Source organism: Peromyscus leucopus, unplaced genomic scaffold, assembly GCF_004664715.2.
Source record: "Peromyscus leucopus breed LL Stock unplaced genomic scaffold, UCI_PerLeu_2.1 scaffold_1211, whole genome shotgun sequence".
Classification (NCBI taxonomy): Eukaryota; Metazoa; Chordata; class Mammalia; order Rodentia; family Cricetidae; genus Peromyscus; species Peromyscus leucopus.
Genome location: NW_023504349.1, coordinates 216 through 72,304, shown reverse-complemented (window position 1 = coordinate 72,304; position 72,089 = coordinate 216). Strand labels below are relative to the sequence as shown.

The following is a 72,089-nucleotide window of genomic DNA, read 5'->3' as shown; positions in this document are numbered from 1 at the left end:
GGATGTCGAATGCCGTTTATTGAAAGAGGGAAGAAACCTTAAATACAGGCTTACAGCACAAATGGAGGAACCCCCGCAGGGCAGAAGTTTGCTATCAATGGTCTACATTCTAGACCCAATGTTCTACATTCTTGCATCTAAGTAGTTAACGCCCAAAATGCAGGATACACAAACAAGGAACTTCCCTTAAGCATTCAGAAGGGTGGATACCTGCAGGGAATCTGAATAGGGAGGACATCTGATCAAGGTCAGCAAGCAAGGCCGCAGCCACTCCCAGTCGGGGGCCAGGGCCCATGGCGCCCACATAGCAAAAAATTCATTTTTATTAAAAACAATATTAAGGAGCATCAAAAACAAGAAAATTGGATCATTCAAAAAAAATTGATCTTTTAACCTTATCATCCAGGAACAGAAAGTTGCCATGAAAGTACCAACACCAAAGACTCTTTTGTCTTTTGTAAGATATTTTACTTTGTCATTATACAATTCAGTATTCCCCAGGAAGCTTCCTTACACAGCTGTCTCTGTTGTATTCTAGTGCAGTTTCTCAAAAGTCTCCTGTCCAACCTTTCAACACATTCTTTTCAGTTATTGCCATGGTTGTTTACCTTCCCATGAAAGATTAACTCAACTTGTGGTGAAATATATAATAAAACTATTGAGCCAATAATATCTTTAAGGCTCTGAACAAGGGAAGGAATTCAAATAAAAGTCTTCAGTGTTCCAAAATTCTGCCTTCTTATGACCATCTTAGTGGATTAACCCAGTTGTGGCGGTCAACAGTTGTAATTCCAGAATACAGGCGTCTGAACAGGAAGACTGTGAACATGATGCCCATCTTAGTTACAGCATGAGCTCATAAATCAAAACAAAATAAAACCTCCCAGAACTACCCCAAGTAATAATAACTGAGATCATTCTTATGAAAGTATCTTATGAAACCATATTATCCTCAGTTGCCCACAGGAAACATTATTACATGGTGTAAACATTAACTGCTCTCAAATTATTTGTGCACATTGCCTTCATTCCCATTTATCACTGTCTAGAATTAATTCTATAAGGCTCTTTAAACATCTCAGGGCAGGTTGGGTATGGTGGTGTGCACACCTTTAATGCCAACAATTAGAAGTTAAAGCCAGGTAGGTGGATCTCTGACCTCTTTGTGCTTGGGGTCAGTCTGGTCTCCAGAGCAACTTCCATCCTACAGGTCAGGGCTCCATTGTGAGACCCTCTCTCAGGAAAAAGCATTGCAGTGCAGTGCATTTAGTAGGTGGGTTATCACACACCTGTGAACACAGCACCACAGAGAGGAAGCAGGAGAATCAAATGTTGAATGGCTTCATCGACTATGAAGTAAGTTTTAGAACAGCATCGGTTATATGAGACCCTGTCTCTAATATCTTCTCCTCCCTAAAATAAATTCCAGCCTCTATCTTTTAGGATGACAGATCAGCCACATTGCAGTATACTCAATATACAAAGGCTGTGTGGGACTCCTACCATCTCTACATGGCCTGTTTCTTTCCTAAACTCTCAATATTTTCTCATTTCCTATTGCAATTTCTTTCTTCATGTCCCTTTTTTCATGCGTCATCCATACTTCCCATCTCTGCATGTGTTCTCTGAAAGCTTTCAGTTTATCACAGCCATTTTTTCTCATCTTCTTTTAGGACACAAAGAGCACCATACTGAAGATCTGTGACTTCCTAGGAAAGAAATTAGAGCCAGATGAGCTGGATATGGTCCTCAAGTACAGCTCCTTTGAAGCCATGAAAGAAAATAACATGTCCAATTTTAGTACCATCCCGGAAGATGTGATTACTAATGGTTTGGTTCTCTTGAGAAAAGGTGAAGAAATTTTAGAGTTTTAAATTATTTCAGAACTTGTGTTATTCTTGTCCTTCCAATGAGCCTCTTAGTAAGTGTTGGGTGTGTTTCAGAAGTCATTACTCCTCACATCATAGTTTATCACACAGCTTACAGAAGAGTCATTCCATGGTGAGGATGTGGGCTTCAGTAGCTCTAAAACCATTGATTTGTTCTGGGAGAGCATCTTGGGATTGCATATGATCAATCCAATACCCTCAATTGAAAAAAAAGGTTGATATGTTGCAATGAGGCTGTGTAATACTCCCTGTATCTTAGACCTCAACTCGAAGGAAATCTTTTAGTGAATGGGACCAAAAAAAAAAAAAATGGCTATCTGGGATGATAGCCAAAGGAAACACTTCCTTTAATGGATGGAAAAGATGTTGAACATGTCAAGATTTCTGAACCTTAGCAGGCTGAGAGTAGACCCACATAAAAGCTAAGCAATTTATTCTCCTCTGTTGCAACCTGATGGTATTCACCAACCTAATTTTGGGTTGCCCCAGGCTCAGAGTTACTCAGTTTGTTGTGAATTGTCTCTCCTGGAATGGAAATATACAATTTCTCTATGTCTGTGTCACCTCTCTATGCTGAGAGCACACTGCAGGTATGGTTTTATAGATTTAAAGTTGAGGATCAACTTTGCCAAAATGAATCATACCTGATGTGTCAGCTTTAATTAATTATCAAAGAATTGATGAGATGAGACATGGGGTTGAAGAAGAAATGAGTTAGATGTTAGGTCTTAGAGGATGAGTAAAGAACATGAGTATAGAAACAGAAAGCAAAGGGTTATGAGTTTAAATTTCTTTCCCAATAATTTACATTCTTCAGCCTTAACTTTCAGTCTTCCATCACCCTAGAGTGTAAGGATAAGGTCCTAGAATATAAGGACATCATGAGTATACATAGAGATAAGTTAAAGTTGTTAGCATATTGGATTTAATCCAATATTCTTGATGTCTTCACAAGAGGAACTTGGGAATCAGATTTGAGCACACATACATGTCTCCTCAATAATATAGTCATCTATACACTAGAGATTGAGGCCACTGGGATAAACCACAGCAATTGACAGATAACCTCAAACTCCTGTGCTCCAGAATCTGTGGAGACAGAATTCTCTGAACTACAACTGATGGTTCCATGTAAAAAGAGAAGTTGCCCCTTCTTGGATTTCTTGTAATAAATCAGAATTTGGCAGAGGAAAAACAGTATGCACACATGAAAGGTTTAATGAAATGCCAAAGGAAATCAAGTGGCTTGTTTAATAGGCAAAGGCTATGGAAACTAACATGCAAAAGTTTTGTCAGAAACACACTGGAGCAGATGCAGTAGAATTAAGTACACAGTTCCATGAGGCCAACTGTCATTTCCACTTTTACATGTAGATTCTTCCAGCATGAGACCACAATCAGACTTTAGTCTCATAAAAACACAATATTTTTCATGTATCATATACCTTAGGAGGAATACATATATATTAGTTGTGTAAAAAAACTTGTTCTGATTCTGTAAGTCACTTATAATTTAATTATCCTAGTGATTGTATATCTGGTTCTTTTGCTTTGAAAGATGACATTTACTCTGGGGAACTCTTTTCCTTGTACTCACACTCATTACAAGCCATGAGTTCCACTGGAAATCAGGACATCAAATGGAGAGATCAACTTCATTACTCATCCCATCCTGATTCATTACTTCTTTATAGAGTACTCTGAGTAGGATATAATGGGACTCAATTTTGAAAAAAGCATGAGGATAATGTTGGTCTTTTCAATTCATACATCAGATTGGTGCCATTTTTTAATCTTGAGGGTATGATCACATCAAAGTTAATTCTAAAATTAATTTCATTACTTACTACTAGATAAATAATTCCCTAAATCACAGTGGATGAAAAGCTGTGTTAAGTGATACTGGCTTTAAATGGGAGGAATTCTCTAGATCTATTTTCACTGTCCTTTAGTTGCACTTCTCAGGATACAAGAAAAATGCATTTTCCTGCCTCTAGAGAGCTACTTTAAAGAGCTACTCTTTACCTGGGAGATTCAATCATCTTTCTAGGTGGGAATAACCTCATTATAAGCTTCAAACAATTATTTTCTACAACCCTATTTTGTCATTATGATTGCCTATTAAGATACTGTAGGAAATGCAGACCAGAGACATGGTCATTCCCATTCACCGACAGTTTAGTTGATAGACTTTTAAAAAGACAGTGTCACAATCAAGACATATGGGAGAAAATGTCTTCTGATAGACTTTAAAGGATTTGGACCTATTCCTTCACAGTGGATATTTCCTAAACAGAGTGTCTCTCCCATTAATCATTTTCACTGGTGTCCTGAGAAGACATTCATACGGGACACAGAGGGCAGAAGACCTAGAGAGAATCCCACTATCTGCAGTCCAATAAAAAAATGGAAGACTTGGCATCAACATTTTGTGAGATCTGCAGCATTCATAACTATGAGGAACTTTCTCTCCAATGAGACTTAAGCTACCAAGAATTAGAGTTATCCTGTCCCCTGAAACAACAGAGTTTGATTAGATTTTTAGAAAGAACAAATAAAGAAGCATTTATGCTTGCATGGTGCACCAGATTTTGACATAATTTGACTTAAACTTTATGGGTGTACCTGCAAAGACATGTTTCTCTCTTCTGGACTGTTTCACTCAAGTGAGCAGCCATATTGAATTTACTGAGATTCTGGTAGCATGACATCCATTCTGTCTTTACAGCAGCCAGTAGTACTGTGTGAAAAAAACAACAAAACATTTTCTAATAATGAATACAGAAATGAAGCTGACAGTAGCAATGGATACTTATAGGTTCTCATCTTAAGAGATGACACTCATATGGTCATATCAATTAGCAGTATAATTTTTGAATATTGTGTATCAATAATCACCATTTAATTATGAATACTTTTCATATTTTGTTAATAATACAGCTGGGAATTTAAAGTTAACTTGTGTGATACATAAGGAATATAATCTGATAAGGAAAATATGACTTATATTTTCAGTCTTTTTTGTTTAAAATCCATATCCCATCACTATTAAGCTGGGTAACATCTCAAGTACTAATTTTTCCTCATTTGCACAATGGGAACAAGGCTAATGCCATCCTCACTCATTCATGAATGCTTTCAACAATTCCATACTAAGTAAGTTCTATGTGTCTGATATGTTTTGATAAAGAAAGCCTTTAGTGGTGCAAGAAATATTCTACTTTTCAAATATATTAGACACATATTTCAGGCATCTTTACAAAAAGAAAATTCAACCAAGTGTTACGCCTATGAAACAAAAAACATGAATGTGTCCTTCAGAATTCTACATGGAGGGAAGATATGAAGATGTGTTCATAGTGGCATAAATTAGGAAACTAAAGAACAAGAAGTGACTCCATAGAAGACATGAGAAATCTAGTGTGAAGGAAAACACAATGCAATGTGAGTAGTTGGACAATTTGACATGGCTAATGTCAAAACTAAAGACATATTAGAATGGAGTGATACGAGCCAAGATATGGTAAAAATTTATGGTAAAATAATCATGTAGATCTTCATATATCAGCAAGCACCACACTGATTGAAAACATAAATCTTGGGATATTCCAGATGTTAGTTTCTGGGTCTCCTGCATCTGATGAAAGCATCAAGAAGATTGGCATGTAGCTCACAACAGTGTGTATCTATAGCTCAAGGGGATCTGAAGCTTCAAACCGCTATAGGCACCTGCATTCATGTGCACCTATACACACATATAATTAAAATTAACATTAAAGGATGTTTTAAAAGTTGCTTGCATGCTTTGCAGACCTTTTATAAGTAAACCGTAAAAGGTAGAAAAAAGAATTGAAGTCGTTTTGATAACTGAGACAAGAAACTCTGTTGGGTTGGACAGTGTGATGGAAGCAGGTGTAGTGGGAAGCAGGAATAATCTCAACATCTAGAAGCTAGAGCTAGTGTTAAAGCTGTTGATATGGTGGGATAGGAGAAGGGGGGACATTATTGCCACAGAGGTAGAAGTCTGATGTATATTACTTCAAGGCATAAGATGTGTTCTCCAGGAAGTCACTGGTACTTCGTCTTTATTAACTGTGTGGTCCTTGACAAGTTGATGGTAAGAGCATGTTAAGAAAGAACTGAGAGCAGTGTTGAGATCATCATTAACCCATCTATGTGTCTGTTTAACATTTTCCAGGCACGACTGGGGACTGGAAGAATCACTTTACAGTAGCCCAAGCTGAAGCCTTTGATAAAGTATTTCATGAGAAAATGGCCGGTTTTCCTACAGGGCTTTTTCCGTGGGAATAAGTTGTTAACACTTTTAAATCATATTTGGACACAGGGGTTTATTTTACTGTCCTTATACATGTAAATGCCTGGATGCAGTCACAGAATAAATCCTGTTATTGAAATGTGGAGTTATTTTTTAAAGATATTATTAGTAGCAGCAGTGGTAGTGGTGGTAGTGCTCATTGTAGTGTGTGTGTGTGTGTGTGTGTGTGTGTGTGTGTGTGTGTGTTTCTTTATATCTGTGTACAGTGCATTCAAGGTCAGAAGAATGCAATGGTTCCCATGAAGTTGCAGTTACATGTGCTGTAAGCCTCCTGCCTTGTGTCTTGGAACTGAACTAAGATCCTCTACAAAGGCAGGACATTTCTCTTGACCTCTGAGTCATCTCTTCAGTCATGAAACTTAGAGTCTTGAGTCATCAAATATTCGCTTCTTTTGTAGCCAGGTGTGGTGGTGCACGCCTTTAATCCCAGCACTCTGGAGACAGAGCCAGGTGGTTCTCTGTGAGTTCAAGCCCAGCCTGTACTACCAAGTGAGTCCGAGGAAAGGCAGAAAGCTACACAGAGAAACCTTGTCTCGAAAAACAATAAAACAAATATTTGCTTCTTTTTTTTACTAATTTGTTATACTTTATCACTAACTCCAATATGCTTCATGGAATTCTATCTTAAAACACCCATTCTAATATCAAGAAACTTTAAGAAATTTTTGCTCTGTGACACTGGGGCAAAGGAAATGAATTGTATTTATAAAGACATGTAAACCTCATTCGAATAGCCTATGGTATAAGATCATTATAAACCTACATTTCTGCTCAGTATTTCATACTTGCATTTCACTTTTTCTTCTTTGTTTTGTTAATTTTTAGTGTGTGTATAAAGTAATGCTTTACATTAGGAAACTATGATACAAAGATGCACATTGTTGTAATTTACTCAGTATTTCTCCTCTACTGCCCAGTCCTATCCTTATGCTCCTGTTAGTTCTTTCTGTTCCCACATGGTCCCCTCTGCTTGTGTGTCATAGAGACACACTTATATTTAATTCTGTATGTGCAAGTGAAAAAATAATGCATTTTTTTCTTTCTTGTTATGGTCAAGTGGAAGGTTTTTTGATAGACATGACACAGCCAGGGGCACCTGGAAGAGTCCAGAGCAAGGAGAGAAAGTAGAAGACTGCACACAGCCAGCAGAACAGTCCAGGCCATGAGATAGGGAGCAAGAAAGGAGGACCAACAGAGAGGAGCCAAGAGAGAGTGGCAAGAAGACCAAGAGAGCCAAGAGATGCATTGTCAAAATGTCAGGGTTATATGGGAATCAGAAGGTGGTGAGGGAAGCCCATAATCAGGAGAAGTTTAGCATGGAACCTGGAATGAGAAGAGCTTAGAGGAGCCAAGATTCCAAATACCTGAGTGGACTCTGTAACAAATACTTGTGCAGGGTGCTTAGAGGCCAGCATGCACTTTATTATTTAATTGATTATTATTATTATCCTAATAAGCACCATAGTTAGCCATTTGTCCTGAGTTTCTTTTGAGCCCGATTTATCAGTCTTTTTGTTGATGATAATGTAATCTATTCAGTAACTGATTCTTAGCTGAAATCAGGATATTATCAGGATCTGGGGAGGTTGAAGTGCTGACCAAAGGTTGGGAGGAAGGAGAGAATGTAGGCTTCCCAGGTTCTGTGTGACCATTTGGGGCTAGCAAAGTGCAGGCAGCTTTGGAGCAGTCTCAAAATTGTGGTTCAAGCCCAGCTGTAAATTTCAAGAGAAACATCTAGCTTACATTGGTTTTCAGCAAGTGTAGGACTAGCTCATTTTGATTTGTAGCAGTTTGCACTCTTTAAGTGATTAGAAATCCAATTTGACAGATATAGACAAGAGAAATAAGGTAAAGTTAAGGAGCTTAGTAGAAAAAGTTTTTATTGGGTATATCCTTAAAACTTCCAGACCTGTGCTCCTGGGAGTTAGGTTATGGAAGTAGTCTGCAGACTTAGGGGTAGCAGAGAGAGAGGGAGAATGAGAGGGAGAGGGAGAGAGAGAGAGAACACTTAAGTATAGAGAGTAGTCAAGTGGGGCAGCTTAAGCTGTTGATTGAGAGGAGTCCATACCTGGAGTCTGTTTGGCCAGCTCCAAATCAGCAAAACAGTGTACGTCATATCATGTCCCAAACAGCAGAATCCAAAATCCTAATGGAGAAATGTTATGATAGAAACAAATGTACAAGTTTAATATTAAAATATTAAATTAAATCAATGAGAAAAAATAAAAATTGCAGTTGAGTATAACATAGCCATACTAACCAAAAAAAAAAAAATGACAAGGCTCTAAAAACAAGGCTTCACAGTTAACTAATTCATGGTGTTATTTGGCCCAAATATGTTAAATCAATACACTTTATATTTTGTACATTAATTCAATAAAGATAAAAAACTTGCTATCAACACATGAACACCTTGAATGTCAAATATAGTGTACATTACATTGGTAAATTTTACGTGTTAAATTTAGATGTGCAAAACTACACACACAAAGACATAAAATTAAACATAAATATATTTATGTATATACTATGTACTACACACACACACACACACACACACACACACACACACACACATAATTAAAAACTAAGATTTGGGCTGGAGAGATGGCCCTAGGTCAAGAGAACTGGCTGTCTTCCAAAGGTCCTAAATTAAATTTCCAACAATTACATGGTGACTCACAACCATCTGTAGTGAGATCTGGTGCCCTCTTCAGTGCCCTCTTGAGACCTGCATGTATACATGCAGACAGAACACTTGAAACATAGTAAGCAAATCAATCTTTCAAAAACAGACAAAAGCACTCCATGAGTCTCTAGATTTTCAAATGAGAAGAAAGTATACACACCCTTAATGTTATCAAGGGCTACATAAGAGCAGAATCTGTGGTCATACCTTATAATCCCACCTACTTGCGAAGTGCACCAGCAGAAGTGCCAGTTCAAGGACAACATGGGCTACAGAGTGACTTTGAAGCACACCAGATATGTGACCAAAACTTTTCATTTGAAAAAATGGGATGAACATTAGAAATTTATCTGAGTGAGACAGATTCCTTTTTCCATTTTTACTATGAACAGGACCCTTATTCAATCTCACTTCTTTTGAAGACAAAGAAAGGCAGGAGGAGAGAAAACAGGATATGATTGGAATTTGTGAGGAAGTCATGAGAACAGACAGATGTATTACAATGTATGGGGTAGCTTGAGATGGACCTTCCAACCTCATCCTTGCTCCTATGCCAGCACCCTAAGATTCAGTGATATATCCATTAAAGGAAGATTTCTTTTTAATTCTTGAAATTACTTTTAAAAACTGCATTTTATGTAGTGTGAAGATTGTGGAGTCACATGAGGAGGTCAGTGGGCAAGTTTCAGGAATCTACGTTTGGCAAATGCCTTTACCTGGTGGGCCATCTTGGTGGAATCAAACAAATAATTACTGGCTTTTTAGAAAAAGAGTTTACTAAATGTATTTACATTACCTTGGAATAGGATCTAGCTTTCATCCCAGGAATGAGGAGGCAGAGGCAGGCAGATTCCTGTGAGTTGGCTAGCCTAATCTATTTACTCTTTCCAGGAGAGCTGGAGCTCCACAGAAAGACCTTCACAGACAACCAATATATAAATGTGAAGATATATGGAATCATGTTCCTTCAACTCCTGCAGCTATTACCCATATCAAACTCACCAAATGTCAATATTATTATCTTTGAAAAAATGAATACATAAGTAAATAAAAAAGAAAATGAGTAAGACACAGAGACACCTTATGGAGTCCATTTAAACCATTAACTCCTGACCTGAAAATGTGGCCTACATTAGAGTATGTCATACCCATTATGTAACAACCTATAAGGACCCAAGAAATCTCACAGTTTACCAAATTGTACTACTTTCTTCTTCTTCTTCCTCCTACTCCTCCTCCTCCTCCTCCTCTTCCTCCTCCTCCTCCTCTTCCTCCTACTCCTCCTCCTCCTCCTCCTCTTCTTCTTCTTCTTCTTCTTCTTCTTCTTCTTCTGTTTCTGGACATAGAGTTTCTCTGTGTATTCCTGGCTATACTGGGACTTGATCAGTAGCCCATTTTGGGTTTGAACTCACAGAGATCCTCCTGCCTCTCTTCCTTTCAAGAGTTGTGATCAAAGGTGTGTACCACCATGCTAAGCCCCAACTGGACTTTGGTGATAACCATACTTTGTCCTGTCATAGGTTCCCTATCAGGAGTGAATAAACATAGGTGTGTTGTGTTTCCACATCTGTCTCTACATCTGGCCTAGCAAATTTTGGGGACATACATCTTTAATACAACCACTAGGGAAGAAAAGGCAGGTTGATCTCTGTGAGTTCCAGGACAGTCTGCTCTTTCTGAACATTTCTAGGTCAGCTAGGCCTACAAAGAGAGACATGTTCTCAAAAAACGTAATAATAAAAAAGAAAGAAAACAAGCTACCCAATTTAAAAATGGGGTATAAATCTAAATTGAAATTTCTCAAAAGATAAAACACAAATGACTGAGAACACTTTTATAATGTAAAATCGTCTCCATGTGTTGTAGATACCTTTAATCTCAACACTCAGAAGGCTAAGGTAGAAAGATATCTGTGAGTTTCAGTCTGGCCTTGTCTATGTAGAAGGATCAAGGACAGCCATTACTCTAGATAAAGACTTTGTCTCAAAGAACTAAATAATAATATTATTATTAATAAGAAAATCAGGAAGATGAATTCAATGGCTATACTGGAACTTGATCAGTAGCCCATTTTGTGTTTGAACTCACAGAGATCCTCCTGCCTCATCCTTTCAAGAGTTGTGATTAAAGGTGTGTATACATCAGATAAATGGAAAATACAATTTGGGATATAAGCTTACTTAGTCAGAGTGGCCAAGAAAAAAAAAAGAAAATAAATTACTGTGGTGATATTTTATTTGTGATTAAATGTGATATTTTATTTGTTTGTTAATAAACGAAGTTGCCAGGATATCAGAGGTCAAATAGTCATTAAGCTGAAATCTGGCAGTGATAGAACACACTCTTAAAATGATCACATGGCAGGCAATGTCTGTGTGGTCAAGGACACAGACAAGCATGGTGACCCGAGCCTTTAATGCCAGTACCAAACATAAAGACCTGGAGGTCTATATACACAGGCAGTGACAAAGAAGTCATGTGGTTGGGCATAGAGCCAATGAGAAGGCACAACAGAAAGGCAATAAAAACACAAGTCAGGCAGGAAGAAACTCTCTCTCTGGGGAAGCTACTGCTGGTAGTAAGCTAAAGCTAGTCATGGCTATTGCTCAGATCTCTTTGGCTATTTCCTCTGTATTTGGCTCCTTGTTTCTTATTTACTAAGACTGTTTAGAATTTTGTTTATAAATTATACCTCATGCTGGTAAAGATGTGGGCAAAGAAGAATACTTATTTGTTGATGGTTGGAGTGCAGGCACTATAGAAACAATGTGGATATTCCTCAAAAGTTGATAAACCAGGGCTTGGGTTACAAGTCTGTAATGCCAACCACTCAGGCTGAGGCAGCCAGATTGAAAATCAAGTCTGGGAAATTTAGTGAAACCCATGTCAAAATAAAAAGTAGAAAGCAACAGGTGTGTCCAAAGGAAATGGGACTTCAGGTAAAGGAGTTTGTCACAAAGCCTGGTGACCTGTTTTACAACCCTGGGATGAATAAATTCAAGCAACAAAGCTAAGTACTAAGCAAGGAGATGATAGCACATGCAATAAATCTCTTCTTTTGTTAGGTGCATATGTGTTTTATCTGCACAAGTGTGTGTACAACGTTGGTGTACCCAGGATCCTAGGATGATTGTGATCCACCTGGTGGTAGCTGAGAACTGAACCAGGCTTTCCTGGTAAAAACAAATGGTTCTGACTCACTGATCCATCTCTCCAGACCACTGAAAGGAATCCTCAGTGACTGGACATCTCTAGTCACAGAATTTTCTAAAAAAATTTGAAGGATTTCAATAAGAAGTAGCCAAACTGACCACATTAAATTTTACTTAAAAAATTATTTAAAGAAAAAGATAAATAAAACTATAAGATATCTTTACAAAACATTAGATACTAAGAAAAGTTCATAGTAACCAAGGCATTTATTACACACCTGGAATCTCAGCACTCAGGAGGCAGATGGAGATTAGCCAGAACCTGCGGGTCAGCCTGGACTACATATAGAAATATTGGTTCGATGTTTTTATTTATACATTTATAAATTATATACTTTATAATTATGTATTTATGTAATTATTTAGTTGGTCACAAAACTAAGCCAATTAAACTGGGAAAATAAATCTCTGAGGAACTTCTAACTCCTGTCCAATTCTCGGTCAGCAGCTAGTATCCCAGCATTCATGGGACAAAAAAGGTGAGTTCATAAAAACATCCATTCATCCACAGAGTTTTAACCAGTTTCAAAACTCAAAGTGATCTGGTGTGGTGGCAGCTTTTGCCTGTTTCCCCTCCACTGTGGAAGGGGGAAGGAGGAGTGCCAGGAGCTCCAGGACAGAAGCTCCCACATGAAAGACAAAATGACTAAAACCTCAGGCAGGGCACAATTAAGTGTTCTAATGAGAAGAATAATCATACACTCTTAAAGATATCAGAGTCTATATAAGAGCCAGACCCGGGGCACAGACCTGTAATCACAGCTTCTTGGGAAGCTGCACAAGGGGAACTGCTGGTTTAAGGACAGTCTGGGCTACAGAATAACCCCAAAAATTCATGGTTCACCAAATTTTACTATTTTTTCATTCTTATCTTTTCTACTCTCTTTTCCGACTGTATTGTAAACTGAACAGTAGCCAAGGACCTGTTTGAATTCACAGAGATCCTCCTGAAGCTACAAAACAGCTCCTGCTCAAGAATTATTGTTAAAGAGGGAAGGGGAAAGATGTAAAAAGCAGAGGACTATGGAGTTTGCAGTGAGGTGGTGTCTCCTAGAAATTTCAGATTTGCTTCACCCACAATGTGAAGTCTCACCAACATGGCTGCCTAAGAATGACTTAAACAAGAATAATACCAGTGGACATGTTGGCAAGTAGAAGGTAAATCTCAAGAGGCCTCAACCCTAGACAAAAAATTACAAGCAACTAAGGAATTCTGAGAATGAGAGAAATAGGTTTCCCCAGGAAAAGAACACAACATTTGGTTATCTAATACAAGATGGTCAGTCTTGAACAATGTAAATACAAGTAAAAGTGTAGAGGCTGAGTAGGTTATACTTACATGTTTAGGAATAATGTAGTCATTAAACAATGAAAGGAAAAGAGGCCATGGATTTGAAAAAGAGTAAGCTAGGGAACATGAGCAGGTTTGGAAGGAAGAAAGAGAAGAAGCAAGTGATATTCAACTATCTTTCAAATGCTAAAATATTTAGTAAATATCAGAAACTAAACGTTTAAAAATTAATATAAGTAAATTAATGTGTTAGGACTTAGTAGATGTAAAGGTCTAGAGTAAAACACTTGCTTAGAATCTACTAATGAGGGACTGGAAGGTTTGTGGCTCAGCAGTAGCACATATTATCTAGAATTTCTCCAGTGAGGCACAGGACTGGCTTAGTGGTAGTCTACCTGACTAATTCCACTGATGAGGTCCTGGTGGCATGGCTCAGTCATTGTGCACTACCATAGCATTAATGAGACCTTAGTTCAATCTCTAGCACAAAGAAAGAAAATACAACAAAGACAACATATGCTATAAGTTTAGTTCAAGCTACCAAACTCACCCCGAAGTATGACAATCTTTTCAAACCATCACCAAACCATGTTTTCTGATTTAACTCAAATTGCAAACCCTCTGCAGCTTTCCCCTGTTTTCCTCCAACTTGAAAGTGGTGTCTCCCTCCTTTTCCAACATCCAAGGCTACCTAGAAAACCAAGGTTCTAACTAGGAATCACAAACCAAACACCCATGTCGAGTGTGATCCCTAGAGCTGAGATGTGGGAGTTGCTGCCTCCTAGTGGCCATTAGCATCACATCAGCTATAAATGTCTAAAGCTTCTTGGACTCTGGAAGATGAGTAGGTTTGTTCTGATAGTCTGCCTGAGGGCTTAGCAACAGGAGCTGTCATAGTTTCTGATCATGTCCAGCAAATGATGGACAACCACACAGACTGGGCACTGGGAGGAAAGTATATATGGCCTTTCATGGTACTGAATAAATTAGTTCATTTTTTGCTTTCAATGGACTCCCCAAGTCTATGTCATTGATGCTGTGCCTTCTCACCCCCTCCCCAAGGAGTTCCATTAGAATTCAACCAAAGGACTAGGGAAGGTTGAACTAAAACAGTAGTTCTAAAGCTGTGGGTCAGGATCCCTATTGGAGTTGATGACCCTTCATAGGGCTGGCCTTAGAACATTGGAAAAATCAGATATTTATATTTATGATTCATAACAGTAGCAAACTTAGAGTTAGGAAGTAACAATAAAAACCATTTTGTGGTTGAGTAGAACCACAATATGAGTTCAAGGTTACCAACATTATGAAGATTAAAAACTACTGAGCCAGAGGATATCTTCAACCCTGGGAGGCAATAATTTGACTCTGCTGACATATTCCAGTTGAAGCCAAATTCAAGGAACAGTCCCAGATACATACATACATACACACGCACACACACACACACACACACACACACACACACACACACATATATATATATATATATATATGTATCTGTCCCAAGCTGCCACAAGCAATAAAGTATCACAGAGACTATAGGATTCTGATATGTGTATTAGTAGCGAGTGGGAGAGTGGTTATTCCAGCTCAAGGAGAAAAGAATAAGAGAGGGTCAGACCGGATTCTGGTATGCAATCACAAGAATCCTATCTGCCAGTTCTATTTATTGCTTCAGGTAGGATTACATGCACTGAATATCAAAATATTCTTGCAGCAAGAGTTTTGTTCCTTGGTGTACACATGGTTTCATTAGAGTCTTGGGTTTGTCTTTGTGCATGAGAGTGCCCAGGGAACCTAATCAAACATTAACTCATAGGGGAACATGAGGACATTGGTGAACTTGGGACAACTTGGAAGTTTCCTTGTGTTTGAGACCCTTGGGTATGTGACATGGATGCCCATGAAAAGTTTGTTTCTCATGTGCTCCTGGGAGCACTTGGGATGCTGGGGACCTTTCGGGGTCTGGATGCCATTGGAAGCTTGGTAGTATTTGGGTTCCTGGGGACACTAGAGGACTTTGAGGTATAGGAGATATAACTTCCTTTTGTGCTCTTAAGAAATATGCAATGGGAAAAAGAAAACATCTTCAACAAATGCTTTTGGTCTTACTGGATGTTGGCCTGTAGAAAAATACAAATAGATCCACATCTAGCACCCTGCATAAAACTCAAATCCAAGCATTTCAAAGACCACAACATATGACCAGAAACACTGAACCTTACAGAAGAGAATGAGGAGAATAGCCTTGAACTCATTGGCACAGGAGAACATAACATCAATAGCAAAAGCACTAAAATTGGCAATAAAAACTGGGACCTCTTGAAACTGAAAAGCATCTGTAAGGCAAAGGATAACGTCAATGGGGCAAAATGACAGCCCACAGAATGGGAAAAGAGTGTTAACTGATTGAAGATCTGAAAATAATGTGATTCAACCTATGGGATCTTTATAGCCTACAATTTGTTTACCTTAATACCTAAGAAGAGGCCTATTATAGGAAAATCATGATTTACATGATTTTTCTTTACTATCCCTTTACAAGGACAAGACACAGATGTGTTTTTACAACACAGGAAATGAAACTATGGCAGGTTGCTTAATCTGAGTTAATTCCTCAGATGCTGCCAGACACCAGCTACAATGAGTACTTTAAAAAGGACCTCAGCTCAGACAGCAAGAGACACAGGGAAGAGTGCTTGTGATGATAAAGAGGAACACAGACATCAGAAATGTACTGACAGAGGGAAGAGAACCTGATCTGTGAAATGGCTGTATGCTGCTGTTCCTCCTCTCATTCAAAATTTAGCTGGGTGGAGATAAGATGGAAGACAGGGTTTAGGGCATTAACCTGCTGTCTTTTCAGATTGGTGATCTCTGAATACTGCACAATGGAAAGATTCTGTTCCAGTGCATGCTCATGGGCAATTTGTATTGAAAGACTGCATAGGTTACATGTCCTGGCCACACAGATAAGATGGGTTCAATACTCTGCGCTGAGACATTAAGGAACAGCACTGTCTGTCATCAGGGCTGGTGAGGCCTGGGTTTGGGCTCTGGGATGGGAAAGTCCTGAGCAGCTGCATAGTGATTTCACTCAGAGACTTTCCTTTCACTAGGACAGTTCATCTAACAAATTGAATTGCTCCGCTTTATTGTTTTGCTCCAGGATTATTGTTTGGAATTTGTTTTAACAATACTTGATTATTTTTTTTATGTGAGAGTATGTGTACATGCATATACACATTATAAGCACATGTGAATGACTGAATGTGTATGTGTGTATATATGTACATACACTCATATCCATTGATTATACTTCATTTTATATACTCAAGGACTTGAATAAAAGAAAAGAGAAATATATAGAGAGAGTATGAGTAGAAAAGTAGTCAGATGATACGCCCCTCACATGAGGAAGACCCTAAAGATCCTCTGAGGAACACATAGACCTGATAACTACCGTCTGCAAGGCAGCACTTTCCAATAACAACGATGAACCAATGAACATGTTGAGAGTGAAATATGAAAAATGTACTGTTCACGATAGTTTAAAATATACAGAGACTAATCATTAAAAAAAGAAGTGAAAGTCATTTACAGCAAAGATTTAAGAGACCACAAAAGCACCTACAAAGGACAACACAAACTGGGATGAGCCTCCTGGCACCCACAATGCTCCCTTCCCAGATGGGCAAATTTAATATGAAAATGACTAAATTACGACAGGAAATTTGTTGTAGGACAGTCCAATAGGATCAAGGAAATTAGCTGAAATCCATTGCCTAGGGATGTCCATAACTTACTTCCTTATGATCCAAACTAGAGTCTGCCTGAGGGCCTTGCAACAGGTGCTGTCAGAGTTCCTAATCATGCCCAGCTAATGAGGGATAACCCTGCAATGTCACCAGATTAGGACACAACCTGTGTGCTGAGAGGGTATATAAGGCCTTCTCAATTGTTGTTTTTTAATGTGTATTTTTATTTTAAAAAAAGATTTTATTTCCCTTTACATACCAACCCTTGTTTCCCCTCCCTCCTCTTCTCCTGCTCCTCATACCTATACCCATCCCAACACCATCTCCTCCTCATACAGACTACATCCTCCCTTGAGTAGTCAACACAGGCTGTTATACCATGTTGGGGCCAGACCTAGACCCTCCATTCTGCATCAAGGCTGAGTAAGGCATTGTACCTTAGGGAATGGGCTCTACAAAGCCAGTTTGTGTACCTGGGGTAAGTCCTGGTCCCATTGCCAGGGGAACTACAAACACATCAAGCCTTGAAATTTTCACCCACATTCAGAGGGCCTAGTTCAGTTCCCTGCAGGCTCCCCAGCTGTCAGTACAGGGTCTATGAGCTACCATTAGCTTGGGTCAGCTATTTCTATGGTTTTCCCATCATGATTCTGACAGAACCCCCTTGCTCTTATAGTCCTTCCTCCCTCTCCTCAGTTGAACTCCAGGATCTTGGTCAAGTGCTTGGCTATGGGTCTCTATATCTGCTTCCATCAGCCACTGAATGCAGGTTCTATGATGACAGATAGGGTAGACACCAATCTGAGTGCAGGGGAAGGCTAGTTCTAGAACCCTCTCCACTAATGCTGTGAGCATTAACTGGGGACACTCTTGTGAGTTCCTGGGGTTTACCCTAGCAGCAAATTTCTCCCCATCCCCTTAATGGTACACTCTGTCAAGATATCACTTTCATTGCTCTCCCTCCCTGCCTCTCCCCCATGTTCCCACTTCACTTGCCTTCTTGTCCCCTTTCCTCTATTCCCCCTCTCAGTTTTCCCAGGAGATCTCAACCCTTCCGTCTTCCTGGGGCAATCCATGTGTGTCCATCTTAGTGTCCTTCCCTTTATCTAGTTTCTCTGGGTTTTGGATTGTAGCCTGGTTATCTTTGCTTAGCTTCTAACATTCACTTATGAGTTAGTACATATAATGTTGGTCTTTCTGGGTTTGGGTTACTTCCCTCAGGATGATTTTTTTTATAGTTCCACGCATTTGCCTACAAATTTCATGACAACATTGCTTTTTACTGCTGCATAATACTCCACTGTGTAAATGTACCACATTTTCTTTATCCATTCTTTTCTTGAAGGCTATCTAGGTTGTTTCTAGGTTCTGGCTATTACAAATAGTGTCGCTATGAATATGGTTGATCAAATGACCTTGTGGAGTGGTTGAGCAACTTTTGGGTATATGCCCAGAAGTGATATTGCTGGGGATTGAGGTAGATGGAATCTCAGTTTTCTGAGATACTGCCATAATTATTTCCACAGTGGCTGTACAAGATTGCATTCCAATCAGCAGTGGAGGAGTGTTCCCCTTTCTCCACATCTTCTCCAACATTGGCTGTCATCTGTATTTTTATCTTAGCTATTCTGACAGGTGTAAGATGGTATCTCAGTGTCGTTTTGATTTGCATTTCCCTGATGGATAAGGATGTGGAACATTTCCTTAATTGTTTTTGGCCATTATTAAATAAATCAATATGCTGTTTGTCTTTCATCTGACTCCCAGTGTCTGTGTCTTTTATGTGGTGCGTTCTTACTCCCTCTTCCAAGGAAGCCATTAGGACCCCCCAAGACCTGGCACCTGAACATGGGACTTCTGTTAATGTCACTTTACTGCGTTGGTTCTGATCATCTCCCTCTCCTCACTCAGGGTGCTAGACAGTGCCCCCAGATGGTGTGTTTAGGGGAGAAGGTCCCTCAGTGCTGTGTTCTTTTGGTCCCTTCATCAGGTAGGTATGGAGATTTATTGTGTATTTCAATAAAAACTATCCAGGGATTAGAGCAGAGAGCCAGCCACTAGATTAGACATAGAGGCCAGACCATGATGGTACATACCCTTAATCTTATCACTAGGGAGACTGAGATCCATCCAGGTCTCTGTGAGTTCAAGGCTACAAAAAGTGTGAACAGAGCCAGGTGTGGTGGCACAGACCTTTAATCCCAACACTAGAGATCTCGTGACTTGCTTGGGAAGCACACATGCCTTTAATCCCAGGAAGTAAGATGGCAGGGCAGAAAAAGGTATAGAAGGCATGAGGAAACAGGAACTCACTGTATTTAGAATGACAATTTCATAGAGATAACAACCTGTGGCTGGCTTGCTCTGCTTCTCTGATCTTTCAGCTTTCATCCTGATCTGGCTCTGAGATTTCTATTAATAAGACCATTTAGCAATTCATGTTACAGGTAAGCATTGTGACCACCATTTCTTTCCTTCTTTTGTGTTGTCTGTCATGTTTGTCTGCCTGTCCCATTAGGAAGGCACATTTTTTTTTCTGTTTCGGTATGCCCAGCAACTAAACTGCACATAAGCAATGACACCCCCCTCCCCCATAGAAGGTAGGTCTCCTCTGCCTTTTTCCTGTCTCTGTTTGGATTTCCCACCTGCCTCTAAGCTGCCTTGGCATAGACCAAATTGCTTTATTTATCAACCAATCAGAGAAACACATATTCACAGCATACAGAAAGACATCCCTCATCACTTTGGTGATAAAGAATGTTAGTTCAACATGCCAGGAGCTAGCTAAATACATTAAGAGACCATGGTCAGCTAAATTTCTATATTATTCATTACAGCTAATACACAAAATTTTCCAATTAAATCAGATAAGGTCAGAGATTATGACTTTTGACTTTTTATTTTTTGAAAAGTTTTATCATAATGTAAAAAGACTGTTTGATCCCTCTTGGATTCTCACTTAGGTTTTGACTGGCCAGATGGTGTTTTTAACCTTTCTCATTTTTAAGTGTCTCCTACACCATATCTGGCAACAATAGGCAGCCACTACAGATGTTCGTGACTCTTATATATCTAACTCATAGCCTTCCACAGAAAGTTATTAATACCTGGCTTTCTGAAATTCAAAAGGCTACTACCTGATCCTCCCCACCCAGGATGACTTCCCAGGGATGGATACTCTTCAAAGGCCAATACTCAATGGTGAATAAGAACTTGTTTGGCAAGCCAACCTAAGACAGTCACAGTCCAGTTGCTGAGTCTCCCTGAGGTAGGGGCAACAAGGCTGGTGCAAAGAACTCCTACTTCTTCTGAGCACCCATATAATAAAATAAAAGCATAGATACGTTGTAGGATAGGTCCATAGGGTTGAGGAAATTGGATCAAATCAGTTGTCAAGGTATGCACTTCTTTATAAACCATCCTAGAGTCTGTCTGAGGGCCTAGCAACAGGTGCTGTCAGATTTCCTGATCCTGCTTAGCTAATGAGGTGTGACCATGCAATGCTATCAGATTGCTGTCAGACGCCAAGTAGGTATGACCATGCAATGTCACCAGATTAGGACATAGCATATGTGCTAGAGGGAGGGTATGTATATAATGGGAGCCTTCCTTGTTATTAAATAAATAAGTCTGCTGTTTACCTTTCATCTGATTCCCAGTGTCTGTGTCACTGATGCTGAACCTTCAAACCACCTCTGCTGAGGGAGTCATTAGGATCCAGCAACAGAAGTTTACAGTGCAATTGTATCATGATTTTAATTTCATTCCTTTAAATGTTTTATGTTTATTTTACTGTAATGTTTGAGTGTCTTACTTGCATGAATATCTGTGTACCTCATGAATTCCTTGTGCCTGTTGAGGCTAGGAGAGATCACTGGATTTCTTGGAAATGCGGTTATAGATGGTTGAGAGCGATATGGGTGACAAGAATGGGACCTGGGTCCTCTGTAAGAGCAACAATTGCTCTTAACCACTGAGCCATACTGTGCCCTTCCCATTTTATGATCTACTTATAAATAAGAAATAAGGTTTTCCACAAAATGGAAATCTGTCTATGGAATCCTTACATCTCACAGGTCTAATATCTTTATTTCCCATCACAAATAAGAGTTGTGTCTTATTGTTTCTATTGCCTTGTAGAGACACCATGACTACAGCAACTTATATAAAGGAAAACATTTAATGGGATAGCTCCCTTACATTTCAGAGGTTGAGGAAATTATTGTCATGATGGGAAACAAGGCAACATCCAGGTAGTCATTTTGCTAAAGCTAAGAGTCCTTATATTGATCCAAAGGCAATACAAAATGGTCTGAGTCATTGGGGGTGGCTTAAGCATATATGAGACCTCAGAGCCCACCCCACAGTGAAACACTTCCTCCAACAAGGTCATACATGCTCAAACAAATCCACACCTGCTAATATTATCACTTCCTTTGGAGGGCATTTTCTTGCAAATGACCACAGTTCTTGAATTCAAAATATGTTGAGGAATATTTCTTTAACCATGTGAATGTGCCACATTTGTTTCTGTTGCAGACTATTACTTTATCCATGTAAATGTATGCTACATTTGTTTATGATACATTTGTTTAAATATGTACAGATGAGTTTCATTTGTCTTATTTTGCCTCCCTAAAGCACCTTATTGGCCTACCAAACAGCTGAACAGCCAGTGGCTAGACAGTAGAGGTATAAGTGTGGCTGGTGGGATGAGAAAATAAATTGGAGGAGGAGTCTAGAAAGAAAAGAGTGGAGAGAATGATGGAGAAGAGAGGCGGGTGCTGAGGGCCAGACAGACATACATGAAGTAAGCAAAGAAAGTAGGCTATACAGAATGAAAGAAGGGTAAAAAGCCCTGAGGCAAACTCTAGAAGAAGAGAAACAGGTTAATTTAAGTTATAAGACCTAGTGGGATGAACATAGATAAGACCTAGCATTCATAACTAATAATGAGTCTCTGTGTCATGATTTGGGAGCTGGTTGGTGGCCCAAAAGAAAGCCTGCTACAAAAAAAAATGACATTCAGGATTTATTATATAGTGGTAGTTTACATTACTTCCCTAAAATAAAATCTTGTGCAATATCAAAATAATAGGCCTATAGCATGAATCTTAAAAGGTCTTATTAATAAAAACAAACCTGGAGCCAGGTATTTGGGTGAATGCTGAAAGATCAGAGAGACAGACCAAGCCACAGCAAACCTCACCTCCCCAACATCTCAGCCAATATTGTTTCCTCAAACTGGAAGCCTCTGAGTTCTCATCCAGAATGAATCTCAGCTGAACTGCTACTAAAAGCCTAAAAACTTAACTAGGTTTAGTTCTTGGTCTTCAAGCCTTATATACCTTTCTGTTTCCTGCCATCACTTCCTGGGATTAAAGGCATGTGTCACCATGCCTGGATGTTTCCAGTGCAGCTTTGAACTCACTGAGATCCAGATGGATCTCTGCCTTTGAAATGCAAGGATTAAAGGTGTGTGTGCCATCATTTTCTGGATTCTATATCCAGTGGCTGCTCTGTTCTTTGACCCCAGGTAAGTTTATTAGGGTGCACAATATATTGAGGAACACAATATCACCACATAGGCCAGATCAAATTTTAATCATTTTATCATATATATATATATATATATATATATATATATATTCCTATAATTAATACTAAAGTAATTTCAAAAAGCCATATAGAAACCTACTGCTTTTCTTAAAGCAAATTGAATAATTTAGCTTTCATTATCACATACAGGGGAGATAATGCTCTAACTATAAATCATATACTACCAAGGAAAATCTCAAGTACCAGGAATTGATTACATCTTGTGAGTACTTGGTATCCCTTAGACCCCCAAACATTATAGGCTGTTGTCAATGTTATTGGTTACCCTCCACAACCTGATGGTAAGGCCTTTTTCCTGAAGGCAGAACTAAATTTGTATCATTGAACATGGAGAAACAGAGCTGGTATCCAACAGGAAACTTCATCTCTACTGATTATCATCAATAGTGCTGGAAGGTACTACACAGACTGCAGGAAAAGAAGAGCAATCATCAGTCTCACACATCTCCAAATCCTGTGAACTGCTTCAAGATATAGTGGAACAATAATGGCACAAATGTTATGGGAGTGAACAATAACTTTTTATCCAGAATTAAATCCAACTCCATCAGATGGTACCAATAACTGACACTGATAATGAGGCCAAGCATAATAGTAACAGATTTTGCCATAAGTCTATGACTTATGTAGAATCAGTTTTACATTGATTCTACTAAATGAATATAACAATAAAATGAATACTGATGACATATTGCTATGCCAAAAGATAAGTGCCAGGCTCAACTGTCATTAGAAAAACTCTATCTATTTGCAATAGATGGTGATTAACACAGAGACTCACAGATGGACAATGTGTAGACGGTGAGAAACTTGGAGAACTCATTCCAAAACAGGATGTTTTCATAAAACCCATCTAACTATGACTCTGAAATCTATGAAGAACAGAAGATATATTGTTTTAGGAGCCAGAATTGTTAGATTACTTCAAGGAAACAGATAATTCCAGACTCAAGAAGTTTTGTCTGTGTATGAATTCATAGAGACCAATAGCATGCATGAGACTTTTACAGGTTCAAACCAGACAAAACTCCAGCACAGAGGTAGGCAGATGGACACAAGATCTCACTCCTAAACAAGAAGCTACATGTGATTGATATGTTCTAGGAAAAGTAAAGTCAGTTTTCTTCAGTGAAGTGTTACTGGGGATGTCAACCATATTCTAGTATAGCCCTCACACCCAGGTGTAGTTGGCAAACACAAAACAAACTCCAGGTTTATTTATTGATGGAGAGGAGGCTTTTATTTAATTTTGGTTTGGTTTGAGGTTTTGATTTTGTATTTTCATTTGTGTTTTTGTTTTTAAAAGGAGGGGATAAAATTGAGTGGGTAGAAGATATGGTAGGACTTGTAAGGTGTTGAGGTATGGAAAAATTATGATCAAATATATTAGATGAAAAAATTAAATAAAAAATATGAAATTGAATTTTAAAAGTACTCTGGAAGCCTAGAACTGACTCAGTTTCCTAGTTTGATTCTGAAGACTATTCTGAGTCAATAGAATTCAAGCTTGCTTGCTTCAGGGTCATGAGAAAGTTCTGAAAAGCCCACTTAGTCTCCTTGAAGGGATGGGAGAAAGTCCTGATTGCCCCATGGTAAGGAAATACTATGTAGCTAGACATAGGCTACTGAAGCCAGCCAGAGGTACATTGAGATAGAAAATGAAATGGCTTGCTACCTGAATCAAGTACAGGACAGAGAGTGGTTGAATGCCAGTTCTGTGCATAGTTATACTTCTGATCTTGAAGATTCCATATAAGCTAGATGTGAAATAAACTCAGGGCTGTCCATCATTGACATTCAGACCTCCCAAAACTTTTCTGTCTTCTTCATTGTCTCTACAATCCACATGAATCTATCCAGCTAACTAAATAATTGTGGCTAGGTCCTGACAAGTGGCATCCAGTGAGGGAGCAGGTACAGAGGAGTCTATGACAGACACCGCAGAAGAAAAAAATAAAAGGAGTGCACTGGAAAAAAAGTAGAAGCTGTGTTAAGTACGACTCAAGAGTAAAAGTGATAAGCGTAAATAAAAAGGCAGATGCTGTAAAAAATATGTTTGAACAAATTTGAAAAAAAGGAGGTGAGTCTTTATTATCATACCCGAACAACCTAGCCCCTAGATTTTGGGTACAGGGACACAACCTTGTGCCCCTACACCCCCACTCATTGCAGTTCCAGTTTCATGCCAGTTGGCAGGCAGACCTCCTTCACACAGGTCAGACTACCACCATCCCCCATCAGACCTTGTAACCCAAGCGTAACCACCCCTAAATCCCACCCACCTTCTGAGACTGCAACTCTTCCCTGAGACAGAGCCTGCCAGCACCCAACTGGACTAATAGGTCAGTTGGACTAAGACAAGAAGATCATCAGCATCGACTAGACCAAGAGCTCCCACTGGATCAAGAGTATCAATCAGACTAAGAGAGGCTCTCTCAGACACAGACACTGCTTGTACCAAGTAGAGAAAGAGATGGGTAGACACCAGTGCAAAAGTAAAGTCAACAACATAAAAACCAATATGGCTCCATCAGAACCTACATCAGAAAGACCTGAACATCCCAACACAGAAGAAACAGAAGACATCTACCATAAAAAATGACTTTAAGAAGATATTAGAGATCTTAAAAGAGGAAATGAAAAATTCCCTTAAAGAAATCAAGGAAAAGTCAAATAAAAATGGGAAGAAATTAGTAAATCCCTTGAAAGCCAAGAGAAAGCAATTAAACAAGTGGGGGAAACAGTTCAAGATTTAAAACTGAAATGTGACACAAACTGAGTCTGTGTCAGTAAAGAAGACACAAACTGAGGTAATGATGGAAGTGGAAAATCTGAGTAAATGAACAGGAACTACAGATGTAAGTATAACCAACAGAATGCAAGAGATGGAAGAGAAGATCTCTGGCATTGAAGATACTGTAGAAAAAATAGATTCATCAGTCAAATAAAAAGCCAACAAAGTCATGACCCAAAATGTCCAGGAAATCTGGGACACCATGAAAAGACCAAACCTAAGAATAATAGGGATAGAGGAAGGAGAAGAATACCAACTCAAAGGTTCAGAAAATATATTCAACAAAATCATAGTAGAAAACTTTCCCAACCTAAAGAAGGAAATGCCCATAAAAATACAATAATGTTACAGAACACCAAATAGACTGGATCCAAAAACAAAGTCCCTCACCACATAATAATCAAACCACTAAACATACAGAATAAAGAAAAAATATTAAGAGCTGCAAAGGAAAAAGACCAAGTAATATATAAAGGCAGACCCATAAGAATAACACCTGACTTCTCAATGGAGACTCTCAAAGCCAGAAGGTCCTGGACAGTGTTATGCAGAAACTAAGAGACCATGAATGCCAACCCAGACTACTGTACCCAGCAAAACTCTCAATCAACATAGACAGAGTAAACAAAATATTCCATGATGAAACTAGATTTAAACAATATCTCTCCACAAATCCAGCCCTACAGAAAGCACTTGAAGTTAAAATCCAACCTAAGGAATTTAAATACACCCATGAAAACACAGGCAATAGATAGTCCCATAACAAGAAATACCAGAGAAGGGAAACATACAATACTACCACCAAAAAATAGCAGGAATTAACAATAACTGGTCATTAATATCCATCAATATCAATGGTCTCAATTCACCTATAAAAAGACACAGGCTAACAGAATGGATACAAGAACAAGATCCATCCATTTGCTGCATACAAGAAACACACCTTGGTTTCAAAGATAGACACCACATCAGAATAAAAGGCTGGGAAAAGACTTTCCAATCAAATGTATTTAAGAAGCAAGCTTGAGTAGCTATCCTAATATCTAAAAAATAGACTTCAAACCAAAATCAATTGAAAGAGATCAGGAAGGACAGCACATATTTATCACAGGGAAAAATCCAATAAAATGAAGTCTCAATTATGAATATTTATGCCCCAAATACAAGGTACTAACATTTGTAAAAAGAAACATTACTAAAGCTTAAATTACACATCAAACCCCATACACTAGTAGTGAAAGACTTCAACACCCCACTCTCACCAATGGACAGGTCTGCCAGACAGAAACTTAACAGAGAAATAAGAGAACTAACAGACATTATGACTTAAATAGACTTAATATATATTTACAGAATAGTCCACCCTAACACAAAAGAATATCCCTTCTTTACAGGACCCCATGGAACCTTCTCCCAAATCGAACACATGCTTGGTCACAAAGCAAATCTCAACAAATACAGAAAAATTGAAATAACCTCCTGCATTTTATCAGACCAACATGGCTTAAAGTTAGATTTCAACAACAACAAAAATTGCAGAAAGTCTACAATCTCATGGAAACTGAATAATGCCCAATTGAATCACCAATGGGTCAGGGAAGAAATAAAGAAAGAAAGTAAAGGTTTCCTAGAATTCAATTATAATGAATGTACAACATACCCAAAATTATGGGACACCATGAAAGCAGTGCTAAGAGGAAAATTTATAGCTCTAAATGCCCACATAAAGAAGTTGGAAAAATCTCACACTAGTGACTTAACAGCACAACTGAAAGCTCTAAAAGAAGAAGAAGAAGTAAACTCACCCAGGAGAAACAGACACCAGGACAGAACCAAATTGAGGTTGAAATCAATAAAATAGAAACCAAGAGAACAATACAAAGAATCAATGAAATAAAGAATGTTTTTTTTTTTGAGAAAATCAACAAGATAGATAAGCCCTTATCCAAATTATCCAAAAAGCAGAGAGGGAGCATCCGAATTAACAAAATCAGAAATGAATAGGGGGACATAACAACAGACAATGAGGAAATCCAGAGAATCATCAGGTCACACTTCAAAAACCTGTACTCCACAACATTGAAAATCTGAAAGAAATGGCTAATTTTCTGGATAGGTACCCAATGCCAACGTTAAACCAAGACCAGATAAACTATTTAAATAGACAAACAACCCCTAAGGACCATATGGATTCAGCTCAAAATTCTACCAGATTTTCACAGAAGTGCTAATACCAACACTCTTCAAATTGTTTCACACCATAGAAACAGAAGGAACGTTACCGAATTCTTTTTATGAGGCTATAGTTACCCTGATACCCAAAGCACACAAAGATACAACAAGAAAGAGAATTACAGACCAATCTCCCTCATGCACATTGATGCAAAATAATCAATAAAATAAAGGCTAACCAAATCGAAGAACACATCAAAAAATTATCCACCATGACCAAGTAGGCTTCATCCCAGGGATGCAAAGATGGTTCAACATATGATAATCTGTCAATGTAATACACCATATAAACAAACTGAAAGAAAAAAAAAACACATGATCATCTCATTGGATGCTGAAAAAGCCTGTGACAAAATACAACACCCTTAATGATAAAAGTTCTAGAGAGATCAGGATTACAAGGAACATACCTAAACATAATAAAGGCAATTTAGAGCAAGCCGGCAGCCAACATCAAATTAAATGGGGAAAAACTCAAAGAGATTCCACTAAAATCAGGAACAAGTCAAGGCTGTTCACTCTCCCCACACGTATTCAATATAGTACTTGAAGTTCTAGCTAGAGCAATAAGACAACAAAAGGAGATCAAGGTGATACAAATTGGAAAGGAAGAAGTCAAACTTTCATTATTTGCAGACAATATGATAGTATACATAAGTGACCCGAAAAATTCTACCAGAAACTCCTACAGCTGCTAAACTCCTTTAGTAAGGAGGGAGGATACAAGATTAACTCAAAAAAGTCAGCAGCCCTCCTATATACAAATGAAAAAGGGGCTGACAAAGAAATCAGAGACGCATCACCTTTTACAATACCCACAAATAATATAAAATACCTTGGGGTAACTCTAACTAAGCAAGTGAAAGACCTATATGATAAGAACTTTAAGTCTCTGAAGAAAGAAATTGAAGAAGATATCAGAAAATGGAAAGATCTCCCATGCTCATGGATAGGAAGAATCAACATAGTAAAAATGGCAATCTTACCAAAAGTAATCTACATTCAGTGCAATCCCCAGCAAAATCCCAACACAATTATTCACAGACTTGGAAACAACAATACTTCACTTTATATGAAAAAAAACTAGGATAGCTAAAAGAATCCTGTATAATAAAGCAACCTCTGGAGGCATCATGATCCCTGAACTCAAGCTCTACTATAGAGCCACAGTAATAAAAACAGCTTGGCACTGGCACAAAAACCAACATGGAATCAAACTGAAGACCCTGACATTAATCCACACACCTATGAACATAATGATTTCCAACAAAGAAGCCAAAACTGTACCATGGACAAAAGAAAGCATCTTCAACAAATGGTGCTGGCATAACTGGATATCAATGTGTAGAAGGCTGCAAATAGATCCATATCTGTCACCGTGCACAAAACTCAAATCAAAGTGGATCAAAGACCTCAACATAAATCAAGTTACACTGAAGTTGTTAGAAGAGAAAGTAGGAAGTAGTCAGAAATGAATTGGCACAGGAGATCCCTTCCTAAATATAACACCAGTAGCACAGACACTGAGAGTGATAATTAATAAATGGGACCTCCTGAAACTGAGAAGCTTTGTAGTGTAAAGGACACGGTCAATAAGACCAATCGACAGCTTACAGAATGAAAAAAGATCTTCACCAACCCCACATCTGACAGAGGCCTGATCTCCAGAAGATATGAAGAACTCAAGAAGCTAGACATCAAAATACTGAAAACTCCAATTAAAAAATGGGCTACAGAGCTTAACAGAGAATTCTCAATAGAAGAATCTCAAATGGCTGAAAGGCATTTAAGGAATTGCTCAACATCTTTAGTCATCAGGGAAATGCAAATCAAAACAACTCTGAGATACCATCTTACACTTGTCAGAATGGCTAAGATCATAAACACTGAAGACAGCTTATGTTGGAGAGGATGTGGAACAAGGGGAACACTCCTCCACTGTTGGTGGGAATGCAAATTTGTACAGCCACTCTGGAAATCAGTATGGCGGTTTCTCAGAAAATTGAAAATAAGTCTTCCTCAAGACCCAGTTATAACACTCTTGGGCTCAAGAACTCAAGGAATGCTCAATCTTACCACAAGGACACATGCTCAACTATGTTCATAGCAGCATTGTTCATAATAGAAAGAACCTGGAAACAACCTAGATGCCCCTCAACTGAAGAATGGATAAAGAAATTATGGCACATATTTACGATGGAGTACTACTAAGCAAAAAAAAAAAATGATATCATGAAATTTGCAGGCAAATGGATGGAACTAGAAAATATCATCATGAGTGAGGTAACCCAGACTCAGCAGGACAAAGATAGTATGTACTCACTCATAAGTGGATACTAAATGTGAGGGAAGGGAAGGCCAGACTGCAACCTTAGCTAACAGGGAAAGACCCCAGGAGGGACACAAGGATGATACTGTGAAGGAGAAGATTAGAGAGTGATGGTCTGGAATGCATAGGAAGAATGGAGATGAGAACATAGGGAAATGGGTGGGTCAAGCTGGAGCAGGGACAGAGTGGGAGTGCAGGGAGGAAGATATAATGATAGATGAGGACATCATGGGAATAGCAAGAGGCAGGGTACTGGGGAGGCTCTCAGTAATCCACAAGGTTGACCCCATCTTGGTCTGCTGGCAGTGATCCAGAGGGTTCCTGGACTGGCCTACTCTAGTGACCAGCCTAGCAAATAACCACCTAGCTGTCATCATAGAGCCTTTGTCCAGTGACAGATGGAGGCGGATACAGAGATCCACAGCCAGGCACCAGGCTGAGCTCGAGGAATCCAATTGATGAAAGAGAGGAGAGATACTGCAGGCGAGGGATGTCAAGATCATGATGGGAGGATGTGCAGAGATGACTGGCCACACTAGTGGAAGCCCATGAACTGTTGAGTGGTGGCTGTGGAGCCCCCATGGGAATGCACTATGCCCTCTGGATAAAGAAGATGGTTTTTTTGGCTCGAACTGTTTGGGGGGCACCCAGGCAGGGGGATGGGGATCTGTCCCTGGTCTATGGGCAGGCTTCTGGAATCTGGTGCCTGTGGTGTGACACCTTCCATAGCCTTGGTGCAGTGGGAAAGGGCTTGGACCTGCCTAGGATCAGTGTGCTGGGCTCTGCTGACTCTCCATTGGAGACCTCAATTTTGGAGATATGCGGATGTGGGGTGGCTTGGGAAAGATGGTTGGGGGTGGAAGGAGGGAGGAAAGGGGATATGTGGATAGTATGTGGACCAAGTAGAAAATTTCTTAATAAAGAAAAATGGGGTGAAAAGTGTGAAAAATAGGTGAGGCACAACGAAAGAGAAAAGAGCTGTTTGTACATTTACTTAAAGATATCTTAGCCGGGCAGTGGTGGTGCACGCCTTTAATCCTAGCACTCAGGAGGCAAAGCAGGCGGATCTCTGTGAGTTCGAGGCCAGCCTGGACTACCAAGTGAGTTCCAGGAAAAGGCACAAAGCTACACAGAGAAACCCTGTCTCGAAAAACATATATATTAAATATTATATTAAAGGCTAGAGGTACTAAAGTAGGATGTAAACAACTGTGTAAATTTTTGGAATTTTTAGAAAATATTGGAGTTAAGATACAGCAGTATTATGATAAGAATTGTCCAGAAAAACTTCCATCAGATATGCTAGTTTAGCCCTCCATCCTGAATGGCATAAAATGTTATGTGAACAAAGTAAAACCGAAACTATACATTCTGCTCTGGCAGAAGGACCACTTTATGTGGATAATTTTATGAAATTATTTGATGATAATGACCAGTTAGATTTTGCAATGAGGCAGAATTAGAGGAAGATGCTGCTAAGTATTATAATGAAGATTCTCTCACACCTCAAGATTTTGCTCCACCTCTATTCCTGACAATGAACGATTTCTCTGGAGAGATTAAGCAGGTCATGACCACAAATACTTGACCAATGTCTCACTCTCAGATCTGTTACTTGCAGCTGGTAAATGTAAAAGTTAGCTCTCTCTGTTTTGGCTTGTGTTCTGACTTTTACTATGTTACTGTTTGGTTCCACGTGTTTAAGGGGACTGGGTCCACCTGACTGAACTGAGATATGCAGGTACCTCCTGCCAGGTGTGGCTTGCTTATTGCAAAAGAAACCATCTGTTAGACAGGACCCACTAACCACGAGTAAAGCCATCATGTCAGGGCTGAAGTACTGGTATTTTGTTGTCCATTAAAGTGTTATTTGTTTTTTTGTACTAACCTTCCTCATTTTCCTGGAAGAAAAGCAGAGAAGCGCATGGCAATGGCTGCCTCCCTCCAAAGCTCTCTTGCTATCAGGCAAAGTGGCAGAGAGTTTACTTTCTAAAATTGGCAAGGTGAACAAATGCTGAAGAGAGAATCTGGGACTAATTGTTAATTTTAGTGAGAGGAGTCAACAATTTTTTTTTTTACAGGAACAGCCAAAAGCACACTCTGTACCTCCCTTCCTTCCTAAGCCAACTTCTTCACTGTGATAACATCAAGGTCTCTTCTGCTAGCCAGTAACTTCCAATTTTAACCCACTTTAACTCTTTTCTGTCCTAGTACTGCTTAAGAAAAATGTTGATTTACAAGCCTGCATACTTTTAAAAGCTTTGATCATATAATAAAAGTAAAAATATATTATGTTTGGTAAAAATTATGTTTTGCCTCCACAGGGGAGAAAGAAAAAGATACATGGATTTTGGTCATTTGAGTTCAATGAGTTACAAATTTTTATCATTTAAGAGAATTGATTACAAATTATTATTGATTAAGATAAGAAAAACTGCCGCTAATCTCAAATGTTTCACATTGATACAGGTTTTTACATATTAATGGAAAAATAAGCTTGTTTCTTATTTTATATGCATACATATCTATATGTTTGTATTCCTGTTTGAAATGTTATACCTATGTAATGTTCTAAACTGCTGGGTAGAAACCACAGGAAAATGGACTTTGATGGAAATTTGCATGTTTTCAGAAAAGGAAGAGAAGGCAAAAAAAAAAAAAAAACTGGAATAATGAAAGGGAGGGAAAAGGGGAATTTATCTATGTCAGGATGATCCAGAAGATCAAGCATAGGGAATCCCTGACCAGAAGATAAATGGTAAGTTGTAAAGGACCAGAGGGGATGTGAACTCTGCTGAGATTGAAGGGAATCTTAAGATATATTAAGGATTTAACAATGTTATGTTAATTCTGGTTTTCAGCATTTTAAAAATAGCTAATGATTCTTTATTGCAAAATGTTTGTTAAAAATGGAAATATATGCATGTATGTGGACATGTATGTGACTTAGATTTAACTTTATAACTCTGGGTATGAATGAAAGTTGGATCCAACTGTGTGTATGTGTGTATTTAACTATTGTTTAAATTTAAACAGCAACCACAAGGTCTTCCTGCATCTTGGCTGCTGACCTCATCATTTTTTAAATAAGATTAAAGAATAACTCTCTTAGATCTAATGAGCTCTCTGTTCATTGTATCTCCTTTTCGACTAAGGAGGCAACAAGCCCCAAATATTTTGGATTGAGAAAGATTTCTATATAGTAATTCATGTTATAAAAACAAGGATTATAAAAGATAGGATTTAGGAAACAAAGTTTATTTAATAAAATATTAAAGCTGTACCTCAGTGCTTTTTTACACAAGAATGAACTTTGCTCTGGCAGGTAAACTTTGTAATTTAAGAGTCTTCCAGATGATAATGGTCTTAAAGACATGAAGGGATCATGGGAAACAGCTGAGGGTTATGGATCTTAAAAGTTTTGCCAGGTGATGACCCCGAGAAGCAGGAACCACCAGAAAATGGAAAAGGCTTGATTCTAGGTTTTTGGAAAGGAACCAAATGTAATAAATGTTCCATCTACTAAACAACAAATTGACTGTCTATTTCAAAATAATGACTCTTGAGCCAAATTGTTTTGGCTCAGTTTTTGGGTCAGTTTGATAATCACTATCCTGCTGATCAATTATTATTAGATTTTACTCAGATGCATTCTTTTATTTTCCTAAGTGGTAGTGAAACTCCAGTGAAAGACGCTGCTTTGGTTTTTACTGATCATACTTCTAATGATAAAGCAGCTTATGTGATTATAATACAGGAGATGCAGTTTAGACTACTCCTGATTCAGTTCAAGTTGAGTTGAGCTGTTAGTTTTTCAATTTCTTAAAGATAATTCATTTAATTTATGTACAGATAGTCAATATATTTATAAAGTTCTTCAAGTTATAGAAACTGTTTCTTATATTAAAACTATTAATGATCAAATAAGAATGTTATTTCAACAAATTCAGGTTGCAATTCATTTAAGAAAATTGACATATTTTGTGGGACATATTAGAACATATTCAAATCTTTCTGGTCCATTGGCTGAAGGTAATGTTTAGCTGATAAATTACCACAATTGATCACTTTACCTCCAGTTGAGCTTGCTCAGCAATCACATGCTTTGCAACATCAAAATAGTAAAAGCTCTAGACAATGATTTGGTTTAACAAGAGAAACTGCTGGTCAAATTGTTAAAACATTTTCTATGTGTCCATAATATTTGCCTGTACCTCATTTTGAAGTAAATCCCCAAAGTATTCTTCCTAATCATTTATGGCAAATGGATATCAAGCATATAACTGATTTTGGAAATTTTAAATATATGTGTGTGACAATTGATATGTATTTAGGATTTTTAGTGGCTACTGTTCAAACTGGAGAGACTACTAAGCATATAATTGCCCATTGCCTGAAATGTTTCTCCTATAAGAGTATACCAAAAGTTATTAATACTAATAATGGATCTGAATATGTTAATAAAGTTTGTATCTAATTTGTTCTCAGTGGCAAATTGAATATAAAACAGGTATTCCTTATAATCCTTAAGGACAAGGTATCATTGAAAGAGCTCATGGCAGCCTCAAAATACATCTTGAAAAATTTACAAAAGGGTGAATTATACCTTGTATCTTCACATAGTGTCTTAAATCATGCCTTATTTGTTTTAAATATTTTAAATGTGGGTGATGCTGGAAAATTTGCAGCTGATCAATTTTGGCATGAAGGCACCATCACAAAATTTGCTTGAGTTAAATGGAAAGATCCTTGTACTGGCTTATGGAGGGGCCCCGGCCCTGTTTGAATATGGGGATGAAGGCATGTTTGTGTTTTTTCCATAGGATGAAATGGATCTTGTTGGTTTCCTGAACAATTTATGCAGTGTATGGAGCAGAGAGATGTTGAGCCTGATATTACTGATGACAATACAGAGATGCCAGAGTGAAACATATTGGGTCTATGTTCCTGATCCACCAAAATTTACATCCTGCAATTTGGGAAGAAAAAGAAATTGTGGTCACAGTTAATGATACCAGGATTTTAGATCAATCTACCACCCAAGAGTTCCAGATTGCTTGCAATTTCTATTACATTGGATATGGTAAAGGGATTCCTGTATGTTTTTCAATATATATATCCCTTTGGAGTGAAGTGTTTCCAAAACGAGTATTGAGACATGATAAACAATGTACAACTTATACAAAGTTATTGCTTACTCGAGGTATTTGAATAAGTAATACTTCACCCCCTTAATGATTTCCTCCATGTACAAAAGAACTTTGTTTCCTTTCAATATAAGACAGGACATGAATGATGGAATTAATGCTTCCATGATGGGTGTGATTGGAGTGTGGTATGAAAACACCTAAGACAAGCACAGTCATCTGAGAGACTCAGAGGAGTCTTAAAATAAATAAAAAGGGAGGAATTGTGGGAGCCTACCAGTGACTCAGTTTTCCAGTTTGATTCTGAAGTCTATTCTAAGTCAATAGAGTTCAAGCTTCATTGCTCCAGGGCTATGAGGAAGTCATAATTAGCCCACAGAGTCTCCTTGAAGGGCTGTGAGAAAGTCCTTATTGATCCACAGAGTTCTCTTGAATGACTGTGAGAAAGTCCTGATTAGCCCATGGAAGGGAACACACTCTTTAGCTAGATGCAGGCTGCTAATACCAGCTGGAGGTAAATTGAGATAGAAAATGAAACTTCCTGCTTCTTGTCTCAAGAACAGGGCAGATAGTGGTTGAATGCCTGTGCTGTGTGTTGTTCTACTTCTGTCCTTAAAGACTATATATAAGCTGGCTGTGAAATAAATTCGGGGCTGTCTGGCATTGATTGGAAGACCTCTAGACTCTTTTCAGTTTTCTTCATTGGCTCTACAATCTGCATAGCTCTACCTAGCTATACAGCTGACTGTCTGCAGGCCATGGCAATGTACAAAAGGGTCAGGAGAAAGAGATGATGTGTTTAAAGACTAGGCTATGTTAAAAAATGGGCTTTTCTCTGACCCAAAATTTCTCAAAACAAGAAATTAAAATATCTAAGAAATATCTTTTATATTGGTCAACATCTCTAAAATGAAGAAAATGAAATTTAAAACTACTTTGAGATTTCATTTTACTCCAGTGAGAATGGCTATTATGAAGAAAACAACCAAAAACAATTGCTGGCAAGAATATGTGCTTGTGAAGGTGTGGGGGAAGGGGAACACGCATTCACTCTTAGTGTGATTGCAAACTCTGGAAATCAGTGTAGCCATTCTGGAAATCAATGTGGAAATTTTTTACATGGCAGACGCACTACTCCTTGGCATGTAACCAAATGACTTGATATCCTAACCCACAAATTCTTCCTTAGCCATGTTCATTACTTCTCTACTCAAAACAGCTAAGAAATACAAACCACATAAATCTCCTTCAACAAAAGAATGACTAATGAAAATGTGGTACACACATACAATAGAATTCTACTTAGCTATAAAGAAAAATGAACTCATGAAAATTTTCAGGTAAATGTATGAAACTAAAAGTATTATATTGAGTGAGGTAACCCAGCCACATAAATATTAATGTTAAATGTTCCCTCTTCTTTGTGCTTTCTGTCTTTGAATTTGTAGATGTGCATTTATAAACTGGAGAAGCTGCAAAACTAAGATGGGAAAAGAGGACTGATTGGGAAGTAACTTTACATACTGGAATAGCTTTCAGGTGCTACAAAGGGAGAAATATAATAAATGGAGGGAGCCTTTAATAAATAGTCACAGACCCAAATCCAGAGTGACAGAGAGGAAGGTGAGATAAATTCTACTAAGTATGTTTGGACAGACATGGGGAAGCTTATTATCTCATATTTATCTAAAGTCATATGTAACATGCATGCATTAACATGTATTTTAAACATGCTATGCAATTTATAATGATAATACTTCCCCCAAGTACCATGGACTATATATGGAAAAACCCCAGTACCATACATGAGAAACCTCCTCTCATATTGTTGGTCAGGGTATTTCAAGCAACCTCCAAAACAATACCAAGTAAAATGGCTCTTGATTGGCTTATACAGAACTTGAAGATACAATCTTGTTACAATACACTTTAGACAAGAGATTGGAGGAATTGAACTGAATCTGACCTTGAACTTCTTTCCTGAGGAGTGGCTTTCATAAAGTGAAAACCTGCCAAGGCAGAAGAGCAATAACTGTCTTATCCAGGAGTGATATAAGTGAACAACAAAAATAAATTAACTGGCAAGGATTCCATGATGGTGCAGTAGTGAAATTTTTGTCTTGGAGGTTGCAGGGGCTAATTGGACTTAAGGCGCACTCATTAAGAGGGAAGAAATATCTTGTACTGCAAACACAGATAATTAATTGGGCCTGGAAAGTGCATAGAAGCAAGAGGTGTACCTGCTGCTGTTATTTTCAGAATCCAGTATACTTTCTAGTTGATCTTTTACACGTAGATAAATATAGTTCTCAACCCTCAATAAGGAAGCATCTTTTTACAATATATGGATATTATCACAAAGTTCCACAACTGGTCAAAATGCATAATTGACTGTTAGGTGCCTAACCCTAACTAATATCTCAGAAATGAATCCATTCAAGCTAAGGCTTGGAAAAAACACAGAAGAGTGGCCAGAAGATCCCCAGAGTCTGAGGGTCCCTATTGATAGGATATATCCACTGACCATGACAGGGTAATATGCCTATGAACTCTCAATAGTACATTTATCCAAATGCACCAGCATGATGGCACCAGTTGGTACACACATAAGGACAGAAGAAGTTCTACATGGTCTTAACCAAAGATGGAGGAATACAGCAGTCCAATGGCTGCTGAAAGAGGGAGAATCAGGAGCCTCAGGTTGAGAAATTCCATATTGGTTGTCCCAAGTGCTCAACTCAGGATTCATTCACATACAAAAAGAACTAAAATGAGTCTGTAGATTTTATATATATATAAATATATAAATATAATAAATATTTATATATATATATATGTGTGTGTGTGTGTATACACACATATATATATATGCATATATATATGAACTGAAAATTAAAGATGAGATCATAAATATGGGAAATGGGTAGGTATTGGAGTCGGAGAGGGAGGGTAGGAATCATATAGTGAATCTAACTATCTATAACAAAAACTATGAGTTTCTCAAAAACAAGCACTACTTTTTACAAAACATTTGCATGTGGCATCATTTTGTTTGATCTCTAACTTTTCTGCACTATTGAAACCATTTTGAAAGCTGAACTGTATTAGAAAGCATTTTAAATGAACCCCCAATTCAATCTCCTAGTACTTGTTATTGAGCTTCTGGTTTGGGATCATGAACTCATGCTCACAAATGCCACAGAATGACCTCTGAATGAGTTCACAATTGCTTAATACAACAACCTTTGACTGGTTGTTACACTATGCATTTCTTCTTATCAGTAGCTAGTTTGACAATGAACTCTGGAGTGTTCATGATTTCTTTTGACTGCACTATAAATACTGCCTCTCAAGATTTGCTACAAGCTGAACAGGTGGCTAAAGCTGGAAACCTAACAGTAACTACAAAGAGCTTTTCGCCATGTCAGACTACCTTTGGTTTGAAGGAATACCTTTCCCTGCTATAGTGTATGATAAAGAAATAATTCAAAAAGTCCATGATAAGTTTGTGATCAGAGATGAAGACACCGTCATACTGACCTATCCCAAATCAGGTAAGAACTGTGAGTGAGAATGATCCTGAAGTGTATGAATGTTAGGTTTCTGATTCTCAATGATTTGGGCAATGACTGGAGTGCTCTTTATATCTGATACATAAAATGTTTGTTAGCCTGGAGAGCTGTGTGTGAGTGCACTTTCACTCAGAGAAAGACCTTTAGCCAGATATGTGTGGGCAGATCAGTCAAGCCATGAGAGCAATGTCAGTGAATCCTAAAGTAGATCTGGCATTGTTCTGTCTCTGTGTGGAAGAAAGAGTAGAAAAGGGAGAATGATGAAAATAAACAGAAGAAATAACATCAAGAAATAAAGACATGAATGCAAGAATAAGTGGAGAGAGGACAATGTCAGGTAGAAGAATTACCATGGACCTTGTCCAGGTAGTGGAGAGAGTCTCAAAACTCATGGAAACAAAAATAGGCATCATGGGTTTGGGGGGAGCGGTGTTTGCTGGGTGGCAAAAGCACTGAACATTGGGTTCATGTTATGTTGCTGACATTGAAAGTTCAATAATATTTAACAGTCAAGGGCAGTGTAAAGCAAGAAAAAGATTCAGGTTATAGTCCAGAGACAAAAGCCATAGAAATATTCATTGAACAACAAGCATGTAAACACAAATATAACTGTGTATGCAAAATAGACACAAGAGGATTTATTCACATTAAATAGAAGCAGTACTCATGCACACACTGCAGCATGGATACATCTCAACAGCATTGTGTTAAATGACAGGAGTCAAGTTCAGGGACAGATTCCATGACTTCATCCCTGCGAAATATCTGAGATAGTCAAATTCACAGTATCAGACTCTAGAATGATGATGGCCCAGGACCGGAGGTGATATTCAGTAGGCAGGTAGATTTTACTGAGTGTAGTCTTAGTTTTTACAAGTCAAGCATTAGGAACATACCAGATGAATATAATTTGCCCTGTATAGACATTGTGAGCACCACAGGTCTGTGTGCTTGCAAACATTTGCATTGTATATTATATGGTTATATATTCTACTTTAGGCTTTTCTGCAAGTACTGTTGAAATAGTGACCACCACTTTTCCTTCTTCTTCAGGAACTAACTGGCTGATTCAGATGGTCTGCTTGATTCAGACCAAGGGGGATCCCAAGTGGGTCCAATCTGTGCCTGTCTGGGAACGTTCACCCTGGTTAGAGACAAAGTTGGATATCAAACATTAATGAATAAACAAGGACCACGCCTCATCAGCTCCCACCTTCCCTTCCAACTTTTCCCCAAGTCTTTCTTCAGTTCCAAGGCCAAGGTTCGTGTATAGTGGTTGACAAATCTTTTACAAAATGCTCATTGAACTTGACAGGCCCTAGAGATCTTGCTGAAATGCACTCTGCTTGTGTAAGTTGGAGAAGGGAAGCTGATATTCACATACATAGGTGATGCTATTGTGTCCCCTCCTCAGACTACATCAGAGTACCAGGATATCAACCACCACACAGTGCTCCTTGTTAAATAAATATCAGAAAGAAAGTAAGATACCAACTAGAACAGTCAGAAACTATATACAGGTCTAACATGGTTCAAAATCAAATGTACAGTGAATAATAATGTTTGCTGTCATCAAAGTTAATTAATCTTTTTTTTTCTTTCTTTTTTATGAAGAAGAAGGGAGAGCAAAGGAGAGAAAGAGAGTGCGATTGAGATTGAGAGGGAGGGAGGGAGAGGGGGAAGGGGAGAGGGGAAGAGAGAGAGAGAGAGAGAGAGAGAGAGAGAGAGAGAGAGAGAGAGAGAGAGAGAGAGAGAGACTGAAGGACCATTCACAGCAAATATGTGTAGCTCTTTTGATTGTTTTTTTTTTTTTTTTTTTTTTTTTTTTACAGGTTTCTCTGTGTAGTTTGCGCTTTCTGACTCACTTGTAGCCAGCTGCGCGAACTACAGGATCTCCTGCTCTGCTCCATTGCTGGATTAAGCTTGCTCACACTGCAATTAGTTAATCTTGACTCTACACATAGCTAATGCCCTGGGAGTGAATCAATCAACACACAGCTGTTTATAGGGGAAGCAGCCTGACCAGGCGTCACTGCTATAATTATGAAGATTGTTCAGCAGTCATGGCTCATCTGTACTCACTGGCTCTTGCTGTGTCTATCTGTTCATTGAGATCAGTAGTCATAGCATCCATCCACATCACTGATAGAGGATCTCCAGAAGGGATCAGAGATATACATGTTCTGATCCATTATAGTTTCTAGTTTGTAAGAAAGTCTTCTGGAAGTTTCTGCACCATAGAATTTTAAAGTATTTTATGATTAAACTACAAAAACAAATATATAATTATTATATCTCTTGAAAATATCACAACAAAAAATTGTGACCATTCACTTATATGCATGTGCATTATGTGGATTTGGCAAATTCTTACCTGGAGAAATTGAAGCCTAAAGAGGTGAATTCAAGAACAATGTTTCAAAGATCATTGGTACAAAATGTGAATTTTCATTTATTAAAATTATTTATTTCCAAATTATTTATTTTATTTTTGAGATTATAATATAATGATATACATCATTTCCCCTTCTTCCTCCCTCCAAGCTTTCCTTCTTTCTCTCTTTCAAATTTATGGTATCTGGTTTTATTAATTGTTGTTACAGCTCTATATGTATCTACATATTTCTCAAAATTTAAATAAAACCTGCTCAGTCTATACAATGTTAATCATATGTATGTTTTCAGGGCTGAGATTGGTATTGGATGACCAATTGTTATGCTTTACCCAGAGGAAGCCTATGTCTCCCACTATCACATTTCTTAGTTGCCTGAAGATCTTGGTTTTCATGGTTCAGTGACACACTGCATCCTGGAGCCCTGCACCATGATTCTTTTGAAAGTGATATTTTGTAGTTACAGTTACAGAAAACAATTAGTTTTTCATATTGCAAATAGATTCAGCACTATACTCATCATTCTGTGTATATAAGATGTTCTTCTCAGTGGATGGGTGGTCTTTCACATTGTAAGATATTGATCTTAACAACTATAGAATCAGTCATGGATTTTTGTTATTGCTGTCATTTTGTTTCTTACAGTATTGTTAACTTGAATTATTTTTCTGTTACATGTGTGTAAATGAAACAAAAATAAAAAAGAGGAATCTGACTAAACATTTACACTCATGTAAATATTTTGTCCAAATAAAATTATTAAGTGCTTTTAGAAACTTCTTGGAGATTTGATTGACATTTCATGTAAATTGTGCCAGTTAAAAGGTATGGAATGACTATATTGACCTTCATGTGCATGTTTTTCTATTTAAGGTGATCTACATCATCAGAAATCCCAGAGATATTCTTGTGTCTGGTTATTTTTTCTGGTGTAAGACAAACCTTGTTAAGAATCCAGAGTCACTGAGAACTTATTTTGAATGGTTCCTCAAAGGCAATGGTGAGTATCCTATTATATATAGGACTTGGGAGAGGATCAGAGACATTTTTAAAGACAAGATCAGTTATAGCTCAGGCTGCTCTTGAACTGGGTTACCTTAGTCAGGATGATTTTTTGTATAGTTCCATCTTTTTGTATTCAAACTTCCTGATGTCCTTGATTTTAGCAGCTGAGTAATATTCCATTGTGAAGTGTACCACATTTACTTTATCCCTTGTGTAGTTGAGGATCCCATAAGTTGTTTCCATGTTCTGGGTGTTATGAAACATGCTGTATGAACGTAGTTGAACAATAATTCTTGTGAAAAGATTGAGGCTTCCTTGAGTAAATGCCCAAGAGTGGTATTGCTGGGTCTTGGGGCAGATTGATTCTAAGTTTTCTGAGAAAACTCTGGATGGATTTCCATAGTGGCTGTACAAGTTTGCACTACCACTAACAGTGTCTTCTCTTCAATCCACATCAAAATGTTAAGTTCTTAAGTCACTTCCAGTTCCTTGTCTCTGCTTCCAGCTTGTAGTTGAGATGATCTCTCAGCTTCCTGCTGCTACAGCCCTGCCTGACACTTGTTGACATTGCCTCCTTTCCTCCATCGTTTATTCTTATCCCTCTAGAATAATAAGTCAAAATTAAGTTCTCTCTTGTTTACTTTAGTTGCCTTTGTTCATGATTCTTTATCACAGCAAAAGAAAAATAGCAAATGTGCTTGTCTTTCTACCACACAATTCATTTGTGGATTCTTAATCTTTTTTTCCCATTGGCTTCCCATACATTAACCTGATTGCCCACCAATTTGTTAAGATGTATCTTTCCAAATATTGTGAATCCTGTTTCTTCATTTGTTTCAAAAGTATTTTAATAGGCATGGATTCTTTATATTTTGTATTTAATTTAACTTATGTTGATATATAATGAATGATTTTATTATACATTTTCATCCATGTGTGCTGATAGATTGATCAAATTAGTGTCCCACTAACCTCTCTTGTTCTTTTCCCACTCTTGCTGATCCTTTTCCTCTTCCCAACTAGCTCTGATTTCTACTTCCATGTCCCTTTTCTTCATGTGTGTGTTTGTGATGCAGTAAGTCCATTGGATTTACTTACTGGAGCACAGGGAAGGAGTCATTTATAGGAACATGGCTACCTTATCATCAGTTCCTAGACTAAAAAAATATCTCTCCCTCTAACAGAAACCACTAACTACCTATTGATGCTGGAAGTAGAAGGTCTCATTAACTCTGTCTCTAACTACACTTAACTGTTCATAAAGCCCTAGGAAAGGGGTGATTACTCATGAGCAACTTCTCATTCCTTGACAGAGTATTTGAGGACCCACTCTTTTGAAGTAATCACAGCAACTATGAGATTAAAGAGTGCTATGGCCATGTAATTAATAAAAACAATATTTCACATCATTCTACCCAATATTTAATCTTTTGCATCATTTCCATACCATCTGTCTCCATGTTTCTTAAAGCTACATGGGAGTCTAGGGAATCTCATTTGGGGTAAGCACTGAAAAGGCATTTATTCTCACCATTTTGGGCATTTTTGAGATTTCAAAATACTGCTGCTCACTACAAGAAGAATCTTCTTTTCCAAAGCTGACAATAGAGATACATAAGAATAAACATAAATATTTAGAAGATAGTTTGATGTGCACATAGATTCCATTTAGCACAACGACTGTGACAGCTTCAAAAGTAGTATCTATTCCCTCTGTGAGGTGGACATTCAACAAAATGCACCACATTTGAACTCTTCATAATCAGAAAAAGATTGGTTACCATGACACCACAATTTCCTTTATTGCACCAGTGGGCATACCTTGTAAGACTGATTGAAGTATAGATCACATTGTCCACAGCTGTGTAAGACTGTAGATGATGGTCTCCATTAGATTGCACAACACTTTCTGGTACTATGAAAGCTATTCAGCAGAAAGGCATATTTCAGCCCATTCCCACCTTGCTTTCTTTATGTACTGTGACAAGAATATGAGGATGTGTTCAGAAATAGATCTTGGCAATTAGTTTTAGGGGTCACTGACAACAGTGACAATTGCTTTTATTATTTGAACCCTTAGGAGTCCCTTTCTAGGCAACAACTCATAGGGAGGTATCCTAATACAAGCAATGGAGTTTTCATTTAATAGCATATGAATTCTGGGAACAGTATTGTTCCTTGACTTAAACTTTTTAATATTTTAATGAGCTTACAAACTGATGAGTTTGGTTAATTTTATCCCTCCTCCTCTCAGCCCATTTTCATATTAACCCACTCAATCTCATATTCCCTACCTTCATATTCATACCAGAGGTTTTCTGGAATTGCTCTCTCTCTAAGGTCTATTTCATCATGTCATCATGTTCCTGTTCTAATGGCTCCTTTCTAGTTTCCTGTCCTTTATATCCACTTTAAGTTAAACACATTAAGTATTTTTCTAGGATCCTCATATGAGAGTGAACAAGCAATGTTTGTCTATCTGTTCTGGGGTTACCACATTAAGTACATTTCCCTGCTCCACCTATTTTACTGAGAATTGAATAACTTCATCTTTGGAACTGAAGGAAATTTAATTGTGTATACACATTACAATTTCATTATCTACTTTTCAGTTCTTGGCATGCAGGGCGAACCTGATTCCTAGCTCTTGAGAGTGGAGCTGCAATGAACACAGATGCTCAAACACCTGTATAGTTGTACATACCTGTGTATATAGTAGATTATACCTAAAAAGTTTGGGTATATACCTAACAATCTACAGCTGGGTCATAGGAAAGTTCTCTTTTCAGCTTTGAGTAAATGCCACAGTGATTTTAATAACTGTTGTGTCATTTTCCTCTCTCAACAGTGTTTCTCTTTCCCCCAAGTTTTCTTTCTTAAAATTAAGAAAACTAACCTTTATTATAAAGAAACTTGTAAATTAACAAGAAGATATACCCAAATTAATGAGACTCTAAGTCTATACAACTTAATGAATTTATATATGGTTAGAACTGGTATTCAAAAGAGAAACTGTGAAGCCTCACATTAAGTGTTACACTTTTAATATCACTTATATTGCACTCAATTTTCCAACACCAAACCCAAAAACCCGTGACAAATTTATAACTAGAACACAATAGCCTGATACTCTTTCAACACTCTTATCCATTATCTGCATCTATCCTTTCTCAAACCTTTACATTTGGATTCTCTTCTCTTTGCCCTACACTTCAAATATTTGTTGTCATTTGATCTCTGTCTTTCCTTTTCTTAAATTTTTTTTTATTTTTTTAAGAAATGGGTTTCTTGCCAGGCGGTTGTGGTGAACGCCTTTAATCCCTGCACATGGGAGGCAGAGGCAGGCGGACCCTGTCTCACAAAAAAAAAAAAAAAAAAGAAAAAAAAAGAGATGGGGTTTCTCTAATATTATTGTACTTCTCAGACAGTGAATGACAATGAATAACTTAAAAATTCACATAAGGCATATTTTTTTTTTTCTTTTTTGGTAACCCTCTTGAGTTCCATAGCCCAGGTTTTGTTTGTTTTCTTTGTTTGTGTGTTTGATTTGAGACAGGATTTCTCTGTGTATTTTTGGTGCCTGATGTGGACCTCACTCTGTAGACCAGGCTGGCCTCAAACTCAGAGAGATCCACCTGGCTCTGTCTCACGAATGCTGCCATTAAAGGTGTGTGCCGCCACCACCCAGCATGACCCAAGTTTGTTTGAGAAATATTTTCCATAGTGTTAAGGGTTAGTTTTTGTTTCTGTTTTGTTTGTTTTTTCTTCATAGATACTAGTTATACTTTGTCTGTGAGCATGTGGCTGGCAAAGATTTTCTTTGGTTTTGTAAGCTACATCTTCACGTGGTTAAAGATTTCCTGACAAACAGCATGTGAAGATGCCAGTAAGCCACAAGCCACGTGGCATGGTATAGATTTATAGAAATAGATTAATTTAAGATATAAGAACAGAGCCGGGCGGTGGTGGTGCACGCCTTTAATCCCAGCACTCAGGAGGCAGAGGCAGGCAGATCTCTGTGAGTTCGAGGCCAGCCTGGACTACCAAGTGAGTCCCAGAAAAGGCACAAAGCTACACAGAGAAACCCTGTCTCAAAAAACAAAAAAAAAAAAAAAAAGATATAAGAACAGTTAGCAAGACGCCTGCCATGGCCATACAGTTTGTAAGCAATATAAGTCTCTGTGTTTACTTGGTTGGGTCTGAGCAGCTGTGGGACTGGCGGGTGACAAAGATTTGTCCTGACTGTGGGCAAGGCAAGAAAACTCTAGCTACACCTATTGGTGATAGAACTCTCTTAATTTCTCAAAGTCCAGCTTGCTTATTTTCTGTATTTTCTGAGTATTATTTAGAAAGTCTATGGGTGTGATTTCATTTCAAAGTGGACTTCCTAATTTTTCTTCTACCAGTTTCAGAGTTTGGGGTCTTCAGTTAAGGTTCTTGACACATTTGGAATTAGGGTGAATGAACTTGCATCTGTGTGTTTGTGTGTGTTTGTGTGTGTGTGTGTGTGTGTGTGTGTGTGTGTGTGTGTATGTACATAAATATGATGTGTGGGATACATGTGAAAGCAAGTGTGCAGATCAAGGCCAAGAACAACTTACAGAATTTCACCATTCTGCATCTGATATAGGGTTCATATTCAAAATATATAAAAAACAAAAAATCTAGACACCCACAAACTAAATAATCCAATTTATAAATGGTGTACAGATTTAAGTAGTGAGTTCTCAACAGGGGAAAACAAAATGGCCAATAAACACTTAAAGAAATATTCGCCACCCTTAGCCAACAGGAAATGCAATTTAAAATGACTCTGCAATTCTATATAAACCTGTCAGAAAGGCTAAGAATCAAAGCCCCAAAAGCAGCTCATACTGGAGAAGAGGTAGAGTAAGAGGAACACTCTTCTATTGCTGGTAGGAGTGCAAACTTGTACAGTCTCTTTGAAAGTCAGTGTGGAGGTTTCTCAGAAAACTAGGAATCAACCTACCCAAGGACCCAATCTACACCACTCCTGGACATATACGCAAAGGATGCTCAATAATACAACAAGGACCTTTGCTCAACTATGTTCATAGCAACTTTATTTGTAATAGAGAGAACATGAAAACCTAGATATCTCTCAACCAAGGAATGATAAAAGAAAAGGTGGCAAATTTACACAAAGGAGTATTACTCAGCTGTTAAAAACAAGGACACCAGGAAATTTGGAAGTAAATAGATGGAACCAGAAAAAAATCATCCTGAGTGAGGTAAGCCAGACAGAGAAAGACAAACATGGAATGCACTCACCCATAAGTGAGTATTAGCTACAATACTATTATCTACAGACCCTGAAGGACTAGTTAACAAGGAGGATTCATGGGGGATACACCAAGATATCCATGTAGAAAGGAAATAGAAGAGAATTTGTGTGTGATGTGAGGACAGATGGGAACAGGAATCATCAGTTTGATGTAGGATAGACAGGGAGAGTACTGAAAGAGACAACTGGAAGAGGCTGGCATGTCAGGGTAGATAAAATCATGGCACAAGGGAATCCCCAAAGAATCTATCAGGAAGATTCCTTAGACTCCTAAAAATAGCAGATGTGTTATCTGAACTGGCCAACTCCTGTGACCAGATTGGTGACTAACCCAATTGTCATGAAAGAGGCTTCATCCAGCAACTGATGGAAATAGATGCACACTCCACAAGTGGAGTTCAGAGAATCCTGCAGAAGATGGGGAGAAAAGATTGTAGGAGCCACAAGAGTCAAGGACTCCACAATAAAACTCATAGAATCAACCTGGACTTACAGGGGCTCACAGCATCTGTACTGCCAACAAACCAGGTTGCCTACATGGGACTCACCAAGCCCTCTGTATATGTGTTAGAGCTTTGTAGCTTGGTGCTTTTGTAGAACACCAAACAGTGAAAAAGGGGCTGACTCCAACTCTTTTACTGGCTTTTGAGACTCTACCCCTCATACTGGGTCAACTTGTCCAGCGTTAATACATGGGAAATTGCTTAGTCTTACTGCAACTTCATAGGATATGATTTGTTGATACTCATTAGAGACCTGCACATTCCTAAAGAGAAATGGAGAAAGAGTGGTTTGAGGGAGGTTAGGGGAAGGTCCTGGGAGGAGAAGAGAGAGGGAAAACTATGGCTGGAATGTTATATATATATATATTTTTTTTTTTTTATTTATATATATATATATGTGTGTGTGTGTGTGTGTGTGTGTGTGTGTGTGTGTGTGTGTGTGTGTTTTAAAAAGAAAAGGAAAAACAAACAAACCTAAAATCAAACCATCTTGTTCACCCCTCTGGGTAAGATATGTTCCTCTATCAATAGAGGAATTGTTCTCTCATACTAGTCAAACATGTTGTGTCTCCAGTTACAACATACTTGTACCACTTTGCTACTCCATTTTTCCCACCTCACCATTACTTATTTGCTCATCATATTGGCCTAGGGTGCTAGGGTATGTCATGCAGTATACCCTTTTCCAAACAGGTTTACTTGCAAATGTTCATTGCAATGAGCTTTTGGTCTAGTTCATGGCCTCTGGCTTCTGTTACACCATCAATACTGGACCCTCACCCAGACACCTCTTGGATATGCTAATATTGCTCAGAGTCATGAATCTTCTGTGGCTAGGGTTCTGCAGGACCGGCCCTTCGCTTTCTCCACCAGCTCATAGATAGAGTTAATATTGGGGTGAACCAACTCAAAGCCCTAGATCTGGGCCTTGGTGGTAGCTGAATTATTCAATGCTGGTCTTTGCTATGGTGTCTTCCACCCCAGAGGTGACAGGCAAGGAGCAGGGCCAGTCCTATTTTAAGGTTCAATTTATTTTGTGTAGAAATGTTTTTTTGCATGTATGTGTGTTTGTTACACATGTGTCTGGTGCCCAAAGAGGCTAGAAGAAGGCATTGTGAGTTGTCATGTAGGTACTAGAAACTGAATCCTGGTTCTCTACAAGAACAGTGAAAGTTTTTAAGTGCTCAGCCTTATCCCAACCTATACTTGATATATTGTTTAAAATGTCATTTTAGTTAAATTTTGGTAAATTTTAATCTATGTAGAAATTCATCTGTATGCTTTATGTTTTCCAGTTGAGTGGAATGTTCTTAAGTTAAATTCTAATAATTTTCTTTATTTCACTGGAGCTTGTCATAATGACTCCATTTTCATGTCTTACTGTGTGAGCTTTGGCATTCATTCTTCCTTTTGCTTAGTTTATCTAAAGTTTGTCAATATTGTTCATATTGTGAAGGAACCAAATCTATTTCATTGACTCTATGGTTTGTTTTGTTGTTGAGCAGCTTTCATTTCACTAATTTCATTAATGTCAGTGCTTTCTTTTCAGCTCCTGATTTTGGTGTGTAACTTGTTCTTTTTCCAGAACCCTAATGCAAATCATTAACATAATTATTAAACATCTCTTTGATTTCTTAATGTAGCTGTATTGACCTTTAAACATCTCTTTAGGACTGTTAACATTGCACTTCAAACATTTAGGATGTTGGTTTTAATTTTCATTTTATTGTAGGAGTCTTTTTACTCTTGATTTCTTTAAGAAATCATTCATATTTGCGTTGTGAGTTGTTTGATGTCCATGGGTTTGTTTATCTTCTAGAGTTTCTCTTGTCTATTTGTGTTCATTTTATTGTTGTTGGGTAGAATATAAGGAAATATTTCCATTTCCCCATATTTGGTCAGACATTATTGTGTCATAATATATGATATATTTTAATGATTGTTCCAGGGGCTGCTGAGAACAATTTATATTCTACAGTGTTTGGTTAGAATATTCTATAGTTGTCTTTTAAGGCCAATATACCTTTGATTTAATTTAATTCTGTCTACTTTCTACTGGGATGAAGGATTAATTATTGGGAATAAAAGTACTATGACACCTGGTGAAAGCCTATGGCTTACATCTAGTAGTATTTTCTGTGTAGAGCTAGGTGCACCTGTGTGCGGAATTGTACAGTTCTCTCCATGAATCGTTCCTGTAATCAGTAGGAAGTAATATCATTTCTCATTAGATTTGGTTTCAAGTCTATTTAATCAGATTGCACAAGCAATGTTTGCTTGTTTTCAAGCTTCGTTGGCCTAGAACATCTTTTTTCATCGTTTCATTGTATGATTACATCTCTCTTTCATGATTGAGTACAACAGAAAAGTACTTCCTACTTTTTAACTCTAATCTCCTAACCTGTGTCTTTTGATTAAGGAATTGACACCATTAATATTAAGAGACTACTAAAATGTGCCTATTGATTATTGTAATTTTGATGATTTGCAAACATGCTCAAGCTGTTTTCATTTTATTACTTGTTTACCTTTCATTCTAGTTTGCTTTACATTTTCTGTGACAAAACTTTATTGCTAGAATCAATGGAGAGGACGAAAGTATTTATCTGGCTTACACTTTCAGGTCACAATCTATCTATGGGAGAAGTCAGGACAGTGTCTCCAAAAGGAACTGAAGCAGAAACCATTTTACTAATCTGCTTGTTACCTTCATCAGTGTTTCATGCTCAGTTAGGTTTCTCACACAACTCATGCCCGGCTATCTTTGCTGTGGGCCAGAACACATTAATCATCAATGAAGACAACAACTCAAACACCTGGTAACATGTCAATCTGATGAGGACAATATCTTAACTGAGGCTTTCTCAGATAATTCTAGGTTGTGTCAAGTTGACTGGTCAAGTGGCCTTTTGCTTGTTGCGGTCTTAAGGGTACACCTATTTTTCTCTTAACTCTAAAAGACTCCTTTAAATATATTTTGTAGAAATGTGTTGGTGGTCATAAATTCATCTTGTACATTTTTAGCATATAAAGTTTTACATCTCCTTCAATTATAACAAGTAGCTTAGATGGGTACAGTAGTCTGATTTGTCATTGGTGGTTTTTTAGAACTTGAAATAGAGCTTTCCGATTTCTTCTGCTTTTCAAAGTCTCAGCTAAATATCTGTTATACTGGAAGACGTTCCTTTACATTTGACTTCGTGTTTCTATCTTTCCAATTTCAATGTATTTTCTTTGTTTAAATATAATATTTTGAGAGGTCTTGTCTATGTGGGATTCTAAATTCTGCCTGTATCTGAATTTGTATCTGTTCTCCCCCCCCCAAAAAAAAAACCACTTAGAGAGAAGAGGTTTTGTTTTTCTTACATCTCTAGGCTACAGTTTATTATTGATAAGATGTTTTGGTAGGAAGTTAAAACACTGTATTCACACTCAAAATCAGACAACATATTTACACTTGCTTTCTTGCCTGCAACTAGCTTTCACTTTCCTTATACTTTTCTGAACTCCCAAGAGTAGGGAATGATGCTGCCCACAATGTTCTACATTATCAATGAACTATCAAGATACCCTTTCAAAGATATGCCTAGAGCCAATGTAATCTAGATGATTCCTCATTGGAAATCTCTTCTAAGGTGGTTATAGGTTGTGTTAAATAAACACTAAAAGCTACTAAACACAACATCTCTTTTCTTAACTACAGGGAATGATGATAAAAATGATTTCTATACATATGAACCTTAAATTTCTACTTTGCATAGGGTGACAGATAATCTTGGTGACAGATACTCCACTCCTATCTTCTTATTATGTAATCTTTGTTCTTATTGGATTGTCCCAAGTCCTCCATGTAGCATGAATCTTAAAAGGTCTTATTAATAAAATCAAACCTAAGCCAGGTATTGTGGTGAACTGGAAGATCAGAGAACCAGAACAAGCCACAGCTACCTCACCTCGCCCAATCCTCAGCTGGTCTTGTTTCCTCAGACTGGAAGCCTCTGTGTCCTCATATACGGATGGCTCTCAGCTGAATTGTGCTCCTCAAAAGCCTGAAGCTTAACCAGCCAAATGCTTAACCAACCAAATGCTTTTAGTTTCTGATCTTCATGCCTTATATATCTTTCTCTTTCTGCAGTCACTCCCTGAAATTAAAGGCTTGCTTTCTGAGATTAAAGGCTTGAGTCACCATGCTTGGCTGTATCCTTGAACAGATAGATCTCTGGCTTTGGAATGCTAGGATTAAAGATGTGTGCTATTACTGCCAATCCTAAGTATCTAGCAGCTTTTCTGTTCTCTGACCCCAGATAAGTTTATTAGGGTACACAATATTCTGGGGAACATAATACCACAACATTCTCTACCTTGCCTTCAAACTGTATTTTTTTCCTTAAAAATATCTTTTTATTATGATCTGATGTGGATGTCTGCAAAATATCTAGGTGGGTGCACACATCTCAAAGAACATATGTGAGAACTTGAGAATAATTTTTTGGAGTAAATTGTCTACTTCTGATACACGTGGATTACAAAGACATCTTGGTCATCAGGTTTATACGATAAGCACTTTTTTATGAATTTTTATCTAATAATGCTACCATTCCCATTTGTATCTCTATTTCAATTACAATTCATTTGTTTTATAGATCATTTGTGCTAATTTCTACATTTTCTTGTGCAATAAAGTTGTTTTTATAACTTAATCTTCAAAAATATGTCATTATTACTTCAGTAGTAAAAAGTACTTGAAGATTTCTTTGAGAAGTAGCATTTGTTTCCCAGAACTCACATGAAGTGGCTCAAAAATTTCCATGACTCCAGCTTCAGGGGAACAGACACTCTTGAAATCTCAGTGGGCACACACACACACATAGACTCACACTCCTATGAAAATGCACAAACATAAACAAAAATAAAAAATAAATCGTTTTAAAGTGAATTCATTAACTACAGTTTTCTGGGGCCTTGCATATCACCTGATTGACCATGTATAACATTCTCTCTCTCTTTTTCTCTATATTTCTGTCACTCACTTCCCCATTTTCTCTCCTCTTCCCAACCTCTCTCTCTCTAACAGATGACTTATTCCCCTCACTCTGTTCATTGGTGTGATTATTAATGATGTCATAAAACCTTGATTTATATCATTATTGGATTTCACTCAACAGGTTTTTGTATTGATGGGAATCAATCTTCCCAACATCATACAAAATACTAATTTTCCCATCTCTGTCACTGAATCTTTGTCTTCATAGCATACTTCACCAGGAGGCAGGTACTTACTTGTCTGCTGACTGAACATTTCTCCCTGTTAAAACTTAGATCTTGTAGTTGTTTGTTGTTGGATACAGCCAATAGGTCTCATCACTTGATACACATCAATTAAAATATAACACAATAATAAATATCTAGGCTGATTAGTATGGGGCAATCCTGCAATCACAACATTCATGGGATGGATTCAAGTGGATCAATACTTCAAGACCATCCTTGACTACATGCCAAGACTGAGGAAGCCTTCTTGACATACCCTCTGCAAACACTGCCTCCAAATAAACACATATCTTTAATATTACTTCCAAGTCAGAACCACTGTTCTGTTAATTATCAGTCATATTTATGTCATTGGTTTATTTTTGGTGCTTGCACTAACACAGTTTTGGCTTTTTCTTTATATTCAGACAGGATCTGTTTTATGCCAGCTTGACCCTATATTATCTGTGTACTGGAAAATGACATTGAACATCTGGTATTCTCTTGTCTCTACCTCCTGAGTTTTAGTAGTGCAGATGTATGCCATGTAGCTTGGCTTTTAACTTTTCTTTTGATGTTCATCGGTATGTGTGTTTATGATGGTGTGGATACAAACGTGTGAATGTGGTTGTTCTTCTGCCAGAGCTTGAGGGTTGAAAACAAACAACAACATCAGGGGTTGAGCCTTAATTTATACCTGGTTTGAGACAGAGTCTCTTTCTTCTTGTCCATCACTGTTTATGTCAGATTAGCTGGTCCCAAGCTTCTGAGCGTTCTCCTGTCTCCAACTCCCATGTCATAGAAGGAGCACTAGGGTAACAAAAAGAGATCAGATCACCATCTTTGAGTCCACCTAGGATTCAAACTCAGGTACTCATACATGCAAGGTTAATGCTTTCTATAGAGCCATGACCCGAGCCCAGTTTTTAGTCACATTAAGTGTCTTAAATCTGATATGTATTGTGCAATTTACTTTATCTCTATTACTTCTCTGTAGATCATTAACCCCAGCTTTCAATAAAAATTGTCATTTGTTGTGCAATTCCCTTTCTCTCTGTAGAACATTTCCCCTGCTTTCAATCAAATCTTATATTCCTTGAATTCTTGCATCCTTCTGCTCTGACCATGGTGTAACTCTTAACTTCTCTCCAGACTTTATTCAGTAAGTTCTTCAGATAATGGTGAACAATCCAAGTGTGCAATGGAGGCTGAGACATGTACAGAAAGCCTTAGACCAGGAACAGTGAAGACACTGTGACTGTTGAGCACTCATCACTGTAGACCTAGGAATGTAAGAGAGGCATTGAGGTAAAGCTTCTGGGATATGACTGGAAGGTCTCTAGTTGTCTGGGATTTGGAAACTTGGGTGTTGAGGAGTCACACTGAGAAGTGATGGAAGCTTAGAGGTGGATGACGCGGTGAGTGGATTTCCATCAGAAAGAGTTAAGAAGTTCTTTAGACTTCATGATAATGAAAAGTCCAAGTCTAGCCATTCTAACACCTCTCTTGCTTATTGTATAGGTATGAATCAAAACATGCCTCCATCATTGCAGCCCACCAGGAAGATGTCTCCATGTGGCATCAGGGGTAAAGCTCTGAGAGGATAGGTTTGCTAATGAAAATGATTTACTCAGCTCACTATCTGTATGTATGTGTCAAATGTCACATTGAATAGTGTAAATACTGGTTTGATTTTTCTTACTAAAACTGTCTGCCATTTGCAGAAAAGTGAAAAATATCAGGCAGACCTCACTTTCCGTCTTTATAATCAATAATTTCCTCTTCCTGTCACACAGTGGCATACGGATCATGGTTTGAGCATACCTGTGCTTGGCTATCCATGAGAGAAAGAGACAACTTCCTGCTACTGAGCTATGAAGACATAAAAAAGGTAATTGCCATTCTTACATAATCACAAAGCCTCTCACAAACTCACCCCATGCAGTACCCCTTACGTCTCAGTATCCCCACGTCAGGTTTAGGCTCACAGACAGTCAATGAAAGTGAAGTTATACCCTGTGTTCTCTATTGACCTGCACCTGGAATTTTCTCTCCAGCCGTCTTATCCATCACCTCCATCTTACCTTATTCACCCTGGGGTAGGGTGGGGTAACTTACACTTGTGTTATAGGTTTTTTTTTTAAATTCTGTCTATTCAACATATATAATACACCTAATAGCCCACTGGTCATTGGGCATGGGTAAAGCAGTTTCATTCCACTGTTGTTCTCAAATGTATGTCAATGCTCCCTGCACTGAAGAGGAGGGACAAAGGCAGGAAATCCATCTTTGAATCCTGGGAAAGCACAAGAACTGAAGTCACATGAACAGCACTTAGTGATAATCACATCTGACCAGGCATGTACAGGATGCAGCCAGTCAGGGAGGACTATGCCCTGTGCTCTGAAGTACAAGAGTCTGCATGGTGGGCTAGAATATACTAGAGATTTCAAAACTCTTGGTAGAGACTATCTAAAATGTTTCAACATTAAGTTATGACTTATGTCTAAATAGACTGATAGTCCATACCATTAATCAGGTCATTACAGGTTCCATTTCATTCAAATGCTCCCACAGAATGTTATAAATATGTTTAAATATTGTACATGTGTCTCAAATATCTCTTATTTTAAAAATTAAAAAATATCTTGGCAGGTGATCTACATGACTCTAAACCTAGGAGAAGACAGTTTCAAAGGTTCTAGATCACCCTTGTATGTATGGTGGGTTTGACATCAACCTTGGCTACAAGACACAATGTTTCAAAAGACCTTTAAGAAAATAATGTTAAGTTCATTTAAGTATTTTATTTTCATTTAATTAAAAAATACTTCCTCTAAAGATGGACACACACTAATGACACCAAGCATATGAGCACAAAAATGTTCTCATATGGCAATTCAAAGTTAAAGTGAAATTATACAGTCATTTACATATTACAGATAAAGATATCTATTGTACTTTATCCTGAACAATAAAAATTGTACTGAGCATGCAGTCTGTCGGAGAAAACACTTGCCCATCCTTAAATCAATCCAAAATACTACTTAAGGAGGAAAAGAAGCTGTGTTACAAGCACTTTTTACCTTTTAGAAGAAGATTCTGGTGATGATGAATGTTACTGAGAGTTGTAACTATTTGTTTTCATTTTTATTTCTCTTGATAAATGTTTTAACATTTAAAATAATTTTTCAATTTAAATATATTTTGATCATATTCTTACCTCTCACATTCTCTTCCAAATTTTCTATCCCTCCTTTTTCACCAAACCGTAAATTCTTTCAAAAGAAACAAAAGAAATCCAAATCAAACAAAATTCTCCATGAAAGAAGACAAATTAAAACAGTACACAGAAAAAAATACTGAACTGTAACCAAATAAATGACCTCACCACCAAAATAAAAAATAGAGTGGAGTCTATTATATGTTGGTCAACTACTCCTGAACATGAAGACTAAATTAAAATGGTTGATATATCCAGTGTCACTGCATTGAAGAAAACTGATTTTCCCTTTCCCAGCAGATAAAAATGAAAATTAAGTTGTTAACCTTTAGTTTTATGGACAGATTTTCATTCATTCATTCATTTTTAAAAAGTATAACAAAATATGATACAATATGATAAAACAATATTATCACCCCAAAGTTGGACAAGATAACCTACCAGAAGGAAAACAGCACACGAGGAGGCACAAGCAGAGACCCACATGTTTCCATGTTTTGGTAGCCCATAAAAATCACCAAAGTGGAAGCCATAACTTATAAGCAGAGGATTGGTGCAGACTGGTGTGGCACTATGCATGCCTCTCAAGTCTGAGGGTTCATATTAGCATTTCTTATGTTGATGTAAAAGGCTTTATCATTTTTTGGTGTCAAGAGATGGCCATTTGGAATACCATTTCCCTCATTATTAGGTTATACTATTTAAATGGTCTTCATATGTATATATGAAAATATATATTAGTTCCATCAAAAGTCCATTAATTTTATCTGTGTCTCCCTATATCCCCTCCTCAAATCTCTCTTCTTTCCCCATCCACACTAGGTCCTACCATTCTAGTTCTTACCTATTCATCCATTATTTGCCTTCTAAGTTTAGTTTTTTTCTGAATATTTAATTTTATAATTATTACATGCTGAGGGGACTTTCTCTCCTGATTCAGTCGATTTGGTGTTCTGTATGCATCTATTACATTGATAGGCATCTCCTTCTTTAGGTTAGGGAAATTTTCTTCTGTGATTGTGATGAAGGTATTTTCTGTGCCTTTGACCTGGCTTTTCCTAATCTACCTCTATTCTTATTAATGATCTTATTAATTTCATAGTGTCCCAGATATCCTGAATGTTTTGTGACAGGATTTTTTTAGATTTAATATCTTCTCTGACAAATGTATACAGTATTTTTATGTTGTCTTCAATGCATGAGATTCTCTCATCCTTTTCTTGTATTCTATTCATGAAGATCATGTCTGAGTTCCTAAGTTTTTCTTTTGCACATCCTTCATTTTAGGTTTTCATGATTTCCACTTTCAGGTCTTGAATGGAATTCATTTACTTCCACTGCTTGTGTTTCACATATTTCTTCATAGGATTTATTCCCCTTTTTTATTTAAGGACCTCTATCATCTCCACACAGGATATTTTAGGGTCCTTTTCTTCTGCAATTATGTTGAAATGTTCAGGGCTTATTGTAGTACGTTGCTGGGCTCTAGTGAAGACATACTGTCCTGCATGCAATTGACTGTGATTTTAGGCTGGCATTTATGCATCTGGGATTGGGAAAATTTTAATTCTACATGCTAATATCTGTTCTTGTCTTTGCTGGGTTGATGCTCCTTTCCTTATTTTCTGTTGCTCTGTCTGGTACTTAGGAGAATGTGGTGGCTGTGTGTTGCCTAGTAGAAAATTCTTCTGGGATCCTGATAAGTGTATCCACTGGGGGTTTCAGGTAAAATATTTCCAGATACAGAAAGCTGACATTTAGGAATGGAGATCATCTAGGAGAGGAGTATAAGAAGTTCCACAGAAGAGAAGAGAACAGAGTATTCCACAGGAGCTGCTTAGTTAGTCAGCTGGGAATGGGACAACTGAGTACAGTCAGACCACAAGAAAATGTTTGATATGATGGTATGTATGAGACTGAAGACTGGACTTGGAAGAATGGAAGGAGAGATAAAGATATTCAGTTAACCTACTGGCTTTCCTGGTTAGAGAGGCCTGTAGGTGCTTAGGTTGTTTCTTCTGGATTTCAAGAGTTGCTAGGACAAAGAAATGAGAAGAGAGAAGAAATTTTGTTAAAATCTGGGTTACCCACATGAGACAGGGGCATATGGGGGAGAGGACTGCAGCAGGTGTTCTACACAGGGCTTGAAATGAGACTAGGAGACTGGACTTGGAGGAACAAATGGAGATGTGAAGATTTGCATTTAGCATAACAGTTTCCCTGCCCAGCTTGGTCTGTAGGTTCCTAGAAAATGCTTGGAGGAGTTCAGGTATGGGACAAATCAACTCACTGTGGTGTGGATGTTTGGAGGGTTCAGGGAGATCCTTTAGAAATTTGGATAGCTAAGGCAGATGTTATGCTGTAGAGCAGGGGGAAAGACAGGAGGATTGGACTCAAAGGAATGAGGAGGGTGAAGATCTGTAATTAGCTTACCTATTCCCTGGCCATAGTGGTCTGTGGATTTGCACAGAGAGCATGTTGGATTTGGATGTTCAGATAGTACTATGAATTGGAGGAGTGAGGTTAGAAAACCTAAATGTTGAGAGATGTCACAGATTATCTGTGGCATAACTAGGAATGAGACAGGGGAATTAGATCTGAAGGAGCACAGGGAAAGGTAAAAATCTGAAGTTAGCCTACCTGCTTCCCTGCCAGGTATTGTTGGAATCTTAAACAGTCTTATTAATCGAAAACCCTGAGCCAGATATTGAGGTAAAAACTGATGTCAGAGAAGCATAGAAAGCCATACCAAATCTCATCTCGCAAACTCCTCAGCCATTCCTGGAATCCTCTGCTTTTTCACCCAAAAAGCCTCAGTCAAAAAGAGCCTTTAGTTCCTGTCTGTATATGCCTTATATACCTTTCTTCATGATGCCATATTACTTATTGAGATTAAAGAAATATGTGCTTCCCAAGCAAAGGCATGAGATCTTAAGTGCTGGAATTAAAGGTGTGTTCCACCAGTGTCTGGCTCTGTTTCTACCCTAGACTGAGTCAGTCTCTTGTAGTCCATGGTGCCCTTGAACTCACAGAGATGCTGACAGATCTCTGCCTCCAGAGTGCTATATTAAAGGTGTATACCAACACTTCCTGACCTCTGTATCTGATCTAGAGGCTGGCTCTATCCTCTAATCCTCAGGTGAGTTTGATTAGGGTGCATAATCTATCACCACATTTCCCACTTCTGTCTAAAAATAATTATTTTCTTACATTATAACTAATGTAAGAAAAAGTATATACAATATGTACAATAAGTATATATAATATATGTAGACAAGAATTATATTAACAATGTCCAGTCCATTAATATTTGACAGATTCAGAGAAAATATTCCATCACTTATCCTATTTTGTTGAGTCCAAAATGTTGTACCTGTCACATTCTATTATAACTTGTATTACCAAGCAAATACTATCTTTTCATGTCTTTCAAACTTACATACTTTCCAACTCTTTAGTGAGTTTCTTTTCTGAATTAGTTAACAAAGAAACTATAATTATAACTATCTAGTCTTAAACTCCTTAAGAAAGCCAAGAAGGAAATAATATTACCTAAAGTAAGCATGAAGTACAAGCATGCAACATCTAAAAAATGTGAGAAATTATAAAAACAGCTGATTGCCTGGACAGTCACCCAAGGTTTCTCCACCACGTTGGGGAATCCATCTTCTACCTACAGGCCTACCATATTTGACAGACTCATATGTAATTCAGGATTTCCAAATGGGCCTTCCTACCTTGTCTTGGCAAGGTTCAGCAGTATTTTATTTTGTGTCCTGCTTATTCATTTGGATATTATAATGTCAGCAGTTGAAGCAAGGGAACTTTCTTGCCCAGTGTCTAACTTTTTGCCACAAAGAAAGTAAAGTCAATAAGGAGATTCTCCCAGGTCCCTCATCTTCTGTATAGTAGATTGGTGCTGTCAGGACCAGACAGGTCTTCTAGTCATAAAAAACCATCTATGTTATTAAAACATCTCAAATGTCATATTCTACAGATCCCTGAAGTGCTAGATGACCTGTCTATCTAAAATATATTTCTGTTTGATGTGAAAACATACCTACAAGTTCAGTTGTAATAGATGACTAGCTACTAACTTGCAAATTGTATATCATAATTGGTTGGTAATAACAAATTTCAAGGACTGGCAATGTGCATTACATTGTTAAATGAATTGGATAGTTACAAAATCTTGAACTAGATTAGAATTGTATGTACAGTATGTTCCAACAAAATTAATCTCAAATTTGTATTAATTATACAAAATTTGTATACAATATACAAAAATCAAATACAAAGTAAAATATTTTAAACTAGTCATTCCTTTTCAAAAGTAGATTCAATAATCTACCCATTTATCCTATTGTTTCTATATCTCTTTTTTAAAGAGAGAATTCAGTAAACTACCTCTTATCGCTATCTTCTTTTCATCTTTTTCAGAGTAAATTCAATAATCTACACTTTTATCTTATCATTTCTAAACATTGTAGAGTAGATTCAATATCTTATCATTTCTATATAATAGGTTTCTATATCATATCCAACTTACTTCTTTTAGAAAGAGATTGACTATGACTAATAACAATTTTAACCAATCCCTAAACAGACAAACCCATAATCCATATTTTTGGAAAGTGCCATTGTTTTCTAGGCTACTTCCTACTGATTGGGAGCTCTGGAAGTCTTATGGGGACACACAGAAAATTTATGATTATGATCAAATCCTAATTGGAGTAGTCTGTGAGGCTGTATCATCTTAGTTAGGCAATTCAATATTGTCCAGAGCTGTATTCAGTCCAAAGCCAATCTTTGGGTGGTGTGTGTCAGCTGGGTGGCATTATCGCTGTCCTGATGAAATTGTCATTGTGGCACCCCATCATGTTTTTGGAGACTTCGAAGTTGCTGTTAGGCATGGCCATGATCCACTACAGCAAACTGATAGAGACTAAAATCATGTACAGGAAGTTAGAATTTTATAGAATTAATTACTAATTTATATGACCATTGATATCATGACAAAAATTATATATACTAATCTTATAAATTTTGATATAAAATTCATATCTTAAGAAAAGCTTTAAAGATTCAAAATAAAACCAAAGGATCAGGAGATTAATAGCAATAGAACAGTCCCTTAATTTTGGTTTTTCTTCTGTCCCATATCAGGTGGCTCTTCTGACATGATACAGAGATTTTGCATTTTTGTTTAACAAACATGTTTGATTTTAGAGAAGGAGAGAAGCACATTCCAATTCTAAAACCAGCTTTGATTTTAAACTGAACTGTGACAACGTGAAAAACACTAGTGTTATGTGTCTATAGAGAACAGCAGCAACAAACATTTAGGAAGACTAATGGAATTCTATCCTATTAGATATATAATATATCAATAGGCCAATTTACTCATTTTTGAGACTTTTCTGGATGATTTATCCTTTTTCTTCAGATTTCTCATTTGTCCAGTGTTCTTCAGATTCATTAGCCTTCATTCTTCTGAAAGACAAAAATAAAACTCTTCCCTGATCCTAACTTTGGGGAGTTTCCATTTTTTATCTTTATCAATTTCGATTTATGGTTTCTCCTTAAATTTTTGTTTGACATGGGGGCCTGCAAGAGATACCTCAGGAAGTTTCCCAATGGCAAAGCCAAGGTATTACCTTGCCTGTCCCTTGTTGATCTACATTCATTAGCTCAATGTCTGCCTTTGCCATGCTTTCTGCATAATCCTGAAGGGAGGGGTGTTCTATTGGGATTATTCCTTGAAAAAATATTATTTCTAGGAATGCTCTGTTTTGGTGTGACCTTGTTTACCACAATTAAATCTTTTGACATTAATATTTTTCTTCAAACCTCTCCTATCTAAGCATCATCATGATCATGAGATTTAATACATATTGTATCTCAGATCCTTTCCTCCAATGGTGCTGATCTTGCCTTTAATAGCCTAATTACCCTTTTGTATTATGCATTAGCATTTTAAAAGCCACAGATTCAATTATTATCTGTCTATTATCTGAATTTTGTTCATTCTCTTTACTGCTGAAGTGAGTCTTTTTAAGAAATCAGTGATGGTTTCTTATGGGTCCTTTATAACTATAATAAATGACTCATTTTTCTTTCCTACTTCTTCAATTCTGTCTCAAGCATTCAAGGCTGTCATTCTGCATAAAACCAGGGTGTGGTCATCATATAAAGATTATTTTTGCATATCAGCATAAATCTCCTTCTCCAAGAAATTTCCATACATCTAGTCCTATTTCATTGTTTAATGGTATTAGTCTCATATTTCCACCACACCCTCCATGATAATTGGAGTACAGCCTCTAAACTGCTGTAACCAAATCTCTCCCGTCTTAAGGGATAATTTTATTACCAGTTGATCAAGAGTTTAACATCTGCTTCATGAAAGATGAGTTGCTTCTGTAAGAGACTAATGCTCCTAAGAATTTCCTCAAACCTAACATTTGCACAGAAGTCAAATCAGCTCTTACACAGACTTGAGGATATCTAACACTGGGTAGTTCCTGTAATGACACTACATAGAATAAGGTTGACTAGTTGAAAGCCTTAGGCTGTTTCTCTGTAACCTTATAATGCAATATTGAGTTTGGTTCTACATTAAATTCTTCTGTCTGGGTCTGAATGTTTGTGATCTGTTTTAACAAGTTTTTCTAAAACTTATATCTTGGCACTCACCTTAACCAACTTTATTAATGATAAAACAGAAATGATCAAAAATAATATTTATAATTGATGTTATATAAATCCCATCAGCATTAATTATCCTTTCATTTAATTGGTCCATTTTCAGACTATCAATTATATTATCAAACAGAGACCAAAATCCCTCCATTGTGAAAAATGCTTCAAATTTTTTTCATGTTAGAAAAAAACTTTCAATTAAGTAATTCCTTTTATTAAATTACTTAAATTCAATTAAGTAATTTTTCTTAAGTAATCCCAATTGACTCACCAAATCTGATGACAATGAGATTCAGATGACAGTGTAGCCCCTGAGGAGGGGGTCCAGAGAAAGCTATAACCCACCAGGGGAGAAAAGGAAGAAAAGATACAACTGTATTCATGGGGGAAGTGTTCCAAAGTGGCTAACTTCTGCGGTTTTTAGAGCTGCAAAACCTATGGAGTTTGCTGCACAGAGGCTGCAAAAAAAACTTAGCCAGTGGGTTATGGAGTCCAGCCCAGATAGGGTAGAGGCTCTGGCTATGTGCAGCTGAGGCCTGAGCAGGGAACTGCAAGGTCACAGGCCAGCAGCTTTTTCATGAATTCATGCACCAAAAGTTGGATACCAGATGTTACTCAATTTTTTTAAAAGTCTTTAAAAAAATCTGGAGCCAGAAATTGGGGTAAATACTGAAAGGTCAGAGAGACAAAGGAACAAACCACCTCATACAGCTAGGACTCCTCAGCTTGAAAAGCATTCTTCAGGCAAAAGATTTTAGTTACTCTCTTCTCAAGCCCATATAACTTTCTTTGTCCTGACATATTACTTACTGGGATTAAATGTGTGTGTGTCTCCCAAGCAAAGGAATGAGATTTCAAGTGCTGGAAATTAAGGTGTGTGTCACCAATGTCTGGCTCTGTTTCTCTCCTAGACTGAGTCAATCTCATGTAGTTCAGGGTGGCCTTGAATTCATGGAGATGCAGACAGATCTCTGCTAGTATTAAAGTTGTGTGCTACCACTGCCTGACCTCTATCTCTTATCTAGTGGCTGGCTCTGTCCTCTGATCTTCATGTAAGATTTATTAGTGTACACAATATATCACCACAGGTAGGAGTAACAAAAAATTCATTTTTAATAAAAAACAATATTAAGGAGCATCAAAAACAAGAAAATTGGATCACTCAAAAAATTTGATCTCCTAACCTTATCATCCAGGAACAGAAAGTTGCCATTAAAGTAGCAACACCAAAGACTATTTTGTCTTTTGTAAAATATTTTCCTTTCTCATTATAAAATTCAATATTCCCCAGGAAGCTTCCTTACACAGCTGTCGCTGTTGTATGGCAGTGCAGTTTCTCAAAAGTCTCCTGTCCAACCTTTAAACACATTCTTTTCAGTTATTGCCATGGTTGTTTACCTTCCCATGAAATATTAACTCAACTTGTGGTGAAATATGTAATAAAACTATTGAGCCAATAATACCTTTAGGGCTCAGGACAAGGACAGGAATTCAAAGAAAAGTCTTCAGTGTTCCAAAATTCTGCCTTCTTATGACTGTCTTATTGGATTAAGCCTGTTGTGGCAGTCCACCATTGTAATTCCAGAATACAGGCAACTGAAGCAGGAAGAAAGTGAACATGATGCCCATCTTAGTTACAGTATGAGCTCATGAATCAAAACAAAAATAAAATCTCCCAGAACTACCTCAAGTAATAATTACTGAGATCATTCTTATGAAAGTGTTTTAAAACTATATTATTCTCAATTACCCACAAGAAACAATATTACATGGTGTAAACATTAACCACTCTCAAATTATTTGTGCACATTGCCTTCATTCCCATTTATCACTGTCTAGAATTAATTCTATAAGACTCTCAGGGCAGGTTTGGTAGGGTGGTGCACACTTTTAATGCCAACAATTAGAAGTTAAAGCCAGGTAAGTGGATCTCTGACCTCTTTGCGCTTGAGGTCAGTCTGGTCTCCAGAGCAACTTCTGTCCTACAAGACAGGGCTCCATTGCAAGACCCTCTCTAATGAAAAAGCATTGCAGTGCATTTAGTAGGTGGGTTGTCACACACCTGTGAACACAGCCCCACAGAGATGGAAGCAGGAGAATGAAATGTTCAAGGACTTCATCCACTATAAAGTAAGTTTGAGAACAGCATCAGTTAGTTATATGAGACCCTCACTCTAATATCTTCTCCTCCCTAAAATAAATCCCAGCCTCTATCTTTTAGGATGACAGATCAGCCACATTGAAAGCCCACTCAATATACAAAGGCTGTGTGGGACTCCTACCCTATCTACATGGCCTGTTTTTTCTAAATCTTCTTCAATATTTTCTCATTTCCTCTTGCAATTTCTTTCTTCATGTCCCTTTTTCACCCGCCATCCATAGTTCCCATTTCTGTATGTGTTCTCTGAAAGCTTTCAGTTTATCACTCCCATTTTTGTCTCGTCTTCTTTTAGGACACAAAGAGCACCATACTGAAGATCTGTGACTTCCTAGGAAAAAAATTAGAGCCAGATGAGCTGGATATGGTCCTCAAGTACAGTTCCTTTGAAGCCATGAAAGAAAATAACATGTCCAATTTTAGTACCATCCCAGAAGATGTGATTACTAATGGTTTGGTTCTCTTGAGAAAAGGTGAAGAAATTTTAGAGTTTTAAATTATTTCAGAACTTGTGTTATGCTTGTCATTCCAATGAGCCTCTTAGAAAGTGTTGGGAATTTTTCAGAAGTCATTACTCATCACATCATAGTTTTCCACACAGCTTACAGAAGAGTCATTCCATGGTGAGGATGTGGGCTTCAGTAGCTCTGAAAACATTGATTTTTTCTGTGAAACCATCTTGGGATTGCATATAATCAATCCAATACCCTCAAAGGAAAACAAAAAGGTTGACATGCTGCAATGAGGCTGTGTAAGACTCCCTGTATCTTAGACCTCAACTCTAAAGAAAACATTTAGTGAATGGGACCAAAGATGTATCTGGGATGATAGTCAAAGGAAACACTTCCATAAATGGCTGGAAAAGATGTTGAACATGTCAAGATTTCTGAACCTTAGCAGGCTGAGAGTAGACCCACGTAAAGACTAAGCAACCTGATGGTACTCGCCAACCTAATTTTGGATTGCCTCAGGCTCAGAGCTACTCAGTTTGTTGTGAAATGTCTATCCTGGAATGGAGATATCCAATTTCTCTATATCTGTGCCACCTCTCTATTCTGGGAACACACTGCAGGTATGGTTTTATAGATGTATATTTGAAGAGCAACTTTGCTGGAATGAATCATACCTGATATGTCACCTGTTCTTAATGGCAAAGTATTGGTGAGATGGGACTTGGGGTTGAATAAAAAATGAGTTAGATGTCAGGACTTAGGGTATGAGTAAAGAACATTAGTATAGACACAGAAAGCAAAGGGTTATGAGTTTAAATTTCTTTCCCAGTAATTTACATTCTTCAGCCTTAACTTTCAGTCTACCTTCAACCCACAGTATAAGGACCAGGTCCTAGAATATAAGGACATCAAAAGTATACATAGAGATAAGTTAAAGTTGTTAGCAGATTGGATTTAATCAAATACTGTTGATGTCCTCACAAGAGGATGTTGGGAATCAGATTTGAGGACACATATATGTTTCCTCAAGAATATAGTCATCTATACACTAAAGAATGAGGCCACTAGGATAAACCACAGCCATTGACAGATAACCTCATTTTCACTGGTGTCCTGAGAAGACATTCATATGAGTCACAGAGAGCAGAAGACCTAGAGAGAAGCCCACTATCTGAAGTCCAATAAAAAAAATGGAAGACTTGACATCAACATTTTGTGAGTCCTGCAGCATTCATAACTACCAGAAACTTTCCAACAAGACTTAAGCCACCAAGAATTAGAGTTATCCTGTCCCCTGAAACAACAGAGTTTGAGTAGATTTTTAGAAATAACAAATGAAGAAAAATATATGCTTGCATGGTGCACCAGATTTTGACATAATTTGACTTAAAATTTATGTCTGTACCTGCAAAGACATGCTTCTCTCTTCTGGACTGGTTCACTCCAGTGAGCAGCCATATTGAATTTTCTGAGATTCTGGTAGCATGACATCCATTCTGTCTTTACAGCAGCCAGTAGCACTGTGTTTAAAAAACAACAAAACATTTTCTAATAATGAATACAGAAATGAAGCTGACAGTAGCAATGGATACTTATAGGTTCCCATCTTAAGGGATGACACTCATATGGTCATATCAATTAATAGTATAATTTTTTAATATTGTGTATCAATAATCACCATTTAGTTATGAAAACTTTGTATATTTTGTTAATAATACAGCTAGGAATTTAAAGTTAACTTGTGTGATACATAAGGAATATAATCTGATAAGGAAAATATGACTTATATTTTCAGTCTTTTTTGCTTAAAATCCACATCCCATCACTATTAAGCTGGGTAACATCTCAAGTACTAATTTTTTCTCATTTGCAAAGTGGGAACAAGGCTAATACCATCCTCACTCATTCATGAATACTTTCAAAAATTCTATACTAAGTAAGTTCTATATGTCTGATATGTTTTGATAAAGGAAGCCTTTGGTGATGTAAGAAATATTCTACTTTTCAAATATATTAGACACATATTTCAGGAATATTTACAAAAAGAAATTCAACCAAGTGTCACATCTATGAAACAAATACAACATGAATGTGTCCGTCAGAGTTCTACATGGAGGGAAGATATAAAGATGTGTCCATAGTGGCATAAATTAGGAGACTAAAGAATAAGAAGCGACTCCATGGAAGACATGAGAAATCTAGTGTGAAGGAAAACACAATGCAATGTGAGTAGTTGGACAATTTGACATCTCTAAAGTCAAAACTAAAGACATATTAGAATGGATTGATAGGAACCAAGATATGGAAAGAATTTATGGTAAAATGATCATGTAGATCTTCATACATCAGCAAGCACCACACTGACTGAAAACAGAAATCTTGGGATATTCCAGCTGGCAGTTGCTGGGTCTCCTGCATCTGATGAAATCAAGAAGATTGGCATGTAGCTCACAACAGTGTGTATCTCCAGCTCAAGGGGATCTGAAGCCTCAAACCCCTACTTGCACCTGCATTCATGTGCCCCTATATGCACATATAATTAAAATTAACATTAAAAATGTTTAAAAAGTTGCCTGAATGTTTTTCAGATCTTTTATAAGTAAACCCTAAAAGGTAGAAAAAAGAATTGAAGTCTGTTTTGATAACTGAGATAAGAAACTCTGTTGGGTTGGACAGTGTGATGGAAGCAGGTGTAGTGGGAAGCAGGAATAATCTCAACATCTAAAAGCTATAGCTAGTACTAAAGCTGTTGATATGGTAGGATAGGAGAAGGGGGAACATTATTGCCACAGAGGTAGATGTATATTACTTCAAGTCATAAGATGTGTTCTCCAGGAAGTCACTGGTACTTTGTCTTTATTAACTGTGTGGTCCTTGACAAATAGATGGTAAGAGCATGTGAAGGAAGGATTGAGAGCAGTGTTGAGATCATCATTAACCCATCTATGTGTCTGTTTAACATTTTCCAGGCACGACTGGGGACTGGAAGAATCACTTTACAGTAGCCCAAGCTGAAGCCTTTGATAAAGTATTCCAGGAGAAAATGGCTGGTTTCCCTCCAGGGCTTTTTCCGTGGGAATAAGTTCTTAACACTTTTAAATCATATATGGACACAGGGGTTTATTTTCCTGTCCTTATACATGTAAATGCCTGGATGCAGTCATAGAATAAATCCTGTTGTTGAAATGTGGAGTTATTTTTTAAAGATATTAGTAGTAGCTTAAGTAGTACTGGTGGTAGTGATAATTGTGTTGTGTATGTGTGTGTATGTGTGTTTATGAGAGTATGTGTGTGTATGTGTGTATATGAGAGTGTGTGTATGTGTGTATATGAGAGTGTGTGTATGTGTGTATATGAGAGTGTGTGTATGTGTGTGTGTATGTGTGTATATGAGATTATGTGTGTATATGTGTGTATATGAGAGAGAGAGAGAGAGAGAGAGAGAGAGAGAGAGAGAGAGAGAGAGAGAGAGAGAGAGAGATTCTGTATTTCTGTGTACAGTGTCTTCAGAGGACAGAGGAGTGCATTGGTTCCCAAGGAGTTGCAGTTACATGTGATGTAAGCCTCCTGCTTTGTGACTTGGAACTGAACTCAGGTCCTCTACAAGGGCAGTAAAGTGCTCTTTATCTCTGAATCATGTCTCCAGCCCTGAAACTTAGAGTCTTGAGTCATCAAATATTTGCTTCTTTTATTACTATTTTGTTATACATTATCACTAACTCCAATATGCTTCCTAGAATTCCAGCTTAAAACCTGCATTCTAATATTTTAAACATAAAGAAACCCAACAAGAAACTTTAAGAAATTTTTGCTCTGTGACACTGGGCCAAAGGAAATAAATTGTATTTATAAAGACATTTAAACCTCATTCAAATAGCCTGTGATATAAGACTTTTATAATCTTACATTTCTGCTCAGTATTTCATACTTATATTCAATTTCTTCTGTGTTTTGTTAATTTTTAGTGTGTATAAAATAATGGTTTACATTAGGAAACTTTGATAGAAAAATGCACATCATTGTTAATTTGCTCAGTATTTCTCCTCTATTGTTGATTCCTGTCCTTTTGCTCCTGTTAGTGCTTTCTGTTCCCACATGGTCCCCTCTGCTTGTGTGTCATAGAGACACATTTATATTTAATTCTGGATGTGGAGGTGAGAAAATAATGTATTTTTTCTTTCTTGTTATCTTCAAGTGGAAGGTTTTTCTGATAGACATGAGACAGCCAAAGGCAACTGGGGGAGTCCAGAGCAGGGAGAGAAAGTAGAAGACTGCACACAGCCAGCAGAACAGTCCAGGCCATGAGGTGGGGAGCAAGAAAGGAGGACCAACAGAGAGAAGTAAAGAGAGAGTGGCAAGAAGACCAAGAGAGCCAAGAGGTGCATAGTCAAAATGTCAGGGTTATATGGGAATCAGAAAGTGGTGAGGGGAAGCCCATGATCAGGAGAAGTTTAGCATTGAGTCTGGAATGAGAAGAGCTTAGAGGAGCCAGGATTCCAAATACCTGAGTGGACTCTGTAACAAATACTTGCCCAGAGTTCTTAGAGGCTAGTATGCACTTTATTATTCTAATAAGCACCATAGATAGCCATTTATCCTGAGTTACTTTTGCCCTGACACATCAGTCTTTCTGTTGATGATAATGTAATCTATTCTGTAACTGCTTGTTAGCTGAAATCAGGATATTATCAGGATCTGGGAAGGTTGAAGTGCTGACCAAAGGTTGGGAGGAGGGAGAGGAGTGTAGGCTTCCCAGGTTCTGTGTGACCATTTGGGGCTAGCAAAGTGCAGGCAGCTTTGGAGCAGTCTCAAAATTATGGTTCAAGCCCAGCTGTAAATTCCAACAGAAGCATCTAGCTTACATTGGTTTTCAGCAGTCTAGGAATAGCTCATTTTGATTTGTAGCAGTTTGCAGTGTTTAGGTGATTAGAAATCCAACTGGACAGATATAGTCAAAAGAAATAAGGTAAAGTTAAGGAGCTTAGTAGAAAATGTTTTATTGGGTATACTCTTGAAAATTCCAGAACTGTCCTCCTGATAGTTAGGATGTGGAAGTAGTCTAAAGACTAGGGGTAGCAGAGAAAGAGAGAGAGAATGAGAGGGAGAGGGAGAGGGAGAGAGAGACTACACTTAATTAGTCTCTTAAGTGTATACACAGTAGGCAAGTGGGTAAGCTTAAGCTGTTGATTGAGAGGAGTACATATCTGGAGACTTTGAACTACGACAGGTGGAGTCAAGTCATGACTCATTTTGAAGCTTCCTTAACTTTTAAAAGTTTACGAAACGAATAAAAGTTTTTGGGAGTATTAGCATTGCTACTGATTAAAATCTGTACTGAAATTCTCACTGTATAGAAAACAGTTAACAGTTGTCTGTAAAACACGTAGAGTAGACTTACATCTTAGAGTCAGCAAAAGCTATTGTTTTGAGTTAAAAGCATGAACACTTTTTCCTCTGCACAGAAGGATATATATATATATATATATATATATATATATATATATATATATATATAGCTTAGAATGAGATGCATTCAGCACAAGGAGAAGCACTTTTAAATCTATACCTAGAAAACAAAACAGGGAATTTTAAATTTTGAGCTAGTGACTATGATGATAGTAGTCAGTACTTTACCAGGCATAGATTAACAGTTTATCAGAACTCCATCTTTTAATGTTAAAACTCTTATCCTTAAAATCTTAGTTTAACAATAGCATAGAAAAAGAAAAAATATGCAACATTTCTCATTTTTCAATACCCTAAACACACTTTAAATCATTTTCTTAAACCTTCACAGCTTAAGCATTCACATCCTCAGACCTTTACAATTTGCATTTACACACTTGAAATTACTTCTTTAGACCCTCTGTCTTTGTTATGGCTTCCACTGCTAGGAAAAGACACCATTGCTATAGCAACTCTTATAAAGGGATGCATTTAGAGTTTCAGGCTTTAGCCCATTATCATTATGGTGGGAAAGCATGGAGGCATGCAGGCAGACATGGTGCTGGAGAAGGAGCTGAGAAATTTTCATCTTGATCTGCAAGCAACAGGAATTGATCTGTCTCCATGCTGTGCAAAGCTTGAGCATACAGAAATAATATCTTTATCCAGCTCCAAATCAGGCAACAGTGAAGTCATATCATGTCCCAAATAGCAGAATCCAAAATCCTTGATAGAGAAATGTTATGATAGAAAGAAATGCACAAGTTTAATATTAAAATATT

General features: G+C 37.6%; 2 protein-coding genes across 2 annotated transcripts in view; both read left to right on the top strand.

The window, feature by feature from the left end:
* LOC114687070 (bile salt sulfotransferase 1-like) overlaps window positions 1-6,304 on the top strand; it is a 22,141-nt gene extending 15,837 nt beyond the window's left edge. The window contains exons 2-3 of the mRNA XM_028861769.2: window positions 1,674-1,851; window positions 6,088-6,304. Coding sequence (XP_028717602.1) covers window positions 1,674-1,851; window positions 6,088-6,200 — 291 coding nt within the window. The 3' untranslated portion in view covers window positions 6,201-6,304. The remainder of the gene's footprint in view (window positions 1-1,673; window positions 1,852-6,087) is intronic.
* A 32,298-nt stretch (window positions 6,305-38,602) lies between these two features.
* LOC114687072 (bile salt sulfotransferase 1-like) lies at window positions 38,603-69,048 on the top strand. The gene is given in 7 exon segments (XM_028861771.2): window positions 38,603-38,853; window positions 39,925-40,023; window positions 40,026-40,132; window positions 42,138-42,264; window positions 55,124-55,218; window positions 65,706-65,883; window positions 68,832-69,048. Coding segments are annotated over 7 exon segments (852 nt in total). The 5' UTR covers window positions 38,603-38,720; the 3' UTR covers window positions 68,945-69,048.
* The last annotated feature ends 3,041 nt before the right edge of the window (window positions 69,049-72,089 follow it).